Source organism: Lagopus leucura, unplaced genomic scaffold (genome assembly GCF_019238085.1).
Source record: "Lagopus leucura isolate 7727_CA_CO unplaced genomic scaffold, USGS_WTPT01 Super-Scaffold_100014, whole genome shotgun sequence".
Taxonomy (NCBI): Eukaryota; Metazoa; Chordata; class Aves; order Galliformes; family Phasianidae; genus Lagopus; species Lagopus leucura.
This window is the reverse complement of record NW_024962268.1, coordinates 3680356-3741303: the sequence shown is the minus strand read 5'-3', so window position 1 is coordinate 3741303 and position 60948 is coordinate 3680356. Positions and strand designations below refer to the sequence as shown.

Genomic DNA, 60948 nt, shown 5'->3' with positions numbered 1-60948 from the left:
TTCTGCAGGAAGAATGTATGCTGCACAACAGTCAGCACTACTCAGCAGGAAACTGGGGCCAAGAACTCAGAGAGATGTGAAGTCAGAGAAGAAATGGAAAACATAATAACTGGAGATAAATTAGAAATATCATTTAGAAAAATTAAATTTCCTAGTTAGTTCTAGTTATTCTCATAGAGTGCACTGAAATGAAATGCAAAACAGGGAGTCTGGCTCCATTAATATGCACTGTATGGAAAACAAATAAAATTGTATGAATTCATTTGAATTTGAAAAAGTCTTCAGCAAAATGAAAGCACCTCTAGCCTTTGCAAAATGTTTTACTGGCAGAGCCTTAGAGAAGTACTAACAACAGTATAAAGTGAAAAGTTAAGAAAGCAACAAGTGTTTCAAAATTTACCATTTAGCCTATAGAGTACTTGAAGATACGATCCAGCCTGAAACTTACCTGACCCATAAGGTGAGCCCTACCTGAATGAACCAACAACTTTGCTAGGCTGAGGGAAGAAACGTGTAGGCCTCTCTTCTAATTTGAGGAAAACCAAGTCTTTTGCTGCTGACCATCGACTAGACAAGCAGCTGCACTTCCAGCTGCCACGGCAGTTATGAAGGGTGTTCCTGACTCAACTCTGTAACAGCCCACGTCAGGTCTCCAAACTGGGGGATGCTGTGCAGGTATACTGATTACAACCTGCATTTACTATTTACTATAAGGCTATACTGCAGATAAAGCAATCTCTGCATTTTGCACTCCTGTAATAATCTTGCTGCCCTAGAGGAATTCACCAATAGTATGTCAGCTAATGCACAACTGCTTTTGACAAGACACAATAATAGGAAATACAGGGGAGATTCAGTCATGAGAAAGGGACAATTTAGCCACACTGTAGATAAATCACATTGCGATTTTCAAGGTCAGAATTTGGTCAAAATACTTCTATGTTGGCTGCAAATCTCTCCTTGAAATTTGAACAGCCCAAGATGGTTAAGATCTTTGCTTTTTACTTCTGTGGCTGCAATGCAGTAGGACACTGGTCATGTGCAGATCAGAGCCTCTGAATCTTTGCTTTTAACATCAAAGCACTTAAAAAGTGGTGCTTAAGGAATCAACAACTCTTGAAAACAGTTGGTGCTTTATTCCTTTACCTTGAAATAAAAACAAAGATTCAGTTATTGGTACCACATGCTGCAACATTTTCAGATTTACTCTTCAGAGTTACTAGTTGTACTGTGTAGTGCAGGCAGGGCAGGGCAAAGAACATGGGAATCTTAAGGGTGAGAAGAAGAGATGGTTAAAGAAAGACCATGGGATTTTTGGGGCAAGTCAGAAATTATGAAGAAGAGCTGTGAGTGGAGAAATGGGATGGTAAAACCTCTGATTCGCTTGCTTGCATGCTAAGCATGTTAACTCCTGTGCTCTGAAAGCTGTACAGGAGTCCTGGCAGTGCATAGACCACGAGAATACAATTATACATTAAATTATAAAGCAAGAAAACTCCATTAAAACAACACTGCTAGCATCATGCAGTGAAGTACTGAGTAGCTGGAATCCTGATAAATGTTCGGGCAACTGCAGTTCTTTGTACATCCAAGGGTCTGAGTGCAATGCCAACAATGCACTCATCATACTGATTTGTATGTAATGCAAGTATCAGATTGTTTCAACTATTTAGAGCTTGGGACATAGTTTTCTTATTAACACTAGTATAAGTAACTGTACTGAACTTAGGTGAGGCACTGTCATAAAAAAATTGATGCAGGTATCATTCAAGTTATATTCTTACGTAACCAACAGAAACTTAAAGCAGCAAGTAGCTGGTAAAAAATATCAGTATGAAAGCCTTTGCCACTTTGCAGAAAATTATTTTTGTTCCAAATGAGCCTTATAAAGTCCAAAATACGTTTTTAAAAATCATTGCTAATAGTGAGCTAGAGTTACTCTAGATGAAACCAGTAAAAAATCACAAGACTGCAGCTGTCAGAGCTACAGACTTTAAGGCTCTGTGCTATTTCTAACAGCATGTAAAGGAATTTAAATTGTATAATTATTCAAATAAGGAAAGCACAATACAAAACGTACAGCGTTTTGAAAATAAGCAGGCATTCTGACATTTATAATACTGCTGCTATTTGGCTGACACTGTGATCACACCAACTATCAGTGCAGCTGCCATCCAAAATGCAGAATACAATCAGGGGGTAAACTTAATTTAGATGAGCAAACATACAATGGATCCTAAATGAGTGACAAGAAAAAAATCTTTGTCAGCTAATTGCTGTGATGCAGCATAGACAGTTTGGCAAGAAGTGGTGCTGGGAAAGAAGAACACATCTGAGTTTGTTCTGATGTCTGACAAAAAAAGATTTCTTTCTCTTTGGGTTCTATAAGTTAGGGCATGTGTACGTGTAGGTTTCTGCACCAGCATCCATGCGCTCCATTATCCATTTACTATCACTTTGCTAAGAGTACTGTAGGCAGAATCATTATCTGAGTGTTAGCATGTGTTCTCTGAAGGCAAGGATACATCTCGGTTGAGACTCATGCCCTTGTAGTTCATATTCTGTAGACTGTTTCATCCAGCTTCCAAACCCAGACACACTGTCCCTATCCATGTCTGCATAACAAAAGCTTCTTCCTTTCACGGCAAAACAAATAAAAACTGAGGTGAACAAAATGACAAGACTCGTTACTTAAAATCCCAGAAGAAAACAATTCTTTACCTAAATCAGTTGTGGCAGCATTAATAAGACTGCCAGATGTTACAGGAGGCCTCTTCAAGTGTACTGAGATCTGAAACTTGAAGGTCTCCTGACAGTGCATCTACTCCAGCATTTTTTTAAATCAGCCTTACCTTCAGTTAAGCCTTCTTAATCTTTATTTGTAATGCCTGAGGTGGTATCTCTAGGATTCAGCACTTCATTAGTTTTAATGTTGAATACTAGGATTTCTGACATTACCATTGCCAGGTGTTAACAGTGTCTAAGGAAAAACAAAAACTTCCCTGAATACAGGTCACAGGACAGCTAAAAAACAGGTAAGGCTCATATCATATTTTTGCAGTGTTCCTCTGTCCCTTGAATAACTCAGTGTATACGGCCTCCAGGAAAAATGGCTCACGTTGGTTTTTGTAAATGTCTAAGGAAGAGCAAACTGTGGCTATCCTATGTGAGAATGATTACAGGTTAAAAACAATATCTGGTTTTCACTCAGTTTCAAGATGAAACAATTAGTCAGGTGCAGATTTTGATGTTTAGCTTCATGGCAAGCAGATACACATTTGGGAAAACAAATAAATCTGAAGATCCCATTCATCTTTTATAGGCATTAGTCAAGTCAAAACACTGGATATCTCAACACTTTAAAAAAATAAGAATTGCAAATTCATCAAAATAGCTATCCTTCAAAAATATAAAAAAATATCTTTCAAAAGTATCTCAAAAATTTGAGACTAAAAAAATATACTGGCATGAAATTATTTTAAAAAACTCAGTTTTTCTCTTGATGTGAACAATTTCCAAGACAGGTCTTTTTCTATAAAAACAGAAGATGCCTAAAATGAGCAATCTCTATGGTAAACTGAAAAATGGAACAACTGTCTCAAAGAAATAATATTTCTCCAAAACATCCCAACCACACTCGCCTTCTCAAAGAGTGCTTTGAATTAGCTCTAAAAAGCCAGACAGGGGCTATGATTCATTCTGTCTTCAATCAGATCAAGCATAAGGTCTCCATTTCCACTGCTTCTTGTTTATTATTTTCACATCCCACAGACATCCTCTGCAGAAAGGTTAGGAACTCTTTATGATCAGATAACCCACCAAACCAGAACATCTGCTTTCCCACAGCAAACATGACAAAGATTTCTCTTCGTTGGCATGACTCTGAAGACTTTTCAATATGACTGAACGTAAGACATGCCTCTGAAACACTTCACTGGTATTTTCCCTGATGCTGCCTTTGTGGAGGATCAGTCACAATTCATCACAATTACCAACTGCCTGCAGGTAGAGGATCCCAATCTGACTTGCCTTGGAGCAAAGCCCGATAACACCAGGAGTTTGCACAACATCAGTGGAGAATTGCTCCTTGCAGAAGTACGTGGCAATATTTTAAAAAGTCAGATCTACCCACTGCTGTGAATTTACTTGTGCACTGTGCATTGTATTCCTTTTTTCTTTTAACTGATCTTTTTTTTTTGTTATTCTGTGCAGAGGAACACAGGACTTTCTGACCTGGAGGAGGGTGCTGTGCACAGCACAGCGGTTGCACAAACTGCTTTGGGGAAGGTCTGTTGGAGTTCTATTCTGACCTTTCAAATCCGAAGGCTGGCTTTTGTACTTTCTAAAACTCTTGTTTAACACCTACCATTCAAACTCTTCACACTTGCCCTCTTGTGTGTCTGAATCCTTACCTCAACAGTAACTGGCAGAAATGTACAGGGTAGGCTGGATGGCAGGTTATCTAAGTTTTCAATTGACCTCTCTAATTCAAGATATTCGTTTTTCTCGATATCTTGAGTTCAAGAGTTATCTATGCCTCTTCAGATATGTCTATGGCCTCCATACATACAGTATCCAAACACAAATCAGTTCCTTGTGGCACATTCTGTGATTAAAGAAGTATTATTTTTCCCACTGAAAAAATAAAGAGTCAAAAGGAAATTCACAGAGTCCAAGAATGATTGAGGTTGGCATGGATCTCTTGGTCCATCTGATCCAGTCCCTGCTCAAGCAGAGACACCCAGAGTAGGGCGCCCAGACCTATGTCCAGGCAATTTTTGTTCCAGGAAACAGCCTCTGGGCAACATGTACCAGTGCTGCATCACCAGCACAGCACAGAAATGCCTCCCCATGTTCAAAGGAAGACTTCTGTGTTCAAGTTTGTGCCTACTGCCTCTTGTCCTGGCACATGGCATCACTGAGAAGAAACTAGCTCCATTTTCATTGCACCTCCTTTCAGATATTTATAGACAATCATAGAATGACTTGGGTTGGAAGGGACCTTAAAGCTTACCCAGTCCCAACCCGCTACCATGGGTGGGGCTGCCACCCATCAGGCCAGGCTTACCCACCAGGACCCCACCACACATGGCCTTGAGTGCCTCCAGAGATGGGATATCCACAGCTTCTCTGAGCAGCCAGTTCCTGTACCTCACCACCCTCTGAGTAAAATATTTCTCCCTAATATCTAACCTAAATCTCGCTTCTTGTAGTTGAAGCCGTTCCCCCTTGTCCTGTCACTACAGCATTTACTACAGTAAAACGTTGATCCCCCTCCTGCTAGTAAACTCCCTTCAAGTGCTGGAAGGCTGCAGTGAGATTTCTCTGGAGCCTTCTTTTCACCAAGCTAAACAAGCCCAACTGCTTCAGTGTTTCTTCTTAGGAGAGGTGCTCCATCTCTCTGATGATCATCTCTGTGGTCCTATTTTGGGCTCACTCCAACAGCTCCGCATGCCTGCTACAGTGGGGGCCCCAGGACTGGATGCAGTACTCCAGAGGCATTCTTACAAAAGCAGAGTAGAAGGGAACAATCACCTCTTTCTCCCTGCTGGCTATCCCTGTTTTAATGCAGCCTAGACTACTGCTGCCCTTCTCGGCTGCAAGTACACACTGCTAGCTCAAGTCCAGCATTTTGTTCATCAGGACCCCTTGCTCCTTTTCCACAGGGCTGCTCTCAATGAGTTCTTCTGTTTTACTCATAACTGGGATTGCTAAACAGATCTCCAAGCTTTATCTTGTTCCAGCTCTCTCAGCCTTTCCTCACAGAAGAGATGCTTCAGATCCTTCCTTTCTCCTCTACTAGACTATTTTCAATACATCCACACCTTTCTTGTACTTGTGGGAATCAAGTGTTGTTTCTGCATTAGAATTGTATAATATTATTTTTATTTTATGATCTCCGCTATCGTAGTTCTCAGGAACACACTCTGTATATATGTGTATATATGTATATTTTGTCATACACACTGCAAGAATATCCTGCACGAGAGCAAACCAGAGAACAAGTCATGGCATGCCCGAGGAAGCGCCTGAAGAGACATGGGAAGGCCTGCATCATACCCCAGTGCTCTTTGTTTAACGATGATGACTTTAAAGAAAATCACCATATCAATAGGGCAAGGAGAGCACCGAGACATCTTGGAAACAACAGGATGACTACTGACTGGCACCAGATAACAAATAAATTAACAATTAAATAGCAAATGTAAACCTTCTGATAAGATTGTGAACCTGGAGTACCCAGCCATTGGGGAATCAGGGGAGGGGGAAGGCAAAGGGGAGAAAACAGGGTATAAAGGCTGTCATGTTGTGTCCATAGCTGCGCTCCTGCTTGCAGGACGCCGCCATTGCAATCGCGAATAAATTCTGCTTTTATCAGATACCGTCCTGACAAAATTACTTGGATATTTCCAACAGAGCCTAATTCTGTCCTGTTGTATTACACACTGAACAAAAAAGATGGGAGGCCGAAAAACCAAACCAATGACCAGTGCGATGGCAGTAAGTCAAGCACCAAAGCTTTATTAAATCAGCCTTTTCCTTTTCCTTTTCCTTTTCCTTTTTTGTTACAGATGCTGCTGGTCCCTGAACAGGCTGAGGCGGCCGCTGCGGCTGCCCCCCACTTGGCTGTGCTGGCTGCTGCCTGTCGTTTCCCTCAGAATCATTCCTGGGACTCCACCCGTTCCTCTCAGGATAATATTTGATCCTAACTGCTCAAAACTTCATTTAGATGCGTATTTTTAACACAGCGTCTGTGAGTCCTGTTTCCTTCAGCGGCCGCGTGCCCTGGGCGCTGTCGCCCTCCTGCCGCTCCCTCGGCTGCAGTCCACCCCGTCCAGCACGCAGGGAATGAAACCGCGGTGCTTTGCCTTCGGCTCCTCCTCCTTCCTCTTCCCCTTCCTCTTCCTCTTCTCGCGACCGCTGCCTCAGAGGCCTCGCGGTCAGGCTCCGCTGCCCACCGCTTTAAAAGCCTTCAAAGAAGCGGGCTCCCGCCCATGGCCCGCGGCCCTGCTTCGGGCTCCCCCGCGCGGGGCGGATAGACAAGATGGCTGCGGCCGGGTAGGGAGGTAAGGGCGGCTCGCGGCGGGGCCGGAGGCTGCGGCGGGAGGGGCTGCCCGAGCGGCAGGTACAGCGCTGCGCGGGAGCGACCGCGTTCCGGCAGCCAGACCTTCCTCCCTTACACAGCTCAGAGCCCCTGCGCGCTTAATCCCGTGGCTTTCATTCAGCGATGAACGTGCTCGGTGTTTTCACTTGACTGCTGAGGTGGTCGGCGCTGAAGATAGGAACGTGTCGCTCTTAAGTCGCTTTTAGATTCCAAAGTACGTTTGGAAAGCTGGCACTTTGCAGAATTTCCTGCTAGGTCTGTATAAACTGTTTTGTTTACATAAAGCTATTACTGTTCTTAATGGCTTTAAGATTTTACGCACTGGCAAGATTATTTTATATACACGGCAAACTGCTAAAACTTTTGACTCTGGCCATGCAGAAAAGTAGTTTTGCCTCTGTGATGATCGTAGTTGGAAAGTTGGAAGAGCTGACAGGACGTCTGGAGGACTGAGAAGGTAAGACAGTTTAACTCGATGCTGTATCTTACCGGTTACGGCCTCCAAAATTATAACGGTGCAATGGCAACTCATGCTTCCCTCCTCACGTGAAGGAAAGCGTTATTGCATTTGCACATAAGGCTTGCATACCACAAAAGGCTCCTACACTATTCATTTTTACTTAAACTTACTAAGGGGTGACTGAGGTAGGGGACAAGAGCCTCACTTAGCGCAGTGCACGTCTTTCTACTCAATAAAGCTACACAACTGCTTGATGAGGATTAGTCATACCTTATTTTCCACTTTTTTCCTGAACAACGCTGTGTATTAATGGAACTGTTTTTCCTGTTTTCCCAGGCAGCACCAAGAGATAATGGGATTTGCCGTGCTAGCACTAAATTGAGACTAAGCTTCAAACTTTTATACAAAATTATTTGTTGAAAAAAGAAGCTTCTGCACTACTAAAAGGAGATGTCTGTGAAGTGCTGGACTGGGAGGCTGTGCATGTTTCTGAAGGAATTAACTTCAAACACTTGACAGAATGCAAACTCAAATCTTTTAACATTGTATTTTGCTTAGCAACAATAAAACAGTAACTGACTTTTACCAGAGCTGTAACTTGGGTCACTGGGGAGAGGGGTAAGGTAAGATTCAGCTGAGGTACTCACGAAATACGTTCTTTTCTCTTCAGATTTAAATTTTTAGTTTGATATACATAAAAACCATAGAGATCAACTTTTTTCTTTTTTTAAAAAGACACTCAGCAAACTAAAAGTTACTGTAAGATGTTTAATATGGAACTATGTTTTCCTCAGCTAGATGTCCTCTGAAAATGTGAAGGTGTAATTCGTAGCTGTAGCTAAAATTGTGAAAGAACAGCTACTTAAAAAAGCAAGTGGTGAACTGACTTTAATGAACTAATACTGCTACAGGCTTTCAGAGTGCTTGCAGCTAAATCACTAACTGTACACTGATGTCAAGTTGTTCTAAAAAAGTGTGCATTAATGATTTAAATAACACAGAATGAATATGTTGTTTTATCAGTCTGAAGATATAAGTAAGATAAGTAGCTAGCAAACTGCCCTGGTTTTACTCAATGGTGCTTGACAGCTGCCTGCATGATCCAGTAGGGTGATGAATCTACAAGTTCCTCTTACTTGTGCAAGTATCAGAACTGTAACATGACTAAAAAAAAAGATCAGTTTTTCTCATTTTAGAAGAGCACTCATATCCTGCATATGTGCAAGAGAGTATCAAGAAGCACACTGCTTACATTTATAATAATTTATTATGTTTAGGAACAGTGAATAAATACCAAGCTGTTAGCTTCAGTTTGGCAAACCTTTTCCCACCAAAGATGCGCTGGTTGTTGTGGCTTTCTTTTCTGGCAGAAACTCCATTGCCAGCAATGGATGCATCAGAACAAGTAGTTAATAAATAATACACACAGACAGCAGTTTTCTAAACATACCTCCTGTTTTAAAAGGCATGATACAGATTTACTAAGCAAGTTTCAAGCAAATTCTTCACAGAAGAAAATTTTTGCTACAAGCTGTCCTCTGAACACTGTATTCTTCACCAAAGTTTGTTGTTTATTTCATGGAATACTGTATTTATTTCTAAACAGTACCAATGGATCATTAAAAAACAATTTAACAATTTTTCTCCACTGAAGGTAAGCTGAGACATGGCTGGTAGTGGACTGCATGAATTTAAGAGTAATGTACCTCTTGCTGAGCAGTTTCATCACAGTCGTGAATAAACATACAAGAGAGGAAAAGGCAATACACCTTTCTGTTCATTGTGCTTGATGAGGTGAAGGAGTGTTTGTTTCAGCTTCCTTTTAAAACACTGTTCAAAAGTTAAAAGCATTGTATTTAAATTTAACAGATGCTTTGACCTTCCATGAACATTTGTGGTAAAAACAGAACTGAAGAAACTTCCTGTTCATGATAAGATTCATCTTCAAGTACTTAAGGTTGAATATCCCCTATGTTTCATTCATTTATTAAAAATGTGTTTTTATAAAAGCACGAAGACTACAGAAAACCAATTAACATACTCAAGTTAATCTTGCATATTTTTTTCACAACTGTATTTTACATATCACCAAAACTCTGCTTTAGCAAAAGAAAAAGAGAATAAAAATAAATTCTCTCCCAACTATTTACACACACAGGTATTACCCACCCTGGTGTGGAACCAGATACTTTACTCTGCAGTCCCCCTAACCCAAGGTGTACTCTTAGGTGTATCTTTTTGTGATTTAGGTTCCTGAAAGTTTTCAGCAAACCGTTCTCTTGCTTTATCCCAGTTCTTCTTATTCTTGCTTGGGACGATCTGAATATCTTCAATTGAGGTTGGTCTACTTGTACCCAAACCTGCATGCATCTTATGTAACTGAAGGTGGATCTGTCAAATACATTAAAGATTGTCATAAATGTTAGGTATTCTACATACTTAAAGTCCTAGTTCATAATACAAATCTTTCCCCTCCTGGCAATTCCGTTACAGTTCTGATTTACCAACACCATGCATGAACATCTAAAGTGTTAAATAAAATCTAAATATCTGTGGCTTTAGCCAGTTTTTCCTCTCATTGGCTCACTCTCTAGTTTGAGTTTTGTGCTACGTAACTTTCAAAGATGAAGAATTCTACCAATCTTGAATTCACATTATTTATATAAATTTCAATCTTCCTCCATGCTTTGCACTCAAATTGGAGATCATTAATCCGATATCTCTCATTCCTGTTCAGTTTCCTAACGTTACAACAATATTACAAACAACAATATTACTGTCATTTTCTACTGAGGTGATGAAGCCATTGAAAAAACTCAGAATACTTCACTGATAAAACCTCATTGATCTGAGGTTAGTCCTACTGAGATTATTCCCTCCCATGAACACTTCTGAAATGTTTAAAGTGAATCATGGCTTATAATTAGACATTTTCCACTGCAAATGCATTTCTATTTCTTTGTACTCTAAGCAAAAACCAGAGACACTTACTGGGTCCTTCATACCACTGCCATCCTTGCCCAAGCCTTCCCCTTTTTTCCATCCCATTTTCTCCAACATTTTGTGTCCTTTGTTGCTGTCGCTGATTTCACTTTAAAGAAAGTTTAAGACTGATAAGCAAGAGTCAAAGTATATGCTCTCTATTCAAATACTGAAGGACAGAAATGTTCATACATATGCAACTCCAGAAACCAGGGCCCAAACACTCTTCTATCAAGAGCTACCCAGAAGGCCCTACTGCCTTCTTCGCTAGTTCTTGAGCTCAATTTTGGGTGCCTCTCCACAAGGATAGCCAGTTGCTCAAAAGTTTGTGGAAAGGAGCAATAGGATGGCCTTGAAAACAAAAATTATGAGGAGAATGGGAGGAGGTTGTTCAGTCTGGATGCCAGAAGGAGACCTCAACTGCTGTCCACAAATATCTAAAAGACTGCAGAGGATGTCACTCTCTTTTCTCAGGTGAAAAGTGATTGGAAGCAAGGAAATAGTCTCAAGTTGCACTACAGGAGGTTTAGATTGGAAACTAAGAATTTCTTCAGAGACAGTTGTTAAGCACTGTACGAGGCTGCCCTGCTGAGTGGTGGAGTCCTTGTTCTCAGAGGCATTTAAAAGATGTGCAGACCTGGCACTAACAGACATAGTTTAATTAAGGGACTTGGCAGGTCTGGCTGAGGGTTGGACTTGATCATCTTGAAAGTCTTCTCCAACCTCCACGATTCTATGCTTCTTTTCTCATTAATATATTAAAGCTATTTCAAGACTCTAGTCAATGCCAACTTTCTTAAAACACATTCTATTTGCTGACTTCAGGACCTACAAGATGCAGCACAGGTGGATGGGAATCAACTGCACTAACTGAGAAGGCAAGATCACTATTTCCCACCAAATCATTCAAACACACATTTCACTGTCTCACATTTCCTTTTACTAAGTTACAAGCACCTACAAGATCATGCTTCTTTAAAACAAAATAGCAAGTGGAGAAGCAAAGGAATAATTTAAAAGGAAGATTAAAATAAGTCTTATTTTAGAGGTAAAAATATGCATACGCTATGAAAGGCTGGATATTGACAGTTGAAAGAAATTATGCAGGTGAAAAACTTGCGTATGTGCCATTACTGGGATGAGACAAAACACAGAGGCTATTCAAAGCATCAGAGGTGTCAGTAGTGCAATGGCTGATTTCCTATCTTTTGAGATAAGACAGCGATTTAGCCATCATAACAGCCAACCTGAATTCCATAAGGAAAAGCAAGAGTATATGGTAACATTAGTATATGAACTAGGAAGTGAGAATAGCTGTCTTCTCATTCTCCTGATATACTGTATACAGGTGATTCATAAGCTAACAAACTGTATCTTAATAAGTAACTGATATTTGCTGTAGTTCTGTACAATTCATTAGAGCACTGTGAAGATTCTTTTTTTTTTTTTTTTTTTTCCTACATCCAAACAGACTTACATATGTACAGAAGCTGGAGTATCTCCTCTCTGGAAAGTTCCTTCACTTCCAATGGTCTCTCTGCGTTTTCCAGCTCTATCTTTGTATTTTGGATTCTTCACTGCTTTGTTGTCTTCATACTCTGTGTTCTTTGCAAACAGATTAAAGACAGAATATTTAGATTCTTTATTTCTGATGACCTCACTGCTCTATCTTCAGAAGTCTGTAAATAATGATTTAGTGTAGAAATAACGTGCTTGAGTTAAACCATCAGATTCAGGACTCTGAAAGCTTTCTTTATTCAATGAAATTTATGGCTTAAAACAGGAATCATGGAGTAGATGTAGGTCTCAAACATTTAATTTTCTGTAAACTCACCTGTAAACCATATTTTACCCGTATTTGTTTTAATGCTTTTCTTCTGACTAACTCTCTCTCTTCTTTACTAAGTGCTGGGCAAACTAAAAGGAAGAACATAAGATTCAATTTCTAATTAATATTATAACTCTTTTCCAACATAAGACAAAATTTTATTCCAAGATTATTACACACATGCCAAAAAGAACTCACATTATCATGTATTGCAGAACTATTCTCAATTGAGAAGAAAAACGTAACACAACTCTGCAGTATTTTTTTAATTATTATGTATAAGATAAGGATCAATAATAATATTTTAAAAACCACCATATTCAATGATAACATGACTAACCAGAAGATTCTTTTTTCTTATCCAGACGAAGATGTGCTCTGACTTGACCTGGTTCACATCCATCACAAGTGTCACTGCCAGGATGTATGTGAAAAGAAAGCACAGTTTCACCAATCTTCACTTCATCACCATGCTCCAAGATGTATGGATCACATTTCGTTTTAGGCTACAGCAAAAGAAAGTTTTGGCAGCCGTAGTTATTAGTTACTCATTCAGGGCACCAGTGCTATTACATGAATACTGCTCATAATTTACTACTAAAGTCTGAAATAACAAACGTGGGTAAACATTTAAAATACAATGGGTATTTCACTCTAGCAATTCTAACAACAGTAGAGATTTCCTAATTCCTAATACAAAGCAAACATAAAATATAAAGAATGATCCTAAATCCTGAAGGAAATCAAGGAACGACAGTATTGTTAGCAATTTGCCATGACATGTTTAACATAACTGCATGATTAGTTTTCTGCAATGTATACAGCACTGTAGCAGCAAATACTCACCTGTAAAATCTGATTTCCATTAACAACTGTTCCATTCTGACTGCCTTGATCCACAAGAACATAATTTTGCAAATCATGGTCAAAATATACTTCTGCATGGAACTGATAAATAGAAGAGTAATTGAAGTGTTCTCATTAAGCAAATTCTTGACAATTTAAATGCTATTTTATTGAAAAATTTCAGTATGTATTTGGGAACCTCTTAGCTGTGTGAGTTTGGTACTCAAAGTTAACAAAACATTCTAAGCACTTTGAAATGTATATTAATGGGTGATAACATCACAAGCTAACATGTTCTATTAATAATCTGTTTGGACAACAAACTGTCTCAATACTGAAAAAGCATGTACTTCCTAGACAGAAAGTATGCTTCACTTAAAGGATTGAAAGATACAGTAATGAACAATTTCTATTTGTTCCTATGAATAAATGGTATTTCTTCCTTGTACGGGATGTTTTAGCACTCTTAATTTTGCTCCTTCTGGAAGACATCAAGAAGACAAAGAAATACAATTAAAAAATCTGATCTCAGTTTACAGGGCTCAGATTACTTTCACATTTGAAATAGCTGAAAGTGCCACGTTTGCATAAATTTCATGTAATTCACTTTCACCTTAATCACAGAATCACAGAATTGTAGGGGTTGGAAGGGACCTCCAGAGATCATTGAGTCCAACCCCCCTGCCAAAGCAGGTTCCCTACACCAGGTCGCATAGGCAGGCATCCAGGCAGGTCTTGAACATCTCCAGAGAAGGAGACTCCACCACCTCCCTGGGCAGCCTGTTCCAGTGCTCCGTCACCTCACTGTAAAGAAGTTCTTGCGCACATTTGTGCAGAACTTCCTATGCTGCAGTTTCCGGCCGTCTCCCCTTGTCCTGTCTCCACTCACCACTGAAAAGAGTCCGGCCTCGCCATTCTGCCCCCCACACCTCAGATATTTATAGACCTGGATCAGGTCCCCTCTCAGTCTTCTTTTCTCAAGGCTGAACAGACCCAGTTCACTCAGCCTTTCTCCTTAGGAGAGATGCTCCAGGCCCTTCACCATCTTCGTGGCCCTCCGCTGGACTCTTTGCAAGAGATCCCTGTCTTTTTTGTACTGGGGAGCCCAGAACTGGACGCAGTAAATGGTCAGGGTAGATGGTCAGGGTAGAATTTTAGGTCATTTCATAGGTAGACTATGAAAGTCTAACAAACCAATTTTTAAAAAGATCTATTGCAATTCTATATGGATATTGGTCCCATGGACAGAACAGAGAAAACAAAACTCAGTCTTCCTGAAAACACAGGAACCAATTTCCAAACAAATACATTACCTTCAAAAATGGCCACTAAGCAAACTAAAATATCTTCTACAATCTACCAAGACTCCCAGTAAAATCAGGGAATCTATACAAGTTAATTTCAAATTTGACAAAGATATCTTTTGCTATAGTAATGAAAAAACATAAATCAACCTGTGAAGAAAGTGCTCATTTAAAACCAAAACCCTTCTTACCTAATTGCAGGTGCTACTTTGCCAGAGCAATTGCTGTATTCAATAAGTTAGAACAGCATTTTGCAAATTTATACTCTTTGGTTTATATCTGAATAGTGGAAAGATCAAATAGATAATCTGCTTAGTGTTTTTAGTTCTATCTATGTTTTACTGAGTAGTGTGAACCCAAAAGTACTTCTAAAGATGCTAAATCTGCAGGGAGTTGTTTATTTCAATCTCACTTTACATTTAAGAAAAATTAGTGCCACAGCTATCAATTATGAGTAGTAATGTAGTAGTTAAATAGATAAACTGGTAGTAACTTTCTAGAGATACGTCATTTATCTTCATGTCTGTGCCCCTTCATTTGCAAACTGAAGTAACTCCTGCACGCTGTTATTTTAATGAGAAGTATTTCAGAGCAACTTCAGTATCCACAAAATACTGCTAAATATTGTTAGCTATGCTAAGAAGCAAGAGAGAAAATATAAAAACTCTGGCTGTTTTATAATCCAGTTTCAAATACAAGCCAGAAAATGTCATTAATAGCAGGAAAAGATCATCTCTAAGAAAGTTGCAGTATAAAATGTTACACTTCTTATTAATTAGAACTGTCATCTGAAACAGACATAGTAAAACTTATTTAAGATACAGGCATTTATAAGTGTTTTACCGACTTTTTTATTTAGATTACAGATCTATAAACTTATGTGGAATTAAGAGAGCTATATTTATGGTCTGTGTTGCAGTAGTTAGCAAACTCAAGTAAATAATTTATTTTTAAACCTTCTTAAGTACAAATAATATTCTATGACAATGTCATTTCAAAAAAAATCGTTATATTTTCAAACACTGTGTATATCACTTATACATTCACACAATAGCCTTAAAAATAAAACACAACCTGTTTCTCTAAACTCAGCTGTAAGGATTGGATTTTTTCTACACCTGGTTCCAATTAGCAATCATTTACTATACAATCAATATCTAACACAATCACCCATTTTCCTGAAGTTTGATTACTAATACATTCAGGATTCAAAATATAATTAACCGTGCATTACTAAAACTCCAATTAAATTAAAAAAACACAAAACAACAAAAAATCTTTGCTTTTCTAGAATACGAAATCACACTGCTGTTTACATTATATTTCCACAGAGCAAAACACCGTATGCTTTTTTCTTAACTTCATTGCTAAAGAAGCCCTCATGATTTGGCAAAACGAAAAGCTAAGACAAAAGCTTTATCCAGATGTAAATATACGTATTAGCAGAGAAAAACAAGAGTTACCTTACTGACTCCAACTTCAGGAATTTGAAGTGTATGGCCAACATCTTTTTCTCTGAAAAATTAAGTTAATACATAAATTGTGACAAGATAGAAATAGCTCAAATAATAGCTTACAAAAGGTGCATTTCAACTGAACCTTAATACCATGCTTTTCTTCTGCACTATCTGCAAGCTTTACAGATACAGAAGTACTATCTTACAGTACACACAATGTATGGCCTTACTTCATTTGCTTTCAGCCTTTTGTAAACTACACACTAATATACGATAATGCTATGCATTATTTTTTTTAATCTATGAACTTGACATTTCTATATGAACTTCTCATTTCATTCAAGACCTGTGGATACCAGTCTGAACACTGCATCCTCAAGTTCTTCATCGGTCTTCTAGACTGAAGCTGACTTCTTCATAGAATTAGACAAGTTATAAAAGCAATACATACAAATTATCACAAATTATTAAAAATACAGATTTTTTGTTCAAAGATACTGGGAAGAAACATGAACGGGTTTACATGTCAATTCTTAAACTAGAGGACAAAGAAACAATACAGCTACTAAAGGAACTATATGGAAACCAAAGCATTTTCAACGGTTGAATTTCACATAAATGTGCCTAGGAACTTCCAGATATAGGAGCAAATCAAAATACGAATCAGCATCAGATAAAAGCAGTTAAAAAGGAGTGAAGATTTTAGCAGGCACTGAAGAAAGCATTAACTCGTCATTAAATTCATCATCACTATGATGAAACCTTATTTTGTATTAAATATCAGAACTTACAGAATGCATGCAGGTTAGCAAACAATGCAGCATATTATTTCAAAGTGGAGAATCAACCCTACTGGGATTCAAATGAGAAGCCCGAGTTGTGCTTCCTTATGACTCTGAATTATGGAAGGAGTTATCTTAGTGACACAGAAATAGAGTGTACTTTTTTTTTTTTCTTAACTTCTAGCTAAGCTGCTATTTGGACTTAGTCAAAATACCAAGTTACCATTACTTCTGAACTTCATAAAATACGTATGCTGTTATCATAGCAAATACAACATTATGTGACACAGCTGAAGTTTCTTACTGCGGGATAACCTTAAGACAGTAAACCTCTAACTACTGAAGGCTAGCAGGACAAGCAGGAACAGTGGGGACAAACAATCCCCAGTGGCTTATGCTGTCCTGAAAGGTAGTACAGGCTTCAGATATAAGTAACAAATTTCACTCAGTTTTACCTTCCAATTGTAGCAGGTTTCACAGCTGTGATAATATAAAGTGACCCGGTCTGTAGAACTGGTGACCTTATTACAATGACTCTGATACAAGGAGGCCAAATCTTTTCTTCATCTACAATTATGAAGAAAAAATAGTTACCAACAATTTTACTTCTGTAACCAACAGTTTTCTGATAGTAACCAATATACACTCTGCAGTTTTATGGCACAACCCTATGAACTTTCAGAAAAAAAAGTATAAGTACATCTGAGAGAAAACTTTGATTAGAGTACTGTTTTAAACTTTTGTGCCTCCACATTAAATTTTCAATTGAAAAATAATTATCCTTTGCATTTCCATAATGTTTACGTACAGCCATAAGATATAAAGAAAAGAGAACTTACTAGCATCACCCATTTGTCAAAATTAGAGTGACTGACCAAATACTCTTCAGGCCACATCACAAATCTCATGGAAATAAAACTTTATATTAGATAATTTCTATCAAATTATTTATTTATTTTACTCTTAGTATCTTTAAGCATAAGTTCAGATAACATGAGCCCACAGATGCACATTCTCTTTTCCTTGCTGTCTGTTAATTAGTATTTCAAAAGTTGTGTGAATTCTGCTCTTGGACGTATACTTCCAGTGACAGTTTCCAATGGTCTCAGATAGGAACACATTGGCAAGAGGGGAAGACAGTAGATAAAAAGTTATGAGAAGAGATATCACCTTCATTTTTAAGTATTTTTGCACTCCAGTGGATTTTTAGAAAATCAGTAAGAGATCTGCTTTTTTTGCACCATTCAGACATTCTGAATCGCACTAATCAATCAGAACTGGAGTAGCAGAAGAAACAAACTTGACTGTTAGAACTCTGAGCAGGGCTTAGGTTGCAGTACAGACTTCTTATGACTTCCAGTATCATTTGCATGTACCAGTTATTTGTATTAATCTTTCCATATTTTCCCTCACTCTCACCATCAGAAAACACCATTCAGTTCTTGAGGTCCCAAGACCCTAACATTATTTAATGCAAAAGAACATGCATTGTTTTTCTCTGTACACCTATTTCTTATATATTGCCAAAAGAATATACACAAAAGATTTAAAATACTACCAAGTACTCCTTTTCACCGCAGCGGATGTAATCTCTCACTGAATTACATTTAATTGTTTGTGAACAGCATTAGGAATACATGATTTAGTGATGGGACTGGATAGGTCAAGCCGATGAACTTTTCCACCCTAGATGATTCCTACCGTACATTAATTGAAAAACTAGTGCAGAATTACTGCGAGGTCTGTGCTAGAATCTTTAATTTTAGCAACAGACTTCCTATTCTCATCACTACCCTAATGTAAACAAATTTATTCTACTGGTGAGGTTTTCACATATGCCCAGGAAGTTACAGCTCTAACAGCTTTTACAAAAACACCACTAATTGGTTCCACCTACACCGTAAATGAAAATAAAGAAACACTGGTAACATATAACGCTTTTTACCCCAAAGTATCTCAAGTTAGATGCTTTTATTTATCTATTATTATCCAAACTGCTTCACTTTTTTTTTTTCCTTAATGGGAACTTGGAAAAATAGAGTAATATCATACAACAAAGGTATAATAATTCACCTTCATTTTCTGAATCTTCTGAATCATTGGTTTCTTCACTTGTTACTTCATCTGTACTGCTATAAGGTTCACGTTCAGAATCTGTAATTTCACCTTCTTCAGGCTCACTTTCTGTGTCTACTGTTCTACTGTCATCTGTATATGCTGCAGTATCTGGTGTACTTTTGTGTGAATGAGAATTCATACTGTCTGTAGAAATTGATTCTTTGGCTCTTAGACTGTTTCGTATTTTTGTGTCCATTTTTGTCTTCTTTCTTGCATTAGGAGACTCTTCTTCTTCAGTAGAACTAACTTGCTCAGTAGTGGAAAAGCAATTCAAATTGTTAGATGATTTCTGTTCTTCTGTGTCCATATCCTGGAGAAGAGTTACAGAAATCACACTTGAGGAAAGTTGTATTCTTTACAGATTGAGCCTAAGTCCACTACCAGTCCACTATCAGCCTGGAATCAAATTCTTCATTAGCAATTATTTAAAAACTATTAAAAAATGCTTACATTTCAAGAAAGTTCTGCACATTTCATGTCCTACTGGATATAAGAACATCTTCTACTTGATTAGTGGGACTACACTCCTTTTCCAATCTCAACTTAACTCTTTTGGCTTTTCTTACAAAAAAAAAGTTACAATCCTTGCTTTTACTCTCAAACTTATAAACATCATTGACTAATTTCCATTTTTGTTTTTATGATTTTTCTGTCCCTCTCTAACACAATTCTTGCAACTTGTTTTAAGCTTCTTTAATCTTTAGTGTAATTTCCACCCGTTTTTTCTCTTCTTGTTCCCCTCCTCCCCGAGAATGATTCCACAAATCAGAAATGCTCACTCTTCTTTGCCTAATGATCTGCTCTCTCTCTTTTCAAAACTGTAACTTAAACAAAAACCTGTGAAGAGCTTCTAAGTCTAATTTGTGCTATGTGGAACAGGTCCTACTGAGAATCTGTTTTTGACTGCAACAGATATCTCCACAGTATGGCAGACACATTATTACAGATTTTTCCATCACCACTTAATTTCATGAGCAGAAAAAAAGACCAACATTATTTAACTGAAAAATCTACATCAGTTTTACATCAGTTTTGTCAAAGTACCTTGAAAATGTAATTCTAAATTTGATAACCTGGATGATCATCTTAAAAAAAAAAAAAGGTGATTTCTTTCTTCAACAGAGAAAGACAGAACAGAGAAATTGTATCAGATATTGTTGCATAAATATTTGCCTTTTTAGATTGGGAATTAAAGCATTCAGTTGCACTGAAGCATACAAAGACTTGCAACACAGGTAAAGTTAAAAAAAAGTTAACATTTTCAGGAAGTTTCTGCATAGAGTATTTAATATTTCGAGATATGTGGAATAATGTCTATGTTAATACCACGGAAATTAAAGCACTTTACTGAGATAGAATATGAAATTGGCTATTATTACTATTATTATAGAAACTTATCAGTGATGCAGTTACAAGTCAGAACAATTAATTCCTCTCAGCCCAGTAGTCAAGCTATTGCTTAGGGCTTTAATGTACACTTTTGAAACACATTCAGTAAGATAACAAATATTAAATGACCCCACATTTTACCTTAAAGAATGCCAGTCTGCATTTGCCCTCCTCCCTGAAACCCCTAAGAACTGTAACTAGGAAGCCACTGCCTGTGTTGTTGATTTTCAATGATACAGTAATCTGGCCAAAAGTAAGCACTGCACAGTTCATACACATTGTGGGCTTACACTGTCTGTAACATCCCCAAATTTGGCGAGACTGACCAGGAAGAACTGACCAGGAGGACTTTATACCAGCATTAGACAAGGGAGGGGAATACTATTAAGAGCACTGAGATTAAGCCCAGAAATGGTACAGCACCATCTGAAGGTGACAAGCCACCTACACTGCTCCAGGGAGTCTAGAAAGAAGCATCTGTAAAGCTTGTATCCCAATGCAAGCTGTATGAGGAACAAAATGGGATGAAATGGAAACTTTGGTCCTTTCCTAGACATAAAACGGGAATATTATACTGCCATAACAAGCATGTCTGGGAAATTCCTAGAGTATGTTGAAGATAACTTCCTGTTATGAGTATTAAGCCAACTAGGAAAGGCGCTCTTACAGACCTGTTGTTTGAGAATAGGGAATGCCTTGTGGGACAGGTGACAACAGGTGGCTGTCTTGGCCACAGCCAATAATGAAATAGTTCAAAATCTTTTATTATCAGGAGAAAAAAGGTCAGAGTTGCCACCCTGGACTTTGAAAGAGCAGACTAAATTTCTCAGAGTTAGTCAGCAGTGTCCTCCAGAGAATCCATTCTTGAGGGTTTAGGCAATTCGCAAGAGCTGGTCACTTGTCAAGAACCACCTTTTAAAAGCCCAGGGGCAGGTTATCCCCCTGTGCCACAAGTCAAGCAAGCAGGGCAGAAGACAGGCTGGATGAACAGTGAACTTCTCCTGGAACTAAGGCAAAAAAACCCTAAAGTGCATGACCTCCGGAAGCAAGATCTGACTTCACAGGACGAATACAAAGCTGTAGTTCACACATGCGGGAAAAGACCACAACAAAAGCAAAAGCTCAACTTAACACTGGCCATTGTGGCATCAGACAGCACAAAAAAAGTTTGGTGTTTTTTTTTTTTTTTTTTTTTTTAAGTATGTCAACAGCAAGAGGACAACAAAGAAAAACACTGAACTGACACTTGAAGTGAATGGTTACCTAACAAGTAACATCAAGCAAAAGGTGGAAGCATTTAATGCGGGATTTAATAGCAACTGACAGACCCTGGACTCTGAAAAATCAACAGACATTATTAGTCAAACCTGTTTCTCTGGAAAGCCTATAAGGAAGATTGTGCCAGGAGATAATAAAAGGCATTTAAAAAACCAAGCTATTATCATGCATAGTCAATGTGTCTTAAGATTTGCCTTCAACTTTCCTTTGAGACCCTGAAATATTTTAGCTATAAGAAAGTTTAGAAATTCTTGTACAAACTTGAGGATCTTCAAATTGCATTCCCAAAGACTGTGGATTTTTAACTCTTTAATTATTTCACATGTATGCATCAAAATTCACACTTTGATCATATCTAAACATTAAGCCTAGGACTGCTGAAAGTATTTGGTAGTGTCTCCTTCTGAAGAAATTCTTTTGTGATATATGACCACTAGAAATAAAACAGAAAATACGCAGCACATATGAATGTGCAACTCTGCAAATAGCTAATATAGTTTCCATACAGCCACTGCTTTTAAAAAACCAAGTAGAACCAACAGTAAAAAGAATATTCAGTAAGCTTCATCTTGAATGACTGAAATACCAGCAGTGCACTCCATTTCTCAATAACAAGATATTTAACTTATCTTGATAAATTTATGATACATAACAAGGATGAAAGTACATGCTTATTATTAATAGTAGTTACATCCTGAATCAAGGCATATCCTTTTTTATAATTTTCACCTTGCCTAAACAGTCTTAGCCTTTTAGCCTTATCCAAACAGTCACTAAACTGATCACAAGTTGAACAGAGACTGCCTCTATACCATTCAGCTTTTAAAAGCAGTATCACTACATGATGCCTAGCTTTTCCTCTGTCAGCCTAATAGTTGAGACATGGGATGAAGCTAATGCATAATAAACTATTTCTTAACTACTGGGTTAATGTGGTTATTACTTCTGTATTTCTAACAAAAAGATAGAGAAAAATACAAGTGAAGTAGTTTAGAATCAGCAAATCGTTTTCATGTATCCTATGAAAGGAACTGATGGTTTTGCTTTCTAAAGAACGCGTCACAAACTACACATACAAAGACCAAAGTATCGTCTTACATACATGAATAATAAGGTGTTTTCAATTGCATATTCAAAATATTTAAAACATTTAACTATAGTTTTTTTTGTGACAGAGGAAGACAATTTGCTCTTTCCAAGGAACTTCATGTTTTTCTATTTTACAGCTGAGATACATATATGCTCACGCAACTCTTCAGTACCTACAAATTAGAACTTAGATTATCTTGTGTATACATGGAATAATTCTAAGAATCATTTCCCAACAACTCTTTCACTCAGATGACTAAGCTTTCACTTGCTAATACACCATTTCACAAGTACTCCAATTACCGTCTTCTACTCTACGCAACATGCAAAAGTTCCAGTACAAAAATCCAACTAAAAGCCATAAAGGGGTAAAGCTCTTCCTACGTTATGAAGTCATCTTGTACATTTGTGGGAAGCTATGAAACACTGAAAGCACACGCTTGCCTTACCTAGAGAATGTGTAGTGCAATTAGTCAGGACATCCCATGTAAAAATAGTGATACTAAACAGGTGTTTTCCCCAAATATTCATAGTACCATCAAAGTTTTCTTCAGATGTTTTACTTATACAGCGTTTCAATTTACTTTTTTTTGTTCACTTTTTAGATAAACTGATGTTGATCAAATAAATAATTTTAAAAAAGTGATTTCTTTTGGGAAATAGGTATCTAAACATCAACCAGTAGATACTTTTTCCTCTTAATATATAAATCAAGGTTAAAGGTAAACATCCAGACTAATGTGTTTGGTGTCTCAACTCTACCTTTACCAGAAGCTGCCAATCCAAAAGAAGAAATCTTCAGACTAGCCATGGTTTCTGTCAACTGACGTACCTAAAGATGGGATGAATATCAGCAAAAAGTAAACTACATGTGATAAAAATAAAAACCACTGTTTCAAGAGTCATATGGGAAATAGTACTATGAAAGCCTTGTCTCTTGCAGTAATTAGGACAGATCTATAGTAGTAAAGAATACAATGGAAGTTAATTTTGAGCACCATACTGAAATAAAATCCAGCAGACAGTAGTCAAGAATAAACTGTAAAAATTATTTATGGAAAAAAGTCATAGGTCAGAGTCTATTGACAGCACCTAAGTTTTCCTATGTGTCACTCAAAACCCTAATCCAGCAAACAAAACTACATGATGACTGTAGCATAATTCCGATTCTCCAACTAGTATGAAAACGTGGATCTAGATAGTGAATCAGAAATTATATCATTCATGCTACCCTGGGAGGATTTTTGCTGTTGATTTTTTTTTAGTGGTTTTTAAACTTATCAAAATTTGTTTAAAGACTTTTTGTGCAGAAAGCAGTTATGGTAATTCTTGATCAAGTTTCTTGGCCCATCAGAAAGAAAAAAAAAACTGAAGTCTTATAATTTCAAGAAGCAAGCTGTCTATATTAAGTTCTATGTTTTGTCAAACACAACACCCGATTGTCCATTAAAAGCAAGCATATAGGCAGCAAACTTGAAAGAAAACTATTCATAATAAGGAAGTTTGACCTAAAACAATCTCTGCATAAAGCTCGTAATAAATTAAGAACACTTCTAAGAAAACACTAATTTATATGAGTTCCCCCTCTCCTTATTTTTTTTTTTGCTATTACAAGTACATTCATTTTTCACAGACTCATTAACATTTTCTTATGTGGTAATTTGGCTTCTTAAAAACACAAGATCATCTTCTTAACTGTTAGAGTAATTTTATTCTTTAGACTTATATTGCTTTTTCACAAACACTGCAATATTTGTGGAGAAAAATTTTTATTTATGTAGTGCTAATCATCCCAATGTATTATTTCTAAGTAAGCAGCATATGTAAGATAGTGAGCACACCAACTACCTCACAGTAGCCACAAACAAAATTGCAACTTAAAAAAACAATCAGGAAAAAAAAACTCAAAAAAACAACAACAAAAAAACCCTATTCCTTCCAGTTACCAGAAGCAGGGAATCATCTGCTTGATGTTTAGTCATTTTTTGATTAAAAGGAGATGAAATGGCTTGAATAATTTTTTGTAAAAACTGTATAGCTACCAATATTATGTATATACAAACATTTCTGGTGATTATATGTACAACTACAAAACATCCTTACTGCTTGTATATAAATTATAGTACTGAGTATCTATCAATGTTTACTGTTATTCCCCTAACTGAAAAAGAAAGCAAGCAAGCTTAACAAGTAATTGTGTACTTCAAGCTATTTTTATCCACTGCTCATTGTCTTCTTCAGACCACATGCGTTTTCTTGTAAGCATTCTAATCTTAGCTGGGGAATGATAATAACATCCAGGTGTATTCTGACATTCCCCAATTTAGACTCTGATATTGCTTTATCACTGATAGCCTTTCACAAACCAGGCAAAAAAAAAAAAGAAAAATTATTCTCCTATTTGTAATGGTTGTGGGGTAAGAAAAAAAAAAAAGAAAAAAAAAAAGAATAAGACGCCTGAGAAATCAGTTAATGTTCAGAGGCTTTAGATGTGACCATAAAGTGCTTTTTGCTTTGTAAATCTAATTGTGCATTTACACAAAAGTGGAACGATAGGAAAGCTTTTTTTTTTTTTTTTCCCCAAAGTTAAAGCAGAGTAACTGTCAATTTGAATTCTTTCATAAAAAAATATAAATGAAATAGCAAGCGCCAGTTTTCATGACACAACCTTTAACTCCTTGTTCAGAGACGCACAAATCTGTGTGCAAAAGAACATATTTTAAACAATTTTCCTGCTAGCTTGTTGGTTAAACTGAATTATTCCACAAAGCTAAGTTCATTATCAATAAAACTCATCATCAAAAGTGGATGTTTACCTCCTACCTTGTGACTGTGCAAACTTCACAGAAAAGATATCTTAAACATTAAGTGAGCTAAAGACAAGTAGCTCTTTGCAATACAGCTGGATGACACAAGCAGATGGGGATGGGATCCCACAAAGTAGCCAATGTTATTTTCTACATTAGAGCTATGTATGTCACAAAACTTTGAATATATTTGTACATTCAGGTCATTTGGAAAATTTCACCACAAAACAAAATTTAAGGGATTTACTAATTGCACTATTTGATGAAGGCTAATTCCCACAATCTCTCCAACTTCTTTTCTGGATACATGGTGAAGTTCTGAATTAACAATGCCTTTTGAAAGTTTCAGAATGCTAATTCTGTATTTACTCACAGCATGTCCAGAACTTAGACACTGGTAAAACTGCTAACTAGCTTCAACTGCTTTATCTCCCTATATCTAAACAAGCACTACACTCAGCACTGCTAAGCATCTACCCTAATCTTTTGTAAAGGTCTACATGAAGTTATCAACAGCCACAACATAAACACAAATTCTGTAATCGACCAACTACCATTATCCATCTAACATACAATGTAAGTTTCTATTTCCAATCTGTCAGACAACCTGAACTCTGAAAACACAATTTTAAGCTCTGTGCTGATGTTACATAATGGTTATGCTTGCATACTATGTGATTCTTTCAGATTTCAACAAATCAGCTGTGCTGGACTCTCTAATGAAAACATGCAATTGTTACAATAATGGCTTTAAAAACCCTGGAAACCAAACATAACACGTTGAATTAAATCCTAACAAAACAAATCTGCAGAATAACAACATGTACATTTGATTCAACATCAGCAAAGTGTTCTTTAAGAGAAGGCTTCATGAGTTCTAATACGCATATGAAAACAGACATTTTTCCAAGATACCTACTAACTGTACTATTTGGTAGATTTCCTTAGCAATCAGAAGAAAATAGAAATGAAGCTACAAAATGTTACTTAAAATAGATGTTAATTACAGTCAGCACTTACTAAGATTTCAGATTATTTATATGCCATGGACAACAAAAATGTATTGATCAAAAAATATCAATGAAAGAACACATGAAAGTAATCATAACTTCACAGACATTTCTTCAGTTTCAAATGATGGCAGGGATATAGTGAAAACATCAGTGCAGTCAGCTGGGGAGTACAGCCATGGAGAAAAAGTGGTGTGTCACTAAGTTCTCAAAACCTTCCTTGATTTTTGGATTCATCATGTGAATATTAAAAAAGAGCAAAGACCAAAAATTACTAAGAGGGTACACTGTATTTGATGCAAAAACAGCCCACACAGTAGCCTAACTTCAACTCAGAGTGTTTGCTAAAGAGCTTCACTGACATTAAACTGACATTTAAAGATCTACACTGCTGTATTTTAATGAAGTAACACTGAAAAGTGAGGGAAACCATGTTTAAAAGGTCTGTCTTTAACAGTTCATTAGGAAAATTTTAACACTAGCTACACCTCAGCAACTTGTCTTATATGGTTCAAGAAACATCTGACTCTTTCAGAAAACAAGCATACATCCTCTAAACACCAACTGCCAGGACCTCTAAGTCTCATAATGAAGAAACTAAAATAATACAGGTTTCCCCTTCCCCCCCCCCCCCCGAAGCTCTGAAGTTACCTTATACTCATTTGCAGTAGACCACTCTGGTTCTTTTCTCTTCTTTTTCCCTTTCTTGTCCTTGGCATGCTGAGAACCAGGAGTCTGATAAGACTGCAGATCCACTCGCGAATGAAACTGGTATCGCCCACTTTCCACATCACAGTAGTAATAAATTCCAGTTGCTGGATCATAATACAGTTGATTTTCCTTTATAAAAAAAATAAATAGCATTATGACTTCTTTGATGGCACTAAGAAAGTGCCACACACACCTTTTGTGTCATTTCCACCCCCCTCTCAAACCTACTGGAGAACTAAAGTGTTGATCTTTGCTGGTTATGTGATAACATGACCACATCCACACCTGGTAACAATGATATTGTTGCAGTTTGAGACTTTAAATAAAAAGTAACAAAGAGTAGAATAAAACTTAGAACTAGTTTTGTTTACTATGACATTTGTTTTTAAAATGAGTTGCATGTAATGCTGCAAATAGAACCTTTTTTCAATAGAGTAGTCCCAGTATATTTTGTTACTGTTTATACTTGCATCTACATATGCTTGTATATACACATATACCTCACAGGACAAAACGAGAACTCCAAACAATTCTCCTATGAAAAACATGCTGAAGAACACAACCATCATGGAACTTAAAGCCAGCTTGGATCTTAGCTCTCTTTTTATGCCAACTGCTGCAAAAACATTAGCAGTTGAGAAAAAATGCCATGCATTCTGAAAACTATACTTACCGAATTATAGTAGAATCCAGTGCTGTGGTCATAATACAACCCCGTATTTTCATCATATATAAATCCAGTCTGTGAAACGGCAGCTTCTGCAGCAGCTCTCAAGCTCTCTGCCAAAGAACCCTCTGGTACGGATGTATCTTCTGCTTCCTAAAACCAGAAAGTAACAAACTGAATTCTCTTCTAAAAAAACAAACAAAAAAAACAAAAAAAAAAAAACAAAAACAAAACCCCAAACCTCCTTGGCTCCTCAGCACTACAGAGTGTGGTATTTTAAACAAAATATTAGCGCTCCATTGACTTCACTGTTCAAGGGACTATTAGACAAGAAGGTAAAAATCTGCAATTTACTGCCAAATTCCTCTTGATTATAATGGAACCAAATTTTCACCCCAGATCTTCTGTTTCCCCTGCAGAGGGGCAAGAAGAAAAATTTAAAAAAAGAGAGAAAAAAATATCCTACCAACTTTCTTCTCCCTGTATGTTGCCTACTTCCTCTTATGGAAGAAAAAAAAATAATGGGACCCCAAGTGAAATTCACCATGGCTATATTAAATGCTTCCTGCTGTCAAAAAAAAGCCAGATTTAGTGTTTCCAACCCATACTGCACATCTGTTTTAGAACGTCAACACTTTTTCAAGCAAATCTAGGTTTAATATTACATTGAACACACAAAGAATTCAAAGCATAAGAAAGTCTGATACCATTATTACATCATCACCACAGAAGAGATCATTCCACACACTGACATAAAGACCGAAAGAAGAACCTTTAAATGAATTTAAATATTAATAGATTTCTGGCTTCAAAATTCATCAAACCCCAAAGTTTTATAACCTGTGAATTTTGCATCAGATTTTCCTCTTCTCCACCTTCAGCTACTTCAGTGCTATTGACAGTTAAAGGAATATTAGTGTCCATCTGCGACTCCTCTGTGAAATCATGCTCAATGCCTTCAGTCCCACGATTGTGCTGCACTGGTAGCTCAGATGCATAGTCCTGAGCATCAGTGTGATTGTAATAATTTTCATAGTAGTAATAATCTGCAGGCAAAAGAAGTTCACGATATACAAATCAACAAAGCAATACTTCACACAAAACAGTTCCAGACTGAAAATTTAAGCACAGAAGTAGTCTAACAAAAATCCATTACTAAGTCCTGCCTGCATGTGTTATTCTACTTTTACTGTATGTGTCTTGTTTTCAACATACTTTAAGAACTGGTACAACAACAAACAGTAGTATAATGCTGGAGATTACTACATATCAGAGTAACATGGAACAAATTTACATACAGTGCATGCTACACTTTATCCTGTTCTTAAAGATACCATTTGAATAAACAGGAAACAATCTAAAAGCTGACGCTGGGTTACTAACTTTAATGCAGCTACTGATAGGGACTTGAAATGTGTTTTATACAAAACAAACAAAAGCAAAGCAAAAAACCCAAGATGTCAGTTCACAACAGTGCTCTAGATTGACATCCAGTACCCCACCTACCTGTTTGTGACCACGCATAGTCCTCGGTTTGTACTTCTACGCTAGATGTGTCTTTCTCCTTCCTACTGTGGATTTCCTTAGTGAGCTCTTCAACCTGAAAGAAAAATGGGATGCTACAGAGCACAGAGATACATGCCAGGAAAAACCACTTATCCCATTTTATTGGCTATAACTCAGTCAAAACATAGTTGCCTTCCAGCCACTTCAGTCAGTCTTTGTTTAGGAGGAGGTAATTTTCTGCATGGATGGCTGCCACCAGGAAAAACACTTCTGCTCAAGAAAGCGATGCTCCTGGAAGAAAACACTCAACTCAGCTTTTTTCTAAGGAACTGAACTGCAAGCTGAATTTCAAGCAAAGACCCCCGCACTGTGCTGAACGACTGTGACTTCGATCAAACTTCCAGAAGCATCAGTGGGACCTTCGCTCCGCTCGTCCCTCACCACCGTCACGAAGCTCCTCTCTTCCCGCTAACGCCGCTTCCCCCCCAGACTACGGAACCACCTTTGTGTCTCAGAGGCCTCTACCACCCCCCCCCCGCCCCTGTTTCAGAGGAGAGCACGGGGCCCTACCTGCCGCCGCAGCGCTTCGCTGCCGCCTCGCGCCTCGCGGTAGAGGCGCTCGGTGCGCCGCAGCCGACGCTGCGCCCGCTCCAGCTGCCCGCGGCAGGCGACCAGGTCCGCCTCCAGGGCCGCCACCTGGTCCCGCAGAGCCCGCACCTCGCTGTGAGGCGGGGAGGCCATGCCCGCCCGCTCCTCAGCGCCCCCCCGCCGGCCGCCGCCACCCGGCGCGCGACACAAAGCAGCGGCCGCGGCCCCGATCGCCGGCCCCGGCCATGGCGCCCAGCCGGGCGCGAGAGCACCAGCGGCGGGGTCGCGCGCAACTCAGGAACCTCGCCCGACAGCGGCGCCGCGGGAAAAGTTTCGCCGCGAAGCGCGAGAACCAGACCGCCGGGCGGGAACGCGGCACAACCCGGAAGTAAAGTGGGGAAGCAGGAAGTGACCTCACAGGCTCGTATCGGTGTGGGATGCGCATGCGCCTGGCGTGGGCTTGCGGTTGCTAGGCGACGGGCTGGGGCCTGCGCTCCGTCAGAGGGGCGCTGAGCGGTCGGATTGCTCGCGACATCGGCTCCAAAAGGGGAAGCTGAGGCGTAGGGTTGCTGAGGGGCGTCCGGAGAGCGCCAGAGAGAGCCGGGATGACGGACTCCCAGACTGCGTGGGCAGTGTATGTGCTCAAAATCCATAAAAGGGCTTACACGGCTTCCTTGGGTCCAGAAGGCTGCTTTTCTGTCTTGTGTCAGTCCACTGTTGGGTTTGTTGGGCTTAAGGTACTCCAAGGTGTCATCTATAACATCTTATGGGGCAAAGGTCGTTATAGCAACCCTAGCACCTCTTTTTTTTTTTTTCTTTCTTCTGAGATTTCTCAAGTCTAAATGCAGTAAACTTCATATCTTTCTGAGAAAATGCTGTGGCTGAAAGTACTGCAATGATACCTACATGAATAGCATTCAAAGCTACTGCCTTAAATCTGCAAATTGCAGTTTATTTATAATATATAGTATATACATATGTATGTATATATAATGTTACATACTATTCTAATATGATAGTCAGATGTTGGTGGTATGACAGTATAGGCTGAACCTTCCCACCAATATTCTGTCACATTTGGTTGCTGTGTGATGGATGGCGGTTGTGGGACAATCTGACAAAATGGTGTCACACACGGAAAAGTGTATGAAGCAAGGGTATGTAACTGAATTCCTGGACCCAAGGACAATCATTGGCACTTGCTGAACATCTATGGAGTCCAACAGTGGATGTTAGCCCAATGAGGCAGTTGGTATAGTGTAGCAGCAGTGGCAGCAACTTGATAGACAAGCCACATTTTGGATGGGCATGCACAGATGTCACACCATGAAATGAAGAGCATCACAGTTAGCACATCCACACAAATTGTTGTATTATCAACAGTGCATGGAGATGAATATTGGCTTCAATGTGTTGGAAATGATAGTGGCAATGTTGGTGTATCACAGTTTGCAGCCCATGGATCCCATATACGCTCACACAGCAACAGAAAGAACACTGTACACAAGTTTGTTAGGACCTATTGAACCTGTATGAGGTTGAAGGTAACAATTTCCTGGACCACATCATTGCTGGTGATGAAGTGTGGTATCCTCACTATGAGCCAGAGTCAAAGCAGCAGCACGTGTGAATTTCCCATCAACAAAAAAGTTCAAAATGCATCCCTCAGCAGTTAAAATGATGTACATTATCTTCTGGGATAAAAAAGAAATGATCCTTCTGGATTTCCTGGAACCCAGACTAATCATCATCTGTGACCACAACATTACAAAGCTGACTAAGCTGAAGGTTCATACAGGCCAGAGAAGAAGACAACCTTTCTCTTGCAGAACTTTGAATAAGGTCCAGGTTAGAGATGTTAAAGGCTTCAGTTTGTGTGATTTTGACCCTTAGTACTGAGGCCTTATATATCACAGAAGGAGACAGTAAAGCATCTTCTATCAGCATAAGCAAGGCCAATAAAAGACAACAAGGATTCTTAGTTACAGCTACAGAGTAGTTTCTTACAAAAAAAAAAGCTTTTTCTAGCTACATGCAGAAGCTAGTGAATTTAGGAAAGTAAATTAAGTTAAAAGTTATGTGCCTTCATGAGATGTTGAATCAGCAGCTGCAAATTTGACCTTGCTAAGCCATGTTCTTGCTGCTGATTACAGATGCTTTTCTACAGATTTAGACAATTAGTACAGACAGTGGGTCTCCTGTTTTTTTTTCAAATAACATTGTTAGCTATCCTATCTCTAGAATGCAAGGTAGCAGGCTTGGACAGTAAAACCACAAATTAACGAGAAGCAGTGGATTGGTGAATGCAGTTGTGGCTGATGAGACGACTAACCAGAGCCAGTCAAGTGTCTTCCATTAACTCAAGCTCAAGAAAATAACACAATGATCTTCGCTGGAAAGACCACCAAGAGGTACGCATGTGTAAAAGAGCTCAGACATGGGGCAAAGGCGGGATGTCAATAATTTTGGGGACTCATTGTAATAACCCAGCCTTTTCTTGGACATCTAATGCATATGTAAGCAGCTTTCTCTGTAAGTATGTGCCTTTATTGCCCTCCAGTATGCAGGCTAGGTGGGAATATTTGCCCTGCATCTGGCATGTGTGCCACGCTGATTAAACATACCTACTTTATAACTACTCTGTGGTTATAGGGTTTGATTTCCACATGTCACTAGAAGCAGCTTACTTGTGTTCCTAAGCTAACAGGAGTCCTTTATCTCAGGCTAGTGTATGGGAACTGTTGAATCATGGCCTGAACCTCTGACTGATCACCTGAAGCGAGCACTGAATCAGCCACAGAAGCACAGATGAAGGCAGTTCACCTGTGTGACTGGAAGGGCTGGAGCCAGGCTCCACCTCTCCTAGACCCATTTAAGGGCTGACTGCCACTGAGGAAGGATCTCTGGTGAATGCTTCTTATGGAGTTTCTTGTGAGCCTACAACACCAGTGAGCACTTTCGATTTATCTCTGATTATCTTTTCCAATGTGATAATCTTACCAGCTTAACTTCGCTGTATTCTATACAATGTCTGTATAGCTATTGGTCATACAGGCTAGTCACCTGCTCACACTGTAATCTATATTTTTCCACAGAACTTGACTACTGCTTTTTTCCTGCCTTGTAACAAGGTGAGTACGCTACAAAGAGATGTGTAACTGGTGATGGTGCGCCTTGAACTGTGAATTTTCCTCAGAAGTCACTTTGGAACTTACTGATCTTACCATCAGCACCCTGACAACCAATTCTAGTAACATCACAAGTATTTATGCACATGTCTTGAAGAGCTCAGCCACAGGGAAAATAAAGAGAAAACCATTTGCAACTGGTAAAGTTGTAGTTCTTTTCAGCAATGAATTCAGACTGTCTTATTTTTCCTTTCTACCACTCTCCTATTCCTGTGAGTATACATTGCACTGGATGTGCATGCAGATAACACTGTCTCCCTTCCATGGCTCTGGTTTGGAGGAGAGAAATTGCCTGGAGATGAAATAAAGGCTCCTCTACTGTGAGATGGAGTAGAAAATTCAGGGGAGCAGTATGCCTGCATCATACTAGAGGGGCAGGTCACTGAGCCAGCTTTGACCTAGCCTTGGGCTAACAAGGGGTCCCAACGGCATCCTCCTAGAGACACAAGAAGTATTTCTGCAGAAGTGTGATCTAAGAGCACCGTCTCTGAACAGGAGGCAGCTGGTCAGTGAGTTCCCTTCTGATGGACACTGAGAACATTTTGGCACAGGGCTTTTGAAAAGCAGGACCAGAAATTATGTGCAAAAGGCTGCAAGCTGCTATGCCCTGTAAGAGGCCTAACTGACTGAGAGGTCAGTAATTTTGTTTCTAATTTACAGTGTGTAGACTGAGTTTATGTTGACAGCTTGTTTTGAGCCAGTGCATAGATTTTAAATATAATCAGCAAACTGTATGTTTTGCTTGGTGCTGCTTACTATGGTCTTGTTGCATCACATTTGAATTAGTTTTGACATACTATGGTGTATCTTGGCATTAAAGCTTCTGCATATTAGGTTGTGGGTTTTTTTTTTTTTTTTTTTTTTTAATGCTTTTCTGCTCTGGGTGTAGTGTAGCTGGCTCTGTGTGTAGCATTCAGGGGCTTCGTAGTTGATACAGAGATCTATTGCATATAGGAGGTTTAACTGTTGTCCTACTGCGAGGACAGGCTTCTCACTTGCAACTTGGTATCCTGGTCACTTGAAAGTGAGACACTGTAAGACTCATGTTTCCTTTATTCACAGTGCTTTGAAGTTTACTACGTTCAAGGTTAAGAATGCGATGGAAACTCAAAAAATCCAAATAGGTCTATCCATGCTTTGGCATAATTCTCCTTTTCTCCATAAAACAGATATGTGAAAATGATTTTTTCCACTAGATGGCATTTAAGGATTCTTTTTCTTTCTTTTTTTTCCTTTTCTTTCTTTTGTGTTTTAAATGCTCATAAAAGCAGCCCTGAGAACTGCCTGTCTGTGCAGAACGATAGATTTCTAAACTAATTTTCTTTTTCATCTCCCACAGCCTGTGCTTGGGCACACAAGCAAGCTAACAACATAGAGTCGTAAAAGCAGGACAACAAAGCTGAGTTGAATGAGTTGTGGAGGCTGGTCTCATGCTCCTCATCCTTTGCAAGGTTATCTTAATGAGTTGAGCAAAGCGGTTCATGTCAAAAACGGCAAATCTTAGCTTTGTTGAATCAACTAGTGTTGGAGATGGCCACCAAAATCAGTTGTTTCTGTGGCTTGGGATGATGTGATTTGTAATCTGCTAGCACAGTGACAGATCAAGGCTTGCCTGTTGGAACTGGGACCCTAGACAGAGTGAGCCACATGGACTGGATCATCTTAGAGTCTTTTCCAACTGGTGGTTCTATGATTCTATGATTACCTGTGCTGAGAGACAGCATCTTTGTACCCTTCTCTGTATGAATTGCTGCAAGATTGCAAAATTGCTAGAGTGTACATATTCGTTGCACTCCAAGGACATGGGCAGAAATTCCAAGAAATAATTAACACATCTGGTGGTCATGGGATGAAGGCTAACAGTCATTCTCACTGTAAATTTCCAACCTTTTAAGGGGGGTAGCCCATACCAGTTCTCACTCATATTACATTGAGCCGAGGCAACTCTTCTGCTGTCTTCCTTCAACAACAGGACATCTATTCTACTTTCTTATATTTACTTGACAACAAGTTTCTCAGCCCCTGCATTTTGTTCTTGAGCTTACATTTATGCAATCCTCCTGTCCTCCAGCCTGTATCCTCTCAAGTTATGCGCAAGGCTGTTCTCAGAATGTGAAAAAGCTGTTCTCATGATTCAGGTACATGTAGATTATTCTCTGAAGGAAGCAAAGCTCAGTGCCAGAGATTCATATTGGAGACTCCAGAATGAAGAACATCCACTGCTAATGATGGAAAAATTATTGCAGCTTATTTCCTCTGGGCTACTAAATTTTGCTCTAAAAAAGTTTCCACTGGCATGGACCAACTTTCTACACTGTTGCTGGTGAAACAATAAGACAAATTTCTACTTCTTTTCTTGAGACATTGTGTTACAGTCCCCAATGCCTATGCTATTCTTGCCCCCCCTACTCTGCTCTTTGTAGATACCCACCTTCATCTACTCCATCTGCAATTCTGCACTAGCTCTGCTGATTGTAGAATCATAGAATGGCTTATGTTGCAGGAAACATCAAAGATCATCTAGTTCCTATCCTACTGCCATGGGCAGAGTTGTCATCTACTAGAACAGGATGCGCAGGATCCCATCCAACCTGGCCTTAAATGCCTCCAGGGCATCTGCACACTCTCAGGTGAACCTGTTACAGCACCTCACTACCCTCTGAGTGAAGTTTTCTTCTAACATCTAACCTAAACTCCTCTCTTTTTCTTTAAAGCCATTTCCCCTTGTCCTATCACTATCAGACCATGTAAAAAGTTGGTCACCCTTTTGCTTGTAAGCTCCGTTCAATTACTGTAATGTCGCAATAAGGTCTTCCTGGAGCCTTCTCTTCTCCAAGCTGAACAAGCCTGGCTCCTCAATCTGAACAAGTCTGGCTCCTCGACCTATCTTCATAGGAGAGGTACTCCAGCCCTCTTATCACCTTTGTGACTCTCCATACCTCTCCTGTACTGCGGCCCACAGGTGTGGATGCCAGATGGAGCCTCACAGTGACAGAGTTGAGGGTATAGTTCTGTTGGTCTTCTAGGCTACAAGCATACACTACTGGCTCATGTCCAGCATTTTATCCACCAGGACTCCTAGGTCTTTCTCTACAGAGCTGCTGCTTTCAATGAGTCCTTCTTCCGGTCTGTTGTACTCATGTCTGGGAGTGCCTTGACCCAAGCACAACACCTGTCACTTAGCCTTGTGAAACCTAATTAGATTCTCATTTGCCCAGTTTTTGAGCATATCCAAGCCCCTCTGGATGTGTCATGGTTTTATGATTTTTGGTTATTGATATTTCACATCATTAACATCATGTAGTGCACTGGGAGTTAAAGTGTTAATGCACACTCCAGTTCTGGGTACAAGTTCTGTTACAGAAGAGAACAACTACATTCCCCAGAAGACTGTTTGCTGCACTGTTATCATTTCTGCTCAGGGGGAACAGATATAAGTCTTTAGTAGGTCATCTGACCACTCTTCTTCCTCATCAGGCTCTCCTCTCTGCTGCTCAACCAGACTGTGCATCTCACCTCAGTGTTGTGGTGAGGCCTATCCACCTTTTGGACACTTTCTCTCATTGTATTTGACTTATTAGTTTTAATTCTAACTATATTGTATTATAGTGTGTTATCTTGCATTCTAATACCATATTTAGTAAATTAGTTTGTTTCTCCTCAGATTGTTGCCACTGTTTTTAATTATTTTGGGGTCCCCTGTTTCCCTTTATTTGCAGGTGTGGATTTTGCAAAATCCCTCTCCCCTGCTAGTCATGGAACCAGGTCAAACCAGCCTGTAAACTGTTGATAGAATGGCATCCCTTGCTTCTGTTTTGTCAGCCACTCAGCTTGGTGTCATCAGCAAACTTGTTGAGGGTACTATGTTGTTGATAAAGATGTTGAAGAGCTCTGGTCCCAAGACAAACCCCTGGGGGGCATCACTTGTGACCAGACTTCATCTCAACACAGAGCCATTGATAATAACCCTCTGGTTAAGAACATGCAACTAAATGCACACATGATGCTCATCCTGCTTCATACTCTAGCCTCCACAATCCTGTACACATTGTACAGAACGTTTCTTTGCCTGTAATATGCCCCAGAAATCAAGATGATTGTCATTGTTATGGCAAGAGAAGTAGTCACATGGGCAAACACAGAGGAGGGTGCCTCATAAGCGAGAATCCCACCTATGGCTAAGTTATCTTGCAGTGCCTAGTGGACAAGTGTGCCCACCTTTCTGAGGCACAGGTCACATTGTAAGAGTATGCAGATGTTACACCTAGCTAATCTGCAGCACTTAAGTGTTAGTTGTGTCTTCCCATTTCCTTGCCATAGTGTCATGCTACATGTTGCATAGTTTTTCAGTTCTTGTTCAAATAAAAATCAAGAGAGACAGAAATATGGGAGAGTGTGCAAATTCACACTTTTAATGGAGCTGTAAACAAACTGGTGACAATTAAAAGTCTCTCTTCAAATATTTTTTTTTTTTTTCTTGCAAATGAAGTCCTTCTTATCTGGGTCACTGTGGCAAAACAAAAAAAAAACAAAAAATGCACCTAGGAATGACTTTGCAGACGCAACAGAAGACTCCACAAGGTTAATTAAATGGACATCTTTGACTGACTCATATTCCATGAGAAATTCTGTAGGCTTATTATCAGTTACTTGGTTAGGAGGAATGATCAAAAATGCTGTAGATATTTGTAACCGTGGATTGTTGTATGTAAGTGTTCATATTGAAATTTTAATTTCATATTGAGATTTTAATTAAAAGCAAATTAGGTGTGAACTCTTTAAATAAGTATGCTCTATGAAGGACCTGGTCTTTCACTGGAATTCTCTTGTATTGAAATAGTCTCAGCAGATTTATTATCCGTACAAGAGCCAAACTGGATTTAATCCAGTTAAAGCACAGAACAATGATTTTTCTGTTTTTACTATCAGTTATTAGAGAATAAAATGAGTTCCAAATGAAAATCAATTGCTAAGCTGTCAGCAGTTTCAATACAAAGCTAAATTTTTAATTTTAACATTTTTCTGGGCTGAAGCATATGCAATACATCTGATTTTTATCTAACATGTACTTTTTTTTTTTTTTCCTGCGAAAATTACTGTCTTTTCTAATCTGGGCTAAAGTAACATTTGGGATTGCAGGTTTTTAGTTCTTCATCATTTTCAGCAGCCTCTTGAGTCTGATTCATTCCTCACATCCAGAGCAGCCTTTATCTCTTTGGAAGTGAACAAAAGTTATGTCAAATAAGCAATGTTCAACATGCTGTCTTGTTTCTAGTTACTCCTATGATTTTCTTGTGATTTCTCTTCTGGGGGCTGGTGTGCTTTAGAAAAAAAATTCAAATTGTAGTTTATTTGGAATTTTCCTTCTGAAATGTGACCTTTCAGTATAAACTTGGAAAAAGATATTTGTCAGGTGAACAGATGAGGTTTGGCTAACCTCTGAAGACGCTGCTGAAAGGGAAAAGACATGTAGCAGAGGGAAGTGAAACCATGGTTTTGGAGGGATTGTTCTGTGTTGTGGTAAAAATTGTGGTAGCTTTCTTTTCCACTACCTTACTCAGCTAGCTTCCCAAATGTTGATAAACTACAGAAATAAGCATTGCAACTTTGTTAGCACTCAGGGAGAGCTTCTCCCCTTTCCTCAAAGGAGGCACTCTTCTCTTGCTGTCTGTTAGAAAAGCACCGCAAGTGCAAACTTTGTACAGATTAATTACAAAAGGTGATGAATTTCCCATATGTAAACTTAAACCAGTTATACTTCTCCTGCAAATGTATACAGTGCAATAGCTAACGGTGGAAGTTTCACTAACCCCTAGGGTCCTAGGCAGGGGTATGTAGTGACTCAGACTTGGGATGAAAAGGAATACGTAAGTGAATTTTGAAAGATTACCTGAGTGGCCATTGCCATTTTCTCACTGTGTCCAACACAGAAATACCAGATATTCCTGTTTTCTTAAAATCTTAAATGAATAACCCATAATGATTGTTATCTACTTTATCCAATGTACTTTATGTGTGCATGTACACAATTCTACCACAAAATTTTTGTCAAGTCCTCTATCAATTAAAAAAAACTGGAGCTGCTGTTTGTTATTAACCACATTGAAAGCACATTTTGGACTACTTCAAATCCCACCGTGCTAATACGCAAGCCCAGTTTCTGAAGGTATGTGTTTGCTAGAACACATACCACGGACCAGCTAGAAGTGAGACTAAAAGAAAATCAAGATTCTCATTGTTACTGGTATGTTTATTAGTTGGTAAAGCTGCTGAATCAGTAGGGGTAAAACAACTTTGAAAAAATAGGATGAATCTTTCAGCAGTCCTCTTTTTCACTGCTGATGGAGCAGAAACACTTCTGAAATTTCTATTCATGTCTGTAAATGTGTTAATAACCCAGCTACCCATGTCAGGAATGCTGTAGCATGAAGTGTAATGCCACTCACTGTTCAAATGATTTCTTAGTGATTAACTAGTCCCAGCATCATAATCCTGGGGAAAACGAAATTTTACTTATCTGATGAGAGAGATTAGGGGATAATTCTGTTACTACATTGTCAATAGAAAATAATTGCCTGTCCTCTAAAGAATATACTAGCAGCTTTTCATCTAGGAAGAGAAAAACCCTGCCTATGCTAGCTTGGCTTTTCAGAACATAACAATAATAAAAGTTTGTCTTTTTCCACAGTAGCCATCAGGGACAAAGATATTAAAATACCTAAAATTGTTTTTGGGCAATTTTGAATATGCAACTGGGTAAGAATTAGAAACTTCTTTCCGTAGCTATGATGTTCTGAGAAGGAGATATATTTTCAAGCCATTAAAACTCTCAGAGGTGTCAGATGGCTTCTAAAGCAGGCTGGTGTAAAAGTTTTGTGACTTTGATTCATGTGCCCTTTTTTAATGAACCTCCAGAGACATTTGGAAAAATGACAGAATATACTTTTTCTTCTTCATAATCAAGGTCCTGAGATCCTTCTGTACTTCTGGGTGGTGAAATTTTCTCTATTCATGCTAATGCTTTATCTCTCTTCAGTCTTTCTGGTGCCCTCCAGGCCTTTATGGAGGAGCTGCTGGTGGACTTTGCTTGACAAACTTGATTTCATTCTATGACAAGGTGACTCACTTAGTGGATGAAGGTAAGGCTATTGATGTGGTCTACCTGGACTTTGGTAAAGCCTTTGATACTGTGCCCCCAGTACATCTTCAGGGAAAGCTGGCTGCCCATGGTTTGTATGGGCATATGCTGCACGGGGTGAAACACTGGCTAGATGGCTGGGCCCAAAGAGTTGTTGTCAATGGAGTTAAATCCAGTTGGTGGCCAGTCACGAGTGGGGCTGCTTCTATTAACATCTTTATTAATGATCTTGGTACAGGGAATGAGTGCACCCTCAGTAAGTTTGCAGATGACACCAAGCTGGGAGGTGGTATTGATCCACCTGAGGGGAGAAGGGCAATACAGAGGGACCTGGATAGACTGCATCAATGGGCCAAGGCAAACTGCATGAGTTTTAGTACAGCCAAGTGTCAGGTCCTGCATTTTGGTCACAACAACCCCAGGCAACCCTACAGTTTTGGGGAGGAGTGGCTGGAAAGCTGCCTGATGGAAAGGAACCTTGGTGTGCTGATGGACAGTTGGCTGAATATGAGCCAGCAGTGTGCCCAGGTGGCCAAGAAAGCCAATGGCATCCTGGCTTGTATCAGGAATGGTGTGGTGAGCAGGACTAGGAAGTAATCCTGCCCCTGTACTCAGCACTGGTGAGGCCTCACCTCAAGTACTGTGTTCAGCTGCACGGGGATGTTATACACTCTCCTTCTCTGGAGATATTCAAGACCTGCCTGGATGTCTACCTGTGCAGCCTCCTGAAGAGGGTCTGCTTTGCAGGGTGTTTGGACTTGATCTCTGGAGGTCCCTTCCAGCCCCTACAATATTGTGATTCTGTGAATGAGGTACTGGAACAGGTCCAAAGAAGGGCAGCAAGGCCTGTGAAGGGCTGGGAGAATATGCCCCATGAGGAGCAACTGAAGGAACTGGGGCTGTTCAGTCATCGGAAGAGGAGGCTGAGAGAGACCTTATTGCTCTCTTCCAATATCTGAAAGATGATTGCAGTGAGGGCAGAATTGGTCTCTTCTCACTGGTGACAGATGACAGGACAAGGGGAGGTTTAGGTTGGTTGTCAGGAAACACTTCTTTACGGAAAGGGTTGTTAAGCACTGGAATAGCACTGGTTGAGTCATCATCCATGTATGTGTTTAAAAACCATTAGGGTGTGGTGCTCAGGGGCATGATTTAGCGGTGGGTTGTTGGAGTTAGGGTAGTATGGTTAGTTTGCAGTTAGACTTGGTTATCTTTAGAGTCTTCTTCAACCTGAGCAATTTTACCAAGCCTGACTGTGGGCAGTGATGACTGAGGGAAAGGACCCTCTCTGAACCCATCACGGCTGATATCTGGGGCCAAACACTTGTCTCTTGGAAAGTCACACTAAGGAGTCTGCCCCTCAGGTCTAGATCTTGTGAGTGAAACCTGGGTCAAAGGCTGACTGATGGGAAAAGGAGTGAGCCAGACAGAAGGCAAGAAATGTTCTTTACGGGAAGGGAAGGGGGATGCTCTCGAGAAGCACAGTCCTGGGGCTACTCTGATAAGCAAAGCAGGAGTACTTATTAGTATAGGCAACCAGCTGCTCCATGGTTTGGTCACAGACAATATAACAAAGTACACAAATCTCCTCTGCAAGACTGAATTCTTCCTCAAGTACCTTGGCCCAGGAAATTCCTGCAGAGAAAGACAGTCCCTCTGGCAGTGGGCAGCTGGCACAGTAGGCTAGGGCTGCAGCTGCAGTAATCAATGCATTCTGAACAGCTATGGCTCTCAGTCTTGTCACTACCTTGTAGCTCTCTCTCCCAGAGGAGAATAAAACATGAGATCTTATCAGCATGATGGCATGCTATATCTTGCAGGACAGTTGCTGTAAGGTTGACTGTTAAAATCCGAGTACAGAAGGGATGTAGCTGTCTCCTTGCTTCATATTTGATCAACACCAGCTTTTAACTGAGTAACTGTTTTTCCCTAGATTTTTTTTGTCTTGGAGGCTAGAATTTTTAACTCCAAAGCATTACAGAAATGAACAATGATTTACTGGCATTAAATAAATTAACATAGTCTTGCACACATACCTGTTTTAGATCTTCATCCAGAGATGAGAAAGATTAAGCTGAAATCCATATCCCATAGTTACAGATTTAAGACAGAGCTATCTGTTACTGTTGCTTGGAGCTGGACCATACACAGAAACATAATTTAACTTGGAAAGGTATCACATTAAAAGGATGAGCCACTTTTAATATCCAAGCTAGCGTTTATCACCAACACTAGCACTTTGAAAAGAAACCTGCTTGCTTGCAACCAGTATAGAATCTGCTAATGCAGGACTCATTGCACAGTGCAGATAAAGCTTCAGAGGTAAATCTTACAGAACACCCACTACTCACAGGCAACATTCCTTTTTAGTTGCTCCTCTGATCAGATAAGAAAGCCTTTGCTAAAATGCTGAAAATGTTTTGACAGCCTGTGCCTCTATCTTGTGCCTTTGCCTACCAGTTCAAGCAGTCTTTGAAAAAGTTTTTCATACTTGTCTTCAAAACAGAAGATTAAGTATAAAGTTTAAACTATGAATCTTATTCAGCAAGTTATTTATGTGCAGACTTTATATGCGAAAGCAGTAATGGTCATGAATGACTGACATTCAAATTTATCCTCTAAATAACAGAAGCTTCATTAGTGTACTAATGAAGGTGCCTAAGTTGTAAGTACATAATAATTCATAGCATGTGTTTGAGATACCTGACTACAGAAGTTGAAAATAAAATAGTATTGGGCTGTTTAGGAAGAGCCTTCTATCCAGTCAAGGGCTGTCAGATTACACTGCAAGTACATGCTGTAGACGTTATGATTTTCCAAGATTATCTGAGTTGCTCAGACCATATAATTGATCTCCAGCCCCTGAAGTGTGAGTTGTGAGGCTCAGTGGAACTGCAGCTGTTCTAAAGGGATCAAAACGGGAGTGTTTGATACTTGGGCTTCTGTTTTCAATTATAGCTTGAAAATATGGGAGTCACTAATTGAAAAAGAAAAAAGAAAGCTGAGGCATTGCATGTGAATTGCTGTCACAGCCTGAAACAATGGTTGAGCAACAGGTGAGAAGGCATGGGTAACCCAGGAAGCTCAGGTGCAAGCAATGCATTTGAGTGACAAAGTGACAAAGAGAAAAGATGAAGCCTGGGTCCATCCTTCCTCACCCTCATTTAAGTGTTAGCAACTACTAGAGAGAATAGCATCTCTATTTGGAGATTATGCCCTTATTGAGTCTCCACCAGACTTTGGATAGGGTGAGCCACTTTTTTCAGTTTCTAACCTGTGTCTTGTCAAACACCTTTGCAAGCATGCTCTATCCTAGTAGAAGGCTCTACCATCACCTTCCATTGCTGCACAGGCATGATGCAAAAGAGAAAATCAGTGGTCACAGTGATGATGGGTTGATGTTTGGATGAGGTGATCTTACAGGTCCTTAATGATTCTGTGATTCTATGACTCTAAGACTGGCAAAAACCTGATACAAACAGTCTGTGAAAGAGTTCATCGGTGCTAAAATGCCTGTGTCTGACAGATATGTGCTATGCAGATAAGAAATGATGAGACACTGCATACCTAATACACCCACTGAAAACAATTCTGTTTGTTACGGGTCTTACTGAGAAGGCTTATCTTTACTTTTAAAAATTCCTGCTCTAGTTTGTTTGGCTTTGTTTTAAAAATACAAATGCAGGGCAACTGGAAATCCAGCTTGGCTATGAGAAACTGTAAATCATTAATGTTCAGTGTTCCATGCAGATGTGATCAGTTTCTAACTCATCTTTTCAGTCTTCATGGTAATGGAACATGTTAATAGCGTGTACACTTTCCTGTGGCTGAGATGACTTCTATTAGTTTATGTATGAAATGCTTCATAGACATCCTGAAAAAATTGGATCAAGAAAATGTCTACAAAGCTCCTTCCTTTGTGATTCCCTTGTGAAAACTTTTGAAGAAAGCATTTTTAAATTGAAAGGCTTGGAGAGTTCCTTATATGATATTATCCCTTGGAATCTAGTGAAGCAGCATCTGCAGTTTTCTGAGAAAGTTTTTCAGGTGAAGTGAACCATAAGATTGCTCTGGAGTAAACATTCATCTTTACCTAGAAATGGCCTCATTACTCAGCAGGTCACACATTCATTACTGGTTCTTGTCTTAAGAGCTTGCAGAGTCACCTGGCGTCTCATCTAAGTGTTTTAGCACTGCAAAATTGGGTATTAATGATTGGCCCTAATAGGGCCACATTGTAAGATTTGATCTGAATGCCATGGAGCAACTGGGCCATCCACAGTTGACCTGCCTGAAAATGTCAGCCCAGCATGTGACTATTGAGAGAGTTAAGTGCTGTGGTTTTGATTAGTCATTTTATGACTCTGTCCCTAAATCCATCCATCAGACGTTTTATTGGCCTCAGGCCAGCACCAGCTGCAGAGCTGGGAATGGCATTCTCTGAGGAAGACCAAAGAAAACTGTAGTTTGTGCTGTGTCTATTTGCACCAAAAATCAGCAGGGGGGTTTTTCCACCAATCACAAGTGAATTTGAGGCTGTGGATGACAGGTAGGTCACTGCTGGAGCTTATAATGACTCTAATTAAATCCCAGTTGCCTACTTTAATTGAAAGTTAAATTAAGATATTATAAAGAGGGTTCCAAATGTAGGTGTCTTCCTTTCTTAAAATAATCTTTAAAAAGGAGTCAGATGCCTAAAATCTTATGATGTGGTAAAGCCTCTTTCTGTCAAACCATGACAGGTACTGATAGGCTACCTGATATTTGAATGCAAATCTGTCTCCAGCTCCAACATAACCAAGATGCTGTCTGTTGAGGTAGCCATCACCAGAATTGTCACTGTTATGTAGCTGCACACTAGGTTGAATATAGAAAATACAAGTATAAATGTAGTGGTTATAGGGTGTGGGGAATTATTTCAGAAAAATCTGGTGGTTTTTACCTTTCAAAGTAATATCTGCATGTTCTGAGTGTGACCACAGGGTCTTAGGACAATTCAAGTCCTAAGGAAGGGTATTCTAGAGTTCCTAGCGCAACCTCTTGCTTAGAGTAGGGCTGGTGTGAGGCCAGGCCAGGTTATGCAGAATTTTATCCACTTCCTTCCATTGATTTCTGCAAAAGCAGAGTTTTGTTCAGCTCAGCATTAGTTTGGTTCTTGCCCTTGCTTCCTTCTCTCCTTTCCAGTGTGAGTGTCCTGTGCAGATGTTACACTTAACAGTACATTGTCATAAGTTTGCATAGACTTGTTGAATTTAAAATACTGAATAATGTAATTCAAAATGTCTTTGTACTCATTTATACCTAATTAGGTTTGCTTATATCAACCTTAGGTTTGATTTTTGCCTCACCTCTTTTCTTCAGATTTAGTTAGGATCTTACAACATAGCTTTCAATTTCTGCGTTAAAAAAGTATTTAGAATAACATAGCGTATTTCTTAGCATGTAGCTGTTGCTTTAGTATCAGTGCCTCAGAAGGAATATATATATATTTAATAAAGCATAATTAAATTTCCAACCTGCACAATAACTGCAGGCCTGGAGCAATTAGCTTGACAGCTCTTTCACATGTATTGTATGTCCTCAGATGGAGCCTTCCGGTTTATTTTGTATGTGATCAGAGTCATCTGTTGTGAATACCACAGTGCAGTTTGGCCACTGATTACAAGGCTGCCACATCATTAATCTTTCCTGAGATAATCTTGAATAGATGATTTTATAGTTATAAGCCCTTCAGAGATATATCTCCATTCTTTTAAGATACAGGTGCTTTGCACGGAGGCTCATGGGCATGCTCCTCTCCTACCTTAAAGCAGGCAAAATGCAAAGGTCAGTGCTAAAATGCTGCCAGTGTCAAGAGAAGGCAGTCAGATTGTTTATTTTGCCTGTTTTCCAGCTTCTGTATATCAAGAATAGTCTCCTCTTGGACTAAAGGCATGACTCAGACCTATGTGAGCAAGTATTTCAAGATTCTCATGAGTCTTAATTATTACCTTCCACCAGATGTCAGGGAAATTTCAAATTGGTGTGGTTTTTTTTTTGTTTTGTTTTGTTTTTTTAGAGGAAAAGCTCAGTTCTCTGCTCATGATCAAACATCTGGATGAGACCAAAATACACCTAGAGTGACCTAATGCAAGGAAATCAGATACCTTCTGTAAAACGTTTACCCTTCAGCAGACCGCAAACATTCAGAATTGGTGTGGTTGTCCTTTTGCACAGGAACTTTACTAAGCAACACTTTTCTCTCTTTATTTGCATGAAGAATATCTTTAAATGATCCTGTGAATGCCTACAGGTCCTGCATGGCTGATTTGGACCACCACAGCTCTGAGCTGCCTTTGCCATTCCTACCTATGCAGATGGTTTGCACACAGCAGTTGCAGGGTGGTGTGGGGAGGTATGATGCATTTGATTTAACAGTGAGAACAGAATGCTAAATTTTTTCCCTAATTGATGTTAAGAAGAGGTTGGTTTTGGTTTTTGTTTATTGGTGAATAGTAAAAGATGTATTTTTATGGGTACCTGGAGAAATGAATAGTCATAAAGAAAAGCTTACACAAGGTCCAGCTTCTACCAGCATTTTAATCACAACTCAAAGTGAAAACAATCTAGGCTATTCAATATGGTGAGCAAAAAACAAAAGTAATTCACACAGGATTCAAGCTGAAATCTCATTCTGGTGACTAAGATAATTGTTTCCAAAGAAACCTGTATACAAAATGTATGATAACAGAAATGTAACAAATCATTTTTAAAACCTGTAAATTTTAGAGAATCCTTTTCCTCCTCTTATCTGCTTCACTAATACCACCACAAAGTTATCACCTGGGCCAGAGGAGGCAGCACTGCAGCAAATGCATGAAATGAATTGAGAAGTAGATACTGTGATAAAATGTAATTATGCTGTTTAAAAGTACATTTCTTTGGAGACATTCATATTAAAGTCACAGCTACATGCCATGAAATACATTATATTTTTCTAAATGCTTTTCTATGTGGAAATCATAAGTTACTTTCTAAGAAAAGAAGAAAACAGGCTCAATTTCAGTACTAGCTGATGAGTGTGTGCAGCAGTTTTCCAGTTGGCTCTGTAGAAGGCGTGTTCAGTAGCTTCTGGAATAAAGGGGTGTGAAGGCCAAAACAAAAAGAAATGAGGAAAGTTTCTGTGTTACTAAGTTCTGTGCCTTTTTCTCTATAATCTGACTGATCAAATTCCATTGCATCTACCTGATCCTTTATCTGACATTTATTTCAACCTTTGAGGCATCAGTTGCTAAACCCCAAGAGTTCACAAGGCAAAGGGTAAGTAAATTACATCTTCAACTGTAGAAGTCATATGCTACATCCTATTATGTGAAGCTACAGCCATAACTAAGCACCTGACAAAATCATACTTTCCAAGACTTTTCCTCTGGTGTTTTGTTTGCGTGTTTTTTTCTTCATAGAAGCAAGGATGTTTATTTCTTTTCTTATTGTGTCAAATGGTAATAAATGGATTCAGAAAGTGTTTATGAGGAGGATAATGTCTATTTGGAGTTTGCATTTTCCTTCTGAATGCTGATTTCAAGGGAAGGTCACAAATATCCAATGAAGTTCCAATTATTTCTCTTGGGATAAAGTACACTGCTGTGTATACTCCCTGCATGCATTTGTGTTTGGCTGTTTTGAGAACTAAAACCAAACAGACCAATTTCAAGTGTGCCTTGATGACTGAGAATGCCTGATTACTTAAAAATATTGGTGTAATATATGGTCTTTTTTTTTTTTTTTTCTTTTTTTTTTTTGTCCCAGCACTTCAGATATACAAATGCAGCATCAATAACTCATGAATAATTAGTCTGCTGTGAGCATTTGAATGCATTCAGGAAAGGACACAGGAGAAGTGAGCTCATGTTAAATCTTTAGGATTTTAATTCATGTCAGTTCTGTATACTTCAGAGAATGCAAGGGCATCAAGTGGGACTGGAAGACTTTACCATACCTACAGTGAAGCTGTCAATTTGAATTTTGGAAGGACTTTATTGTTCAGTCATAGATTCCAGTGACAGTGTGCTACAATAACAACAAAGATTTTCCACCTTCCACACAAAACTGTTATTCCCATGTCATTGTGCACCCACTTTTTTGGGTCTATCCAGAATTTTCTGACAAAGATAAAAATGGTTGCTTTTGTCCTGCCCAATTTTTCTGTTCTGCTCTATAGTGCAGTCCATGGAAACCTGTGTCAGCACAACTAGATATCGAAAAGATGAAAGAAGAGGAAGAAGTGCCTGGGAGATATGCCTGGTATAGCCAGGGAACTCTATAGTATACACTAGGGATGATGAACAGTGCTGTGCCCTCTCTCAGTAGAAAGGAGGATGTCAAGGCAGTTTGCTCTAAGCACTACTGCTGGATGCAGCGAGGCATGAGTTCAGATTTGTGGACAAACCAATTATCAGAAAGCCCCAGAATATGCATACATTCCAATGAGCACTCTTGGGGAGGATGCATCTTTACGTTCATAGCCATACAGAAGAATGCAGGGGCAGGCACTGCCCTCAGCATCCATGTACAAGTGTCTTACCTGATTCCTTAAGTCCTTACTATATGCTCAGTAAGGTCACTATATTTACAATTAAAGTTAATATTAAGATAATCTAATATTAAGATATGTTTCAGGTTCAAGTGGCAGCAGCTCCTCAAAGCTGTTTTACTCAGGAGGATGTCTAAAGGAAACAGAAAAGCTGTCTCCTCTCCTCTACTAAGTGCTTCCTAACAGCTAGTGCAGGAAGATGGGGTGTTGGTCAGAAAAAGGATTAAAGTTGCTCATTTCCCATCAGCACCAACATTTCCTGTTCCAAGGGTATTGTTGATATGTGTCCTTTTCTATGTCCACTCCAGAATTAATATACTCGTGATTTCTGGTGCTTGATCAGTGACCAAGTGATTTTAACTGCAATAGTGCTGATACTAAAATATATAGAGAGAACTGTGGTGGCCTTTTAGCTTCTCCTCAGATGATAATATTACAGTAAATTAGCACTGAAATGTCATGCACAGACAAGTTAGAAGTGAACTATCTTCAGTTGAAAAAATTAGAGTTAATTGAACAACAAATATCTTACAGCCTTTTGAAATAACAGTTCAGATACAGTCAATGCCAGGCCTCTCCCTTCTCTCAAACAAAATGTGTTTGTTTCCTTTAAAGTTCAAAATGTCATACATGTGCCTTTCACCCATATTTCTTAAGAAATTCACTGAGGGGTTGTTAGAAACAGAAGGTTTAAATGTTCTTCATCATTTATACTGCTGATTGTGTGGACTTGGATCTCATTCAGCCCAATTCTGTAAAATAAACAAAAAACTATTTCCATGATCACAAGCAAATAAATATGCAGTGTTTGGAGATCTTACTTTTTCAATAAAAAACTTATTTGCAGCTAGTTAAAAAACAGAACAAAACTTTGATCATAGCTCTGACCATAATGTGGTTAGTAATTCTGGCACTCAAAATGATAGCAAAACCATCAGCCGTCCATGCTGTTATGTCTGAATTTTCATCTTCACCAGGTGTTGGTGATCATGTATCTCAGTAAGATAAGTTAGTAGGACACCATCAACTTGTTTGAAAGATAAGTACGATTTAGAGATTTTAGTAGAGACTTCTACAGCTCGTCAGTTTGAAAGAAATTGCTACTAAAAAGGATTTCTTATAAAATACAAAGAACACTTTTTAATCCCATCATCTCTTTCTATAAAAGGCATCTGAAATGTCAAAACTTTTCTTATTGCAACAGCATTTGTACTTTAGCTGTCAACATGTTTACCAAGGAATGGTCCCTTGCTGGCTGCTCCCTGGAGTGGCAGCATGGATGATGCTGGGTTTTTCTGGAGTAAGTCTTGGGGATTGCTGTCAGTGCATCCTTTTGACTATGAAGTCTGAGACAAGAAAAGCATGCAGGGAGTGGAGCAGCGAAGAACAGCTGAGACAGAAAATACAGCTGTGCCGTTGGTGACAATCGTTTCTTACTCTCATCTTCACTGCTACTAAAATGCAGGTGTAAAGCACATAATTCTGTTTCTATAGTTATTGTAGACTTTTTATTATTATTATTTATTTTTATTATTATTTATTATTATTATAGACTTTCTATAATCTCACAGACATGAAGCTTTTAAGCCCACTCATTTTATGGACTGATGGGTCCAAGGTGTCTGTTAAAAGATACAGAATTATAAAAGAAAACCACACACATAGAAATGTGATAAAGACAAAGGTTTGCATGTCATCCCTGCTGCTCTTTAATGGGGTCAGAAGCAGTAGCATTGCACCGTGTCAGGCCTTTTCTTGATGTAGACATTCCGTGGGAGCCATGAACCCTGGAAGGAGTTGAGGGAGGAGATAATGGAACTTCCCGGCCAGGCACCAACATAGTGACTGGGGGCTGCAGCAGAGGATCCCCTGCCCTGGCCCTGTGCCGTGTGCTGAGCAGTGCCTCACAGCTACATGCTGCTCCTGACCGGGAGCAGTAGGGGGTTGTTGAGTGACCCCAATGAGGTGCCAGAAGTGCTGTCTTCAGTAGGCCCAGAACCAACACCCCCCAGAACCTAGAGGGTGAAGAGGGCCACAAGGCAGTGGGAGCGCTCACCCCACAGGAGGACTGTCACAGGCTTGGGGTGGGCACTGAACAGGTGGCAGCAGCAGAATGTTTCCTTCAGGCGCTGGAGCATCTCTGGTAGAGGCTGGACTCCACAGGCTGCCAGCATCTGGCTGAGGTAAAGTGTGAGGCATTCCCTGGACATATTCAGGTGGAAGGAGAAATGAGCTAGTGCAAAGCCACATATATCATGCAAACACCAGAGCCTAGTACCACACCAGTTGTGCAGCCATAGGAGCAGCTTGAAGTGAGGCATCCAAGCATGGCTGGCACACCAAAGGCCTTAAAGTGCAGCATGTACATCTTCTCACTCTTGGTGATGGGGGACAGGGGGACAATGGTGACCAGCACAGCCAGCTCCTTGGGGCACATGGCTGGCTTGTGGAAGAAATGATGCCAGCTCTTCCAGCCCATCCCAGTTGGTGATTACACCAGGGATGAGGATGGGGCTGTCCCTGCCCTAACACCACCAACTGCTGCCATTCATCCCTGGCCAGCTCATTTCCGGTGTGGCCCATTCTCCTGTCAACAACATCAGCTTGGAGAACTTGTACACTGCTGCCAGACTGAAGGCCATCACACATCTGGGGCTGGCTCACTGCAGGGCATATTCTGTGCTGCCGGAGCAACTGTGTCTGTATTGCACATTACTGGTGGCACAGAGGAAGCAGGAAGGAGGGAAGGAAGAGCCTGGTCATTACAGGCCTGTTGGTCTCACTTCAGTGCCTGGTCAAATTATGGAGAAAATTATGCTGTGAGTTACTGAAAATCACCTGAAGGACAATATGGTCACGGGTTCGTGAAGGGAAAGTCTTGTTTAACTAGCTTAATTTCCTTTTGTGACAAGATCACCCAATTAGTTGACAAAGGGAAACCAGTTGTTATCTTTTGGATTTCAGCAATTTTCAATACTGTTTCTTGCAGTATCTCTTTCTAGACAACATGAAGATAGGAAAAAAAAAAATGTGATGGGTGGATGAGCAGCTGGCTCAGACCAGATGGGTCAGACCCAAGGGGTTAATAGTAAGTGAAGTTGCATCAGCCTGGTGGCCAATCACTAGTTGGGTTTCCTCGGCTCCATCTTAGGGCCAGTTCTCTTTAATGTTCTCATAAATTTTTTTCATGTAGAACTAGAAGGCATTTTGAGCAGATTTGCTGGTGATACTGAACTGGGAGGAGCTGTTGACTCCATTGAGGGTGGAGAGGCTTTACAGAGAGATCCATACAGATTAGAGAGCTAGGCAATCCCAACTCCCTGAAGCTTAACAAGAACAAGTGTCAGATTCTGCGTCTGTAAAGGGAAACCTTAGGTATGCATACGGAGTAGGGGATGAGACACTGAAAGCTGCCCTGTTGAAAGAGATTTTGGGGTCCTGATTAACAACAACTTGAACATTAGTCAGCAGTGTGTCCAGGCAGCCAAGAAGACCAACCATGTTCTCGGGTGCCTCAAGCATGGCATTGCCAACTGAGCAAGGAAAGAGATTGTTCTATTCTGCTCTGTGCTGTGCAGCCTCACTTTGAGCACTGTATGTACTTATGGATACCACAGAACAAAAAAGTCATAAAATTCTTAGAGGGTGTCTAAAGGAGGGCTACAAAAACGGTGAAAGTCCGGAGCGGAAGACATATGAGGAGGAGTTGAAGACCTCGGTTTGTTTAACCTGGGAAAGGGGAGACTGAGGAGAGACCTCATCACAGTCTGTGGGCCTCCTCCTGTGCCAGGGAGCAGGCAGGTAGGCAGTGATCTACTCTTTCTGATGGAGAGTGGAACCCAAGGGTACAGCATGGAGTGGTGGCAGGAGAGAGTCAGGTTGGATACTGAGAAGGTTTTTCACAGGGAGGGAGGGTGGGCACTGGAACAGGCTCCCCAGGTTGTGTCCATCTAAGAGCATCTACCTGCTCTTAGATGTAGGGTCTAATTTTTGTGTGGTCCTATAGGGAACCAGAAGTTGGACTCAATGATCTTATGGGGTCCCTTTGAACTTGGGATATTCTATGACTACATGATTTTACAGGCTACAGCTTTGTCATTAAGCACCAAATTCTTATTTTCAGGGTTCAGAGCTTACACTTGGAACCCAAAGCCACTGTTTCATCACCTGCAGCCTAAGTTTTCAGGCCCAGAGTTTTATTTTATAGTCTCAAATGTTATTTTTAGGGCACAAAGCCTCCTCCTGGGGGTTCATGGTCTTCTCTAATAACACAAAGCCTTCTTTTTAGTGCAGAAAGTCTCATTCAAGGGGCTGAGGCCCAACATATCTGTTAATAGCCAATCCCCCACTCTGTGAGGGCCCAAAGCCTCATTTTAGTGCTCAGCACATCCATCCTAGTGCCGAAAGCTTGCCAAGAGCCAAAGCCTGATATTTAGGGCCCTAAGTCTCCTTCATGGATCAAATGCCTTTTTTGAGAGACAAAAGCATCAATTCAGGATCCAGCCTGAGCTGCAGAGTCCAAAGCCCCACTGTGAAATGTTCAAAATCTCATATCAAGGTCTAAAACATCCTTTCTAGAGCACAAGCCCTCTTTTTCAACTCTAAAACACACTAATAGGGCTGAAAATTGCTTTTTTATTATGCAAAGCCCTCTTTAGATTAGGTTGATGGTTGGACTTGATGACCTTGGATGTCTTTTCTAAATAATATAAATATATATGTTATAAATATAACATGTTATAAATATAACATAAATATTCTATGTTTCTATGTCGACAAAGCCGCCTTGATCTGGGAGCCCTTATGTTGGAGTAGGCTTCTGAGGTCTCCAGTTCCTGTTACCCAGTCACTTCTCCAGAGTATACTGGGGCACCTTCACCACATTTACCTCATCTCAGCATCATCCTCAGCCAGGCTGGTAGAAAGGGGACAGCAGAGATGGATGTGGGAGCGTGGAGACATCACCTCTCTCTGGCCTCTCCTGGATGAGGGCCATCACACACTTTTTGCTTTAGTGCTGGGCATGTTACTCTGGCCTTTAAACATGTTATGGTTTTTAAGTTCACAAAGGCAGTGCTGAAGGGTCCTATGACTGCATAGCTCCTGCTAGAAGCTGATGTTTTAGCAGAGTAAGCTTGTCTCGTTGTAGGATGGTTCACACTGCCCGAAGGGATGGGACCCTGGAAAAGAAACACTCTCTGAAGCATGCCCAAGTTTTGTACTGAAGGGATCTGGTCTGAAGCTGAGCCAAGCAGCACTTGCCCTGTGTGGGTGGCAGGTGGCTTTGTTTCCTGGTTGGGTCCATGGCACTTCTTATTTCAGTAGGATAAATATTTTCAGTGAATCCTAGTCAGCATCCAGGATAATAAATCTGTGCCATTCCACTCAAATGTTCTCCTGGCTTGTGCACACAAGTGAGTATCATAAAAAGAGAAAAATGGAGACTCTCTGTTTTGTTCACCAAGGAATAGCTCTATTTCAGCACGCAGTTCTGGCCTATACATTTTCCCATCTTGCAATTACCTTATTTGATGGCTATGAGCTCAAGTTTTGGCTAGGATTAATTCTGTGATATCTTTCTGAAATATTTTTGTTCTTTGTTTAAAAATAGTCACATGCCAGTGGACTTTACTTCTTACATATAACTTTAAGTACTGGCTCCAAGTACAAAAATAAACGGACTGAAAAAACTAATGCCATTATAGCTAGAAGATGATCTCACTTTATATCCCTTAGCTCATTCTCTTTAAGTCAGCCTTGAGGGAAGAAGGGTGGGAGAGTTTGGACCTTTGCCAGAGTCCCTATTAAGGACCAATTTGCTTTCCATTATTTAGCAAACAATGTGGAAAATACAAATACCAGTGGGATAAAAAGTGGTTTATGTAAGTAGCAGTGGGAAAACTCTGTGGTAAACCAGAGGTGGGATTAATCCCTTAACAGAGGAGTGAGTAATAGCAGCTGAGTCAGAGTGAAGTCTCAGTGGGTGCAGAGCATGTCCTAAGGAGCTGAGCCTTTCTGCTTTGACAGTGGTCACTACAAGCACACAGGACCTATGTGATCCATGAAGCCTTCATGTGCTGGAGCTTATGGGGAAGGCAGGGACATATAAAGGCAATTTAGAGAAGTCATGACTTGACTTTCTAATGAAAACTGACCAAGCTATCTGTTTAATGATAATTTTCCTTGGGTAATGTATTATTTGGGTTAAAGATACTTCATGACAGTCCTGCAAAAAACAAACAAACAAACAAAAAAAAACCAATAGTAATTGCTATGCATTCATTTTTAAAAGACAGAACAAATAACATACTCAAGAGTGCTATTAAGCTAGGAGAAAATATTAACTAAAAAAGAGACCAGTCTCCAGTGCTCAATTTAGTACTGCTCAATAGCTCTTGTTAAAGGTATGCAACATGATGACAAAGTTAACATTTGTCGGTGGAGCTATTCTCCTTATGGAATATGCAGCTTGCAGCTCAAGAACTTTGTTTCTCCACTTTTCCTAGGAAAACCACATAAACAGATGATGAGAGACTCATGACATTGAATCCTTTTTCCTAGATACTAACACCAAAGAAAATAAAATGATGTCTAACATACAGCACCAACCTGTGACTTGCAAAGGGAAGCCCTCTCCTTTAATATGTCCCATTTGTCACCATCTGTCTCATAGGTCATAATCTGAAAGCAAAGTTCATGGCATGATTACGAAGCACTAGCAGATCACTAACTAGTTCTTCTGACAAACCACGAATGCCTCCAACTGCTCCAGTGTTTCCTTGCCTTTTGTTGGTGCCTGAACCTGCCTCCATCCCACACTACCAGGTGAGTTACTTCTTGAAATGGGACAACTCTCTGGCTCCACAGAGGACTGATGTTATAAGTCAGCCAGAAGAGCAGCACAGGGAAGAGAGCCCAGCAAAGGATGGAGAAGGCAGGAGAAAGAGGAGGCAGAGAGGGAGGGAATTCAGCAGGGAGCAGTATGGCTCCAGCCTCAGTCACAAGCATGTTCTGACTGCTCAGCAAAGGAGCCGCATATATATCGAAAGTCAAAACCTACCCACTTGCTGACTTCTGTTATTTTTAGAGGAGAATGAAACAAACAGCTATTAAGATCTCCTTCCCTCCTTCCCCAGTATCATGAGGGAGTGATGATGAGACGAAAAAACCTACCTGCCAGTCTCGGTAACTGGTTTGTTTCTGTAGGCTCCCAGCTCATCACCTTGAATGGTCTGAAGTCTCTGCAGCTTCCCAGCAGAGTCCCAGTGCTTGCCTTCTTTCATACCTCTCCTGAGGCTCACTCAAACCTGGGGGAAAAAGCAAAAGGATGAAAATAAACCACACTACAGATTCCAGTCAGATGTTTCGTTTTAAATACCGGCTTGACAAATAATCAGTATCAAAGCACATCAGTGACCACATTGTTCAGGCTTGCATTTGGGAGTGCTTTCCAATTAAAAGCAAATCACTGAACGAGACTTTCCAATTGATTTCTGTGAAGAAGAAGAAATGAAGGGAACTACTTGAGATCTGACAATAGCTGAAGTGATTTGTAAGCTCGAAGCATGCAAGATAACATTTAATTAACAGCAGCAAAAATAGAACATCGCTTTGAATTTACGTAAGTTCTCTTGTTCCATGTATGCGCAATGCCCTTTCTTTAAGTTTCTATTCACACAAGACAGTATTAACCCTCCATTCCTAAAGAAAATACTTTCCTCACAGGCTGCGTAGCATTTCTTACACTTTCAGAAATTTCAAACAGAAATTTCTACAGAGAGGAAACCACTTCCCACCATGAAGGCTGCAGCTTATGCTGTGTGTTGTGATGGCATCCCTGTCTGCATCTGTGCTACATCAGAATGCCAATGTTACGATGCCACTGAAGTGACTGTGATTGCAGAAGTCAAGGATGCCTTCTTCAGTGTCACTGGCAGATTGTCTCTGTTTACACTGAGGCTGAGCAAGCTGCTGCTCACCAGAGACACCATTACTGCACATCTGTACAGGAACAACCTTGTGCAGCTTTGAAGCCAGCACCCAGAAGTTCTGCTGATGTCTCTCCAGCAAGGATAAGCCTGTGAGGCTGGAGACCACAGTGTGCTTAGAGCTGTCATCCTTGGATGCTCCTACAAGGCTCCCAGTAAGGGGCTGACACTTACACCCAAACCCATTTCAGTTTCTGAATTTAAAAATTTCAATTCAATTCTGAATTGAAATTCTGAACCAGAATTTCTCCATGGTCATGGCTCCATCTTTTTTTGCTTCACTATGAGCCTTCCCACCAGCCTCCCCTGATGATGTTCTGCTAAAGTTTAAAAACTCGTAAGCAATCTCTACACAGCTTACACTGTGCCCTAGACCAGAGTGCTTGTTTCTGTTACTTTTGTTACAAATACATGCTTATTCAGCTATGGTGTCTTCTTTCATTTTTTTTTGGTGAAGTTACCTTGCTTTCAGTTTTACCACACTTGTGAGTTTTGCAAGATTATTGCATACTATAGTACATTCTCTGTATTAGAACCCTTCAGTGAAACCATATCCCTATTCAAAAAACAGCATTAATTAACAGTAACAATAAGTTGTATAGGAAATAGTAGTTAATCCACTTGTAATCAATAACTAATATGATTAGCAATTAATCAACTGTACAAGAAACTGGAGCACCTGTACTATCCATTTAAATGACCTTTTAATGAGAGTTAAGTAGATTGAAATGAGTGGGGCATTTTGACAGTGGGGTCTCATACAGTACAGTATTATACTCATACTCATACTCATACTGTACAGTATTATAATTGTAGCCCTGGGTGATGATGTACAAGCCCACTGATTTTCCTTTTGCATTTGATCCAATTCAGGGAAGTCTACTTGACTTTGATGTGTCCTCTGTAAAGTATGGAAATAATCACTTGCCAGAACTTTCCTCTTCTGCTCTGCCTTTTTCCTCCAAAGAAGTAGGAGAATTTTCCAAGCAAGCAGAGAGGTGGGAACAAACTGATAGATCACGTTCCTGAATTAAGCAGGTTAGGACAAGAGCAAGCAAAAAACAATGGGATAAATCCCCAGTGATTCAGTCTATCCCGTTGTTCAGATTAGACTGATTGAACCAAACGACATTTCCACTGCATCATCCCAGCTCACCAGAGAATTGCACATTTGTCTGAATGTAGAGATTGACAGCTCAGATGATCTGAGAGTGATCACTTTTTTTTTTTTAATTCCCATTATCTGTTTTAAACCAACAGAATTGTGACAGTAAACATACAGCTATTCCTATGTTTAAGGTTAATTTATTTCCAACAGAAAAAGTACTATACTGGGGCAGGTAGGGCTGACAACACTATTGTGACAAATGGATCAGCAAAAAAAATCTCTCTCCAAAGATAGCTACATGTTTTGATTTAATGAGATGCTAAACATGTGCGTCAGCTGCATTAAGAATGGACTGCATTGCATGGGGGATAGCTCTGTGAATCTTCCCAGATTGAATCCTTCTCTGCCTTTTGTTTTGAGAATTTCCTCCCTTCTTGTCTCTGAACTCCTAAAGTGGTCTTTTCTAATTTTCACTTAAAGTGACTCTGTATTAATTTATTTAAAGAAATCCTCTGTACTTTAACAGGAGCCTGTTTTAATCTGTAATGCCAATAATGTTGCTTCTTCTCAAAGCTTCAGCTCAGTCCGGGAGCTTCCTTCAGCATGAAGACTCAGGACCTCTTGTTCATTAAGGAACTGCCTACACTTTCCCCAAGGTAAAGCTGGAGCTTGACTGATTAAACAATCAGAGATCCCATTTGGTTGGCTTTTTTTCTGACACTTCCTTTTGTTTTCCAATTTTTTGTCATAAGCAGTGGGGACTGAAGGATGATTTAATTTAAATCCAATCAAATTATGGCAAAGCTTGAAACATGTTTACAGTCCCCTCTGCTTAGCGGAAGAGATATATATCCAAGCCAAAATATTTCCAAGAGAAGCCAGAAATTCAGGGCTGTGTTCAGACTTCCTCTAAGAGATGTTTCCAGTTTAAATTTCAGCTTACTATAACACCTCAAGTTGAGGGAGATTGAAGTCAAGAGTTTCTTAAAATGTTGCTCATTTTATCACATCTTGTGACATCCTCACAAAAGCCACAACAAGAATATCTGCTTTTTGTAGTATCTGCTGCATGTAATTCTTGCATGAAACTCATAGGAGGAATGTAATTTTCTTTGTAAATACAGACTTCCTATTTCAAAAGCATACGAAAGCCTCTCAGTAATGTTAGGTTTTGATCATTTCCCTGTGTCCTCAGCTCTATACCTTAAATCTTTTTCAGATCTGCAAAACCCACATCTAAGTACTTTTGATGTCAGAGGCACCTGATCTGGCTTGCAGTGCTACAACACCTCATGCTGGTAGCAGCTGCAGAGTGTGGAGCTGTTCTCCAGCTTCTCTTGGGCTGGGTATCTTGTGTAATTACTCCCCATCAGGAAAAGTACACTGGGAACAGAGTCAGCAAGGTGGGATCCACCAGCGATCTCAGCAAGTTCCCCATCAGCATAATCAAAACTTTGACATCTGAACAAGATGTCAGAAAGAGTCATCATCACCAAGTCTTCTGTCTGAACTCAGTCAGCTCTACTGTGCTGGAGGTATTTGCTAGCTTCTGTCAGTTAATTAAAGCTGAGTTTTCCAAAGATGGAATAATTGTTCTTAAGACAAATTATTATGATATATCATCACCTGCTGTTTTGATGATTCTGTAATCTTCATTTTTATTGTGTGATAAATACTCAATCATACCCTTTACTACTGCTTCAGATAGTTTTAATGACTGAGCTTTACATAATATTCTACTTAAATATATGCCAGTGCCTTCCTATGGCTGTGAGTTTCTAAGGCATGTACAATGGTCACTAGACCTCAGTAGATGACAGAACAGCTTCTGCTGTTCTCACACGCAAAAGAGAGCCCTTCCCAAGTGCCTGCTTCCCATCAGCAGGACTTGGCATCTGCCATGGGACAGGAGCTGAGATTGACTTCAGTGATAACAGTTTGCCTAGATTTGGAGTGGGAGGCTGTAATGTTCAGGTCTGTGATGCACTGTGGGCTCAGGCAAAAAAAAGCTGGGGATACGACAACATGGAAGAAGGAGAGCTGGACATCTGAGCTCTTGCCTGTGAGCTTGAAGGTCAGAAGCACTTACTCCTCCAGCTCTGATGTCCCAGGTCCAGGTGATACTGCAGAACACCATGCTGGCTCTGGAGAACCTCCAATACCTGCACCAGGGTTGGACTGTCCATGGTGGGACATCTGTGGACAATGTGTTCTCCATGAAATGGGCACTGAGCACTTGATATTAAAGATATGCTTGGATCTTTCAGAGTGCTGTGTGAGTCCTCCTATGGGATGCTAAGTATAGAGGAAAGGCTAATTCTGGTTATAAAACTGCTTGCTTTCATGTTGAGGGGAAAAGTTATAAAAAAAACTATTAGTCAACACATTAATTGATGGTTTGATGGTAATTCTCAGCAGCACGGTACCATGAATATCAATTTTATTCAAAAGAACAGATAATGAAAATTTCATTTTGTAGTGACTCACGTGTAATATACAGCATTTCCTTTAATAGGAAGTGATGTGCATACAGAATCCATAGTTGCTATGATTAGTTGTTGCTGATTTTTAAAGATAAGAAGCAGTGTGAGGAAAGAAATTGAAAACTCTGTCAATTTATCAACAAGAAAGTTACTCAGATACCCAAAGTAATGAGGCACTGAATAAAAATGACTGTAATGAATCACTTCCTTGAAGTATAATTTAGCTTGTGTTTAGAACTGAGCAAGTAAAGCTTTGAGGTCCTAAGAAGTATGCATTTCATGGAAAAAAAGTGAAATTTCTTTAAGCTCTTAAAAATGAATTTGGTTGCTGTTGCATAACTGCTACCACATACATTCCTGTGCATAACATTGGAGTCCAGAGCCTTCTACACCCTATATGCACAAAATCATATGAACCCTGTAAGTAGCATATAATCTGCTTGGCATATGAAGCCAGTGCAGAGTGGTGGCCATAGAGATGCATTTAAAATTTTCAGGATTATATATTCAGCAGGAAGGTGGTTATATGATCAAGCATCTCATG

At 39.6% G+C, this 60948-nt stretch overlaps 1 protein-coding gene, 1 long non-coding RNA gene and 1 other non-coding gene across 4 annotated transcripts; 2 read left to right on the top strand and 1 right to left on the bottom strand.

The window, feature by feature from the left end:
* The first annotated feature begins 6818 nt into the window (after positions 1-6818).
* On the top strand, positions 6819-13669 carry LOC122182154. 2 transcript variants are annotated; one of them, XR_006179718.1, is made up of 6 exons: positions 6819-7067; positions 7186-7360; positions 7487-7562; positions 7902-8188; positions 9435-9522; positions 12741-13669. It is a non-coding gene; the product is annotated as an uncharacterized LOC122182154 (long non-coding RNA). The 2 variants fall into 2 exon arrangements; XR_006179719.1 differs by lacking the exon at positions 9435-9522 and having other exon boundaries at positions 6832-7067.
* On the top strand, positions 7548-7676 carry LOC122182363. Its single transcript, XR_006179775.1, has one exon. It is a non-coding gene; the product is annotated as a small nucleolar RNA SNORA47 (small nucleolar RNA).
* AGGF1 (angiogenic factor with G-patch and FHA domains 1) lies at positions 8814-30080 on the bottom strand. Its single transcript, XM_042875207.1, has 14 exons — positions 29910-30080; positions 29340-29433; positions 28674-28879; positions 27840-27986; positions 27107-27295; positions 18838-19192; positions 17220-17331; positions 15989-16040; positions 13222-13323; positions 12716-12881; positions 12382-12464; positions 12025-12152; positions 10557-10656; positions 8814-9956 (listed from the first exon to the last, which is right to left on the bottom strand). Exons 1-14 carry the CDS (start codon positions 30078-30080, stop codon positions 9756-9758), a joined length of 2106 nt encoding a protein of 701 aa, XP_042731141.1. The 3' UTR covers positions 8814-9755.
* Positions 30081-60948: the final 30868 nt, after the last annotated feature.

Coding starts and splice junctions, on each gene's coding strand:
- AGGF1 (XM_042875207.1), bottom strand. CDS start 30,080: ATGGCCTCCCCGCCTCACAGCGAGGTGCGGGCTCTGCGGGACCAGGTG. Junction 12,153..12,381: donor GGGTAAAATATGGTTTACAG/GTGAGTTTACAG, acceptor CTGTTTGCAAAG/AACACAGAGTATGAAGACAA. Junction 10,657..12,024: donor ACTCCAGCTTCTGTACATAT/GTAAGTCTGTTT, acceptor CTTTCTTTAAAG/TGAAATCAGCGACAGCAACA.